Consider the following 72089-nt stretch of genomic DNA (forward strand, 5'->3'; position numbering starts at 1 on the left):
ATTTTCCTTGGTCAGGATATGTACGGTCAGTCCAGCTTGGATTTACAAGGCTGACTATTAATACTGAACAAACAAGAACTCAAACTATGAATTATGAAAGAGCTGCAGCATCTGAAACTGACCACAGTGAATATTTCAGTTTGTCATGTCTTTTATGGATTGGGATTATCTCTAAACTCACCATATATCTTATTCGTAAGACTTTTTTTTTTTTTTTTTTAATCAAGTACTAGAAATTTCAGGCAACCCCATTTGAACTCCAGGTGACCCCACATGGGTTCCCACCCCCAAGGTTGAAAAACACCTGGTTAAAGGGTTAAACTACCTTGTTAATTCATCAGACACATCCTTCTCGTTACAACAGAGTCCTAAAAGTCTTGCCCACTCTCCAGATGTATTAAATTAACTTATACGACTTGGTATTTATCCCAGGTTGATGCCTCTTGATACTAGACACACATGTTCTAATGCCAGCTAGGGACCATTAGTTAAATTTCACTTAAATGTCATCTGCAGGTCAACAGGGGTTTGTGGTGCTGGACTGTGATGCATAGACGGTGGTTATTGGAGTCAGGCCAGTCCTTAGCCTCTCTGGCTGAAGGTCGCTCACATCAATTAATTTCACGCTGGCAGATGAAGAGCGGGAGATGAAGCACTGCAGCACTTGAGCAATATGAGAATGAAACCCTGATGATAAACAGTCATAGGAGAGATTGACCTTTTGTTTCTAATTCTTATTTTATAAGCACTTGTATCGCATTTTAAGACTTCCTGTTTCCTAACGTGCCGTGGAACTAATTGTCAGTACAACCTCATGCTGCTGCTCAAACTACCTGTATTTGTTGGTTTTTCTTTCATTCATGGTGGGCGTTTGTAACTGTAACACAATAAGAGGAAAATTGGTTTTAACTGAATGGACATAAGGCGTTTTAATAGCATCGGAATGGAGTCCTGTTTCATTTGTAGGAGTGCAGTTCTCAGTGAAAGAACAACCATTTAGATGCAATTGCAACAAATTATGTAGATTTTTGCCAATTACAGATTCGTATTTGACACAGGCCATTAGTTCTAGTTTTCTTTCTTTTGAATTAGTCACATTTATAGAGAAGTTCCCTGGCTTTTTATTGGCTGTATCCAGGGTGCGATTGTCAAAAAAAAAAAAAAAAAAACAGAGGGGGGGGATGTTTTCATTTTTGTTTTTTTTTTAATCATGAAAAAACAAGCAATCAAAAGGCCTAATTCTTTTTTAAGTTAACGGTAAGCCCTATTAAATGTCCAACAGTTGAACATTTATCTTTAATGCAAACTAAAAATACATGAAACATTTAATTTTCTGTGATGGCCAAACCTGCAATGTGGGAGATGGACGAAATTAAGTTTCAGGACCATGGACAAGGGCAAGGGTTTACTGGATTTATGGCGAACGGGCAACTCAGTCAGACTGTAAAATGTAACATAAAACCTAAAACGTAAAGATGCAGTTGGACATGTTACATTGGGGCCTGTAGGTGTACGTCCTGGAGAGAGAGCGAGAGATACGTCGCAGTACTTATGAACTCCCTCCACCCGCTCTTATGCATTATTCCCCTGTTTCATTCATCTCCCTCAGGCCCCCCGTCTCACAATTTATCGATCCCCCTATCTTATAAGCGTCTGCGTGTACTCATACAGCACGGACCCCCCACCCCACCCCAGTCTATGGATCCGTGCATACCTCTGAATTCAGGTCTGCAGGTGTGTGTCCAGATACTGTATATGCAGAGAGATAGGTAAGGTATACTATGTATTTATGTGCATGTGGATGTTTGCGAATTCCGAGAGTGCCGACAGTTCAGTTCTAGACAAAGTTAGTGCCGGCAATGTATCTATGGGTACAGTGGCCGAAAGGGCCAAACACATTGCAACGACCCAATGCGTCTCAGTTAAAGAAAACAACTGCAAGTACAGAAACGATGCAAATTCACAAATTTTGGGGCGGCCATGGCTCAGATTGGTAGAGTGGGTCGTCCAATAACCGAAGGGTTGGCGATTCAAATCCCGCTCTGTCCATGTGCTGTTGTGTCCTTGGGCAAGACACCTGACCCTCCTTGCCTCCAGTGCCACTCACACTGGTGTATGAATGTTTGGTGGTGGCTGCAAATTGGCAGCCACGCTTCTGTCAGTCTGCCATGGGACAGCTGTGAAAACAGATGTAGTTTACCACCACCAGAGGGAGAATGTGAGAGCGAATGAATAATGGATCCTCTGTACGCTGTTAAACGGATCGTTTTAAATGGTAGTTGAATGTGACTTTAAATTTTACAATGTCGGGTGAATATCATACATCATGCATCATGAACCAAAATGGAGGAGAGGGAAAGTAACATCATTAGTTGTCTGCTTAATCTTTACATTACAAAGTTGTTTTGCTTGAAGAGTCTTTAATTTTGCAAGTCTTCAGTTATATTCTGAGTTATATTTTCCAACTGTATCTTGTATTTTTATTTTAAGAGGTACTGAACAGTCAGGTTTGAATCGTGTGTGTGTGTGTGGTTTTGATTGAACTAACACCTGCATGCGATGAACTCAGAGCAGAGGTCAGATTCTACCTAAAAGATCTGTTTTTACATCTTTAGAAAGTAGTTGTGGTAAAGAGAGCGTAGAGCGGAAAAAACAGAATACGAACTGGGCGATTTTTGTGGTCAAGACATGCTAGCCTAACAGTGCAGGTGTTGAGATTTAGATCACTTTGCAGTTAGACTATGTAGAAAGAGAGTTATTTTATAAGTTTTTGGGCTTAGATGCCTAACCAAGGTTGATTGACAGGCGTACACAGCACACGCTGAACTTAGATGAACTTTTGTTATAAGCTTTTCTTAGAAATAATGCTGAACAAATGACGTATAACGGATATGCTTTGCCCATGTATTATTATTAACCAATTGTGAGTCTTGTATTAATGAGGTCCCAAGGAAATGGGAGTCTCCAACAGTCACTAAAGACTATAAAACGTAATGAAGGAGACTCCCTACGGGAAGGGGGTTTTCTTTTATTTGACAAGTGTGTGTTTTATAAAGATACTAGTGGTAAACTGCCTTCTCTGATAATTCACAAGTTTTGATTTTTTGTAAACTTTTGCTGTTTTAATAAACCAGATTTTGTACTAAACTTTTTTAAAACTCAGCCCTTCTCTTGGTGAATTTTTCTTCATTCTCCTGTTGTGTTCCCCCGACACCGACTTCAAGCGGTAAAGTCCTTTTTTAAATTGGGGGGTACCCCCCATTCCCAGCAGTTGGGGTCTTTACCCTGGCTCCTTAGATTCTATGGGCTCCTGGGCAGATAAAGAGACACTGTTTTGTCCTTTGCAACACGTAGACGTTTCCTAAAGTAGCAGAGGTTACACTTCCGGTGGAACAAATATAGAAAATATTGGAACAACAGTTTCTTCCTGAGATCCTTGAGTCTACGTGTTTTTACAACGCGCTTTGAGTATGCGTTCATAGAAAAGCGCTATATAAATCTAATCCATTATTATTATTATTAGGTCCAATTTGCCTTGAGAGACCCTACCAGGGATTAGATGCCCCCAACAACAGAGCAACATAGCTCCATGATAAGATGGCGATTCATTGAGGGGAGTCCAGTCCATGCACTACATAAAATACTCTGGTTTGTGGTCCACCAAACTTTGAATGATAAATCAGCCTTCTTGCCCAAAACCAGTGAAAATCTTACAAACTTGCAAAATCTGAAACTTTTTTCTTCACACCCTTAGTTGTGAAAGGTCTGTGTAGTATTGTAATCACATACTGTACATGCCAAAGCTCCTTCAAAAGCATATTTATGCAGTGGTTAATTTTACCTCTAAGACGAGAAGAAAGGCACAGTGTGAAAGGCTGGTGAATAACAGGAGCCGAGTCAGCCTGAGGGTAATTTTAGTCACACTTTGCATTTGAAGCACCTCCAGAGTTACTAATTTCACTGTTGAATGACCTGCCTATAGTAACCCATTTGTTCCAGGCAGTGCCCCATGGTGCAGCTTTTTACTGGAGCAAATATTGGGAACACTATTTAAATGAAGAACCTAGCGTTTTTCGGTAACTAAACCTTAAGGTTGTGTTTTATTTGACTTTTTTTTTTTTGCTGTGTTTTTCCCAGTGACTGCAGCTTTACCACTTTGCCAAAAGATAAATTAAAGATTATTCCCTAACCGTATCTTATTATTTTGTCTGTATTAATTCATCTTAAGTGCAGTGACTTATCCTTCCTTTAAGCTGGCCTTTTCCTTTTTCTGCAACTGAAACAGTAAAAGACACTAGAGGGAATCTTCCAGCTGGATGCAGTCCAGGTTAGGCAACGATAAGGTGCTCTTGAGAAATGGCACTGAAGCCTGAACAGCACTGACCGCTAAAGAAGTCTTTTTACATGAAAAAGGTTAGAAAGGTCATGCTTTTGGCAACTCAGAGACTGAAAATGTTATAATTTTTGCACAAAAGACGAGCATTGATATTTCTCCCTGCAGGCAGAAGTTAGAACTGTTATTCTAAAGCAGACGAGTTGAACTCAAATGGGAGACCGGAAACCTGAATGCACCGTCACATTTTCTTCATTTTAGTAATGCTTAAACTATTAATGTGGACCATGGTCATTCTTCATAGGTGGAATTGTCAAACTCAGTAGAAAGGCCTGATTAGCCCATCCAAATGCATGTTTTTGTTTTCAATAAATGCATACAAAAATCAGTAGTATTTCTAACTATTGACTGTGAGTGGATCAAATCACACCTGTAAAGCTGTCCACTGCCCCGTCCAGACCAGATTCAGGTATCAGTATCAGGTGTGTGTTTTGTGGTGAGTCATGCCTTATGTCTATATATGTCATTTCAATTCAATTCAATTGGACCATGAGTTCGTAATAACACTTAACTAATTCAACTTCATTTATAGAGCACATTTCATGCACAAGACAGACTCAATGTGCTTCACAACAGGTATATAACATAAAATGTGGATATGAAAATTCATAATTTCACTGTACAATAAACTCAACTCTGCACCTCTGACATTTAAAGCTGGTCATAAACATATTTTCAATATGCACTTTGATATGTATCCACCTTCTTACTGAAAACTTCATGTTTCTTTGCACATCACAGTTTATTTTTGCACCTTAGTGTTTGATCCTCTTTGTCCAGATTTTCTACAGTTCTTTTCTTTTAATTCTTCTAATGTATTATGTATAGTTTGTTTACTCTTGTGTTCTATTTTTACTGTTGACATGCTGCCACTGTACTGTAATTTCCAAGTTTGGGATTAATACAGTGTATCTATTTATCTGGTTGTACAACTAATTTCTGGGTCCAACCTGTCAACAACTTTTTCTTTTGAAGGACAGTTAGGGTTTCTGAAGGAGCTACATTATATTTAACTCTAGTATTGTGATTAGTTTTCATAGTTGGTGTTTTATCTGCAGTTTAAAGCTATACCGTATGATGTGGCATTTTTACACTTTTCTTTTGTCATCTTAAAATGCTCCTAATATGCATGTGTCAAACTAAATATTAAAGAAATCCACCAGGTTTTGAAACTCAAAATGTTTAATTCTCATATAGGTTCTGATAAAAGTCTGACCAATCATTTTAGTCGGTCTGAATGAAATAATTGGTCGAACCTGGCTGAGCCTCCTGTCAATCATCCATTACGGCCATTCAGCATCCGATCCATTATCGCGCTCCGCATCTGATATGCCTACCTCTGAATCTGATGCTTCACTCACGCTGCTCCTCCTGTCACTGACCACAGTCTACTGTCTATGATGTGTTTGGATAAAACTCAAATGCACATGTGGAAGGAAAAAAACGGATTTATTAACATCAACAACAACTAAGGGGAACAAACAGGAGTCTGATGAATGAAGGATGGAGATAAAAGTCCGGAAGTCAGCTGTACTGGACTGAACAGATAGGTCTGCAGGAAGCTCAGCTTTTATGACCGCAGTACTGATTCAGGTACATGTACATGGTGTCACACAATGTAGGATTATGTAAGATGATAAATGTATGGACTATGAAACCTCAAATGTCCACGGAAAATTCGCGGAGGCCGCACGTTCACAGTGCGCATGCTGGACACCTCATCAGCTGAAGACACTGACCCAGCACTGCACAGACCAGACCCTTAAATTCAGGGTCTACTGATGGAACAGGGGCCGTGGCAGGTGGATGATGGATCTGATTACTGAGGGAGGGGTCCACGGACACGCTGAAGTGGACCGAACCTCCACTTCCACCTCCGCTTCCATCACGCGCATCAGGTAAGAGGAAAGCGTCAGAGCTCAATGACACTGAGGGATTTACATGCAGTTCTATCAGGCTGCCCTCCGCGTCGAAATCCGACACAGAAGGGGTACCCCCTGCGTCAAATAGTGCCGAACGGGGCTCTGACCATGCGTCCATTTCTGACGACTTGGGATGAGCGGGCGGGGCTTTGGAGGGAGGCGGGTTGTTCATGTTCAAACTTTTGCTAAGTGCTGTGAGAAATGCCACATCGGTAGGTATAGCTTTAAAGTGTCTTAAATACTGTTTGAGCTCCTGGTCCATTTACAGCAGCCTACACTTCACTTAATGAATCAAAACTAATGTTGCACCAACCTTTACTTTTTTCCTTTGATTGGAAGACTTGTAACTTTAACTGTATGGAATGCAGTCACTGTCACTTCGCACTTTAAACTCTCTTGAGTCTTGAAAAAGCAGTTGATGACCTTCTTGTTAGACAGGCTTTTTGGTTTAGACAGGTCTTCTGGTCCCCACTCTACCTGGAACATGGAGACTAAAGTTGGGAGAAAGCAGCAGAGTCCTGGGATTTATTTGAATACGCCAGCAAAGAAGATAAAAGATATAAACAACCTAAACTAATACTAAAACTAAGCATTTAGAAAAAATAAATAAAAACTAGCAAACCTGCTGTAAAAACTAATTAAAAGTAACTGAATTAGAGAAAAAAAACTCAAAATAAAACTATAATGAAAATCCAAACTATTATGACTTTGCTGTGTATGTAGCTGTGTGTTTTCGCCTCTGTATTTTACTTCTGATATTATTGTAAAGCACTTTGTGACTTCTTTCTGAGAAAAGTGCCATATAAATAAACTTTATCATTATTATTATTATTATTATTATTATTACTAGCGGCATTATACCCGTGGTGCCATTGTACGATGGCATGATAAGTAGAACTTATCTGCCACCACTATCCATTTGTAAACTACCATTTAATCATGCATTGTGCAGGTAATAATTTGAGCCAACATGTGAGCCATGAAGGGAAGAGCATGCATTTGTTTGGCCTGTCAAGCATGATTAAATTCATACAGCGGTAGTGAACTGCAGCCTTCACATTGTAGCATCGTCAGCTAGCAGTAGAAATTTCATGAACAGCAGCATAACCACTTCCGAAAATGGAGTATGGCGGCAGGGATGAAAATTCAAGTAGAGAGAGGCTAAAATCTCCCGCATACCTTACAACTAGCAGATGTAATGATTACCGTATGACGATAAACCGCGGTAAAATTGCAGACGGTTAGTATTAGTTTAAATTCTAATTATCATAATAACCGTGTTTGATTACTGCACTTTTATAGGAAAAAAACCTATGTAAAGATCGTATTTATGTCAAATATTTGAGTATAATTTTAACTTATTACAATTTTAATTGTATATACCTAATATTTGGAACAATATTCACTTTTAAAGTCTTTGAAAAGGTTCGTTAAGCATCTGTGTGTTATTTATGCAATAAATTATATACATTTTTCAAATCGGATTTTTTTTTTTTTTTTTTTTTCTGGCCTTTTATGCTTTCATAGTAGGTTAAAGTGAAAAAAATAATAGACAGATGGTATAGATGAAGTTGTGCTGAAAAAACAGGCCCCAAACATGGGTATAGTAAACATTTGTTTATATAGTATATAAAGGCGAAATCAAAAGGACTGAAAAACGGACAAAATAGGCTCAGACCACTAAGGGTTAATATTTGAATGTTTCTGCAACAGAAGGTACATTGTGCTAATTATTTTGTTTTTTGTTTGTGTTTTTTTCAAAATACAACTTGGTTAAATTATTTTAGTGTGTGTATTAGTACTTTTTGAACATTTTGAGCACAATAATAATACAATTCAATAATATCGTGATCATAATGATAACCGTGATAATTCTGGTCACAATAACCGTGATGAAATTTTGATGTTGTTACATCCCTACTCGCAACCTTTGAATATGGACATAAAATTGTGCCTGGTAGAGAGTCAGATAATGTTTGTATTCATTTGGCAAGTTTGGCGGCGATCGGGCCTGTGAAGGCTGAGGAAAATCCGTACAAACGCCCTCCTGTGCTGCTACATCGATGGACAAGAACGTGTATTATGTAGTAGGATTATTATTAGTAGTAGTAGTAGTAGTAGTATTAACTCATCGGCACCAAATATGGCACAAATGGGACTACAGAATACAGAGGAATACGCAGAAATGAACTTGGAGGTAAGAAGTAATGCCAATGGCTTCACAAGTGGATTTTTTTTTTTTCAAACCTTTAGACCAGTGGTTCTTAACCTGGGTTGAATCGAACCCTAGGGGTTCGGTGAGTCAGTCTCAGGGGTTCGGTGGAGGTCAAGACACACACTCGACTCATTAGTCGAGTGTGTGTGTCAGGCTAGGTCCGTGTATGTAACCAAACGGCTTCGGAGACTCTTTCTCTGATTGACATCCAATATACGCGGTGTATTGTTGTTGCTTATAGCACTACAACACAAAGGAACAGACTTTGCTGTGAAAATGACATGAGAGTGGCACTTGCCAAGGTGAAGCCACGCATTTCTGAACTGGTCTCTCAAAGGCAACAGCAGAAGTCACACTGATTTGCAGTAAATATTCATTATTATTGTAGCCTGATGGAAATTAGGTGATGGGTGTGTGTTAAAATGTTAAAAATGATAGATAGCATAAATACAATAAGTTCATTATTGGAATACATAAGGTTAAAAATTAAAACCACTTCAATGTGGTAGTATTAAAAAAGGTCATGTCTTTGTGAAAAGGTATGTAATTTGTTGTGAGTTCATGCACTGTATTGGTTTTGATCTTTGAACACAGTGACGTTAATGCACGGTTCATTTTGTGCACCAGTAAAACAAAATGCTTGTGTCTTCAATTTGAAAAAAATCATATTGTATTTTTTAATAAAGAAGGGTTCGGTGAATGCGCATATGAAACTGGTGGGGTTCAGTACCTCCAACAAGGTTAAGAACCACTGCTTTAGACCATGTGGATATTTCTCAAGCCGTGTTTTATTTTAAGCCACATCTATATCTTTACATTATTCATACCTATCTGTGCTGACCCCTAATCTAGGGATCAAAGGTTGTCTCATGTCCGTAGACCTGGGCTTCGCTGCTCTAACGTAAAGATAATAATGAAATACATGACATGGTGAACTGAACTCAGCGGGACTCAGAACAGAGAAGCACAGCAGAGTAAGTGGAACAGCTCATACAAGGTCCATAACGCTCAGCTTACAGAACAAGTACTTCTACCCGACACGCCTCATGGGACACTACGGTGTGTAAGCACTCAATGTCTGGTACAAAGAACGGGTACATCCACTGATAGAAGAGACAGGAGCAGGCAGGAAGTCCAGGTCAAATGATACTGACGTAACAAGGGACGGGTAATTCACAATATGTTCATCATTGGATTGGCAAGTTCATCATGATATACAATAATTATGAGACAAATGCATGAAATTTTTTCTTTTATGGCCAAAATCTTTTCTCCAGGTGAGCATGACTGAAGACCCAGGTGACTGTTTTTTTTTTTTTTTGGGGGGGGGGGGGGTGGTGGGGGGGTAATTTTTCCTCCCACATTTTATTAATTTTAGCTATTACACATGACAACAATAAACACATATCTACACTACAAGTCAAAGTTTGGACTCACCTTCTCATTCAAATGACTTGAGATGGACCACAGGTGACCAACAAGTGCTCAGCATCACTGGGAGCTCCTTCAAAACTGTTGGAAAACATTTCAGGTGACTAACTCATGAAGCTCATCAAGAGAATGCCAAGAATGTGCAAAGCAGTAATAAAAGCAAAACGTGGCTATTTTAAAGAATCTAAAATATAAAACATGTTTTGAAGTTATGTCATATTTTTTAAACTACATAATTCCGTATGTGTTCATTCATAGTTTTGAGAATGTACAATGTAAATAGTCATGAAAATAAAGAAAAACCAGGTGAGTCCAAACTTTTGACTGGTAGTGTAAACCATGATGAAAACCACAACCAAAACAACAAACCAGACAAGATAGAGCGTTAATATCTTTCACAACAATATCACATAAATGGACAGTGAAAGTACTCTCAACTTAGATAAATAATCATTAAAATTATCAAAGGGAACCCAAAGATCCTATTCAAGGCTGGATCAGGACTGAGGAAAAAAAGAACTGAGAAAATTGCCTATTGAATTGACAGTCTTTCAACTTAATATTTGTGACAATGATATGCACCCCTCACCTACAAATGTTCCAAATGGTTTCAATTCTAAAAGTAGTGTCATTAACCCTGTAAAGCCTGAACCATTAAATTATTGACAGAAAATTCTAGTTCTTTGAAACTGGAACCTTTATTGGTCCTTCTGAACGACCAAAAAATAATTTTTTTTTCAAATATCATTTTCCATGTATGAGTTTCAATTTTGTATCATATTTGATGCATCGGGTCTCAATGCTCAAATATTATTATTTTTGAACAAACATGTCGAACAAATTGATAATTCCCTTACAAAATTGGGAAAGTTCTTTCTCATTAATGACAATCTTGTAGTGTCACTGGAAAGGCCTCTGGTGAATGAATTCCTCCCCCCGGTGGATTATCCATGTATTGCATGTATCTAATTGTATGCATCAGGTTTTTCAGGGAAAAAAAAAAAAATCACACTTCAAAACTCATGTATCAAACATGATACATTTGGCATTTTAGGGTGAAGTACATCTGTTATTTGCTTCATACGTAAGAGATTTAAAAACTCAGAAACCCATGTTTCTATAGAGCAACACTTTGTTTTGTAAATTTTCCAGTTCGACAAAATCATTCTTCTCACAGCCAAAAAGGCTAAACCAGCTGTTTTTCTGTCTTGTTTGTAGCTGTGCAGCCCTGTACTCCATCTGACAAACTGCGGAACATGGAGCAATATTTATATTAATAAACTCTGAAGTTAACTTACAGATCTATCCAGAAAGACTTGACTACAAGGCAGTACCACAGCATATAAATCCAAGCAGCCATTTGACTACAGTCACGCCAAAAAAGATCTGAAACTCTTGGATCTATTTTTTTTTAAGTCTATAAGGAGTAATATATGCTCTGTGACAAATTTTTAACTGTATAACTCCGCCTTTTACTGAATTTGAGATGTCAGATATTTTCCCACTCTACCAAGGTAAAATTGACCCCTAAATCATGTCCCCATTGTGACCATGTCTTTGCAGTTTTTGTGTGTGTATTGATTGTTTTTATGATCCTGTAGCTTTGGCTAAGAAGTAAAGGATTGCAGATGCAGACTATTGAAGGAAATCCTGCATAAAATACCAACTAAAGCATTTTAAGATGTGCAAGACTGTGGTACTAACAAACATTATTTTAATCCTGTGAATCAAATATCTATATCCACTGTCTACACTCGTCAATCCAGAGAGACTTAAACAGAAAAAAAAGAAATGAAGGGAAAATGAAAAGAATAGCAGTACATGTATACTGAAACTCATTCACGTAGGGCAGGGGTGTCAAACTGATTTTAGTTCAGGTTCCACATTCACCCCAATATGATCTGAAATGGGCCAACCAGTAAAACAATAATGTAACAATCTATAAGTGATGTCAACTCCAAACTTTTCTCTATATTTTAGAGTGAAAAAAGTAAAATTGCACCATGCATGAAAACATACTGATAGCAGTGGATCTACAAATACGCAAAACATTTACTAACAGGCAGAATATTGATAAAATTGGACTGACTTCTGTGAAGACATTTCACATTGTTCATATCTGTTCAGGTTATTTACGTTTTTGTGAAAAGATAATTTCTTACTATAACCATTTTCATGTAATTCTACTTTTTATACTGGCTTGGTCCGGGCTTTCACTTGAACCCAAGTAAAAACTTAAGGCAAGGGCTATGTACTACTTGATGGATTCATTCCAGCTTGTTATCCAGATAGGCAGTTTCTCCTACATTGAAGGGCAACAGTGTGCTGAATACCACTTGCTTGACTTGATCCCTGATCATAAACAAGACACAAGTCTTTAACACCCCATCAGGGAATCGAACCCTGGACTTCAGGCAGAGATACTACCCACTATACTAACGAGGACAGAGAAGCTGGCAGTTTTGTGGCTTTTTTCTTTGTTACTCTGCTTTTCTCGTGGAGCTAAATGCAGGTGCGAGAACCAGGCTCTGACTGCACACTACCATCCTTTGGCCGCCGAAGGCAGCTTTGGAAGAAGGTAGCTAGAGGCTCGTTGGTCTAGGGGTATGATTCTCGCTTAGGGTGCGAGAGGTCCCGGGTTCAAATCCCGGACGAGCCCACAATATGGCTTTCAAATGCATTTGGACCTGCAAACAGTGTAATTCCAAAGCACCTATTTTGATTTTGTCTCAAACGACCTGCCCCCTCCCTCAAAGACCCAGAAACCCACACACAACACCCGCTAACCACCCTGAAAGCCAGGGCCACCCTGTTTACAACCGTAACATTCGAGGTCATTAACATATGGTGAAAACGACTTCCACAGACCACTCCCCCTTCAGGTTCAGAAGTCTGCTTTCCCCCACCCGCACATAAAACTGATGAAGACTGTTGGATAAGAGACAGAATGGATTCAGAAGAGCAAAACCAGTCCTGTTGACCTTTGAAAATGACCAGGAAGAATCAAAACAGCAGATTACTGGTATGTGCAGGTTTATGTGAGTTTCAGCTTCCAGCACTGCTGATGCTGTTAAACAAAAGGACCTGACGCCATCATATGATGAAATCCTTGGCTTGGGGGGCTTCGTCTAGACTTTTTGTGGAGTTCAGTCAGTGCACCAACTCAAGGAGCTGGATACAAAGCAAGTCTTGGGAGACAGCTAACCATAAGGAACGCATACGTTGGCCACCTGTTTCTGCCCGGTTTTGAACCGGGGACCTTTCGTGTGTTAGACGAATGTGATAACCACTACACCACAGAAACTGCAGCACACCTCTCCAGCCCCCAAATGTCACGCGAACATTAAACCTCTACAGTTAGCGACATTCGCAGATTACAGCTCCTGAGCTGGGCGTGTTGTGGGCTATTCCATTGTTTTTGTTTGTTCTTGAATCTGCAACATTCATTCCGTTGATTCATTCATAACACCCACTTGAAGAGTACGGGTGGCATTCTAAGCCAGCGGATAGGCCCATGGAGCTGGTCACTAATACGTACTTATGATCTCACAATGAGTCAGTTTGTGGGACCACAGATGGCCGGGATTGTTCCCCTTTATACATTGACAATATACACATGTTGACCTTCCTCAATCAGTCAGTTTAGCAATAGTGAACCATCACATTTTGACTGATTTGGGATTCCAGACCATGCGCCAGCTATTGTTTCGGCCTTTTACGGCCTCAACCGCTTAACTCCCCTGTGGTTGTTGCATGGATGCAGCTACACAACAACAGTTGACATTCAGGTCATCAGACTCCAACTGCCCGCTACGGTCCTTCAGCCGCTGAAGACAGCTTTGGAAAAAGGCAGCAGAAGGCTCGTTGGTCTAGGGGTATGATTCTCGCTTTGGGTGCGAGAGGTCCCGGGTTCAAATCCCGGACGAGCCCACAATATGGCTTTCAAATGCATTTGGACCTGCAAACAGTGTAATTCCAAAGCACCTATTTTGATTTTGTCTCAAATGACCCACTCCCTCCTGCAACGACCCAGAAACCCACACACAACACCCGCTAACCACCCTGAAAGCCAGGGCCACCCTGTCTACGACCATAATACTCAAAGTCATTAACATACGGCGAAAATGACTTCTTCAGGCCACTCCCCCTTCAGGTTTAGAAGTCTGCTTTCCCCCACCAGCACGTAAAACTGATGAAGACCATTAGATAAGAGACGGAACGGATTCAAAAGAGCAAAACCAGTCCTGTTGACCTTTGAAAATGACCAGGAAGAATCAAAACAGCAGCTTACTGGTACGTGCAGGTTTATGTGAGTTTCAGCCTCCAGCACTGCTGATGCTGTTAAACAGAAGGAATTGACTTTTAAGCCATCATGTGATGAAACCTTTGGGCTTGGAGGGATTCATCTAGATTTTATGTGGGGCTGAGTCATTGCAGCAACTCAGTGTGCTGGATTCAAAGCAGGTCTTGGGAGACAGCTACCCATAAGGAACTCGTATGCTAACCACCTGTTTCTGCCCGGTTTTGAACTAGGGACCTTTCGTGTGTTAGACGAATGTGATAACCACTACACCACAAAAACCATAGTGCACCTCTTCCACCCACAAACGTCACGTGAACATCAGGCCAAAACTGATCTGCTTTGCCAAGTCAGTTTGCAAAGGCTTGGAAATGGGCTCATTGCGTGCCACAAAGTCCATAAAGGTGGAAGGCATGATGACCTTGAGATCAGTATATTCCTCTGTGATTGGTTGTTCGTCTCTATATGTCAGCCCTGTGATAACACGGGGACTAATCCGGGATGTACCCCACCTTCTCCCATAGGCAGCTGGCATAGGCTCCAGCATCTTCCATGACCCTAGTGAGGATAAAGCGGGTTCAGAAGATGAATTAATGAAATTCATCCTACAGGCCGGATTGGACCTTTGGGCGGGCTGGTTTTGGCCCGCAGGCTGTATGTTGGACACCCTTGAGATAGGGAATAGATTTTGGTGCTTGGACCCTGACAGGAAGACCACGTTGCAAAATGATCTCATGACCTGGGAGTTACAGTGACAGAGAAATGCTCCCCCAGAGATTTGAGACTGATGGTGTTGATGAAGATGATGGAACTGATGATATAATGCATTCAGAGTTAAACTGAGATCAGACAACCAAGCTGAGGTGGAGGAGGACGGTTACAAAACAGAGCCAACAGATGAAGAAAGCAGTGTGAATCAGCACTTTAACCCTTTAACCCCTCAGACATTACCTCAGGTAAACGTGCTGCTGGGAACTGTCGTCTGTTTCAGATTCATAAAAGCTGCTGTGAGTGTGTGCTTGTGTTCCTTTTCTTCAGTGGTTTAGTTTTACTGTGTGTTTTAGGGTCAAAACAGGTGGAATAACAGAAAAAGACAAAGAAAAGAATTGGAGTTTGAGAGGTTTCGACTATATAATGCACTCAGAATGTACATCAATAAGAGATTTAGGATGCTGAACATGAACTGTGAACTGGAACACACTGAACAACAACAAGGATTTGAATTAGGGTCCAGTAGTTTATGTTTTGGGCTTTTTTTTTTTTTTCTAAATCAGTCCAGCTGCTTTTTGGCACCTGGTTCAACTATATAAAGCAGTTACATGGTCAAACTTGGTAAAAAGAGTCAAAAAAAAAAAAGGAAAAAAAGGAGAAGGAAAATCAACACAAAATCAATACAATTTTTATAGTGAGTCGGCCTCACTCACTGGTTTTGTGTTTTGCCCCGTTCCACAGGTGCCAGGGGGTGTACTGAGCATGCTCGGATGTCTATGGTTTTCAAAATCTACTTATGGAGCAAATAGTTGACTTTTTATGAATATTTAAAAGAAATCATACATTCAGAATACTCACCACAGACACATCAGGGGTTAAAGGGTTAAACACTTGGCAGTTTACCTGTGATTGGCTAACGGCATGTGTCAGGTTCTGATTGCATGAAGACAGAAACCAGCTGATTGGGACAGTCTCATGAACAGAATGATACCGGAAACTCTGCTTTCAGAAACACAGAGCATAAAGAGGTGATGTGAGCTCGGAAGTAAATTCAATAATCGTACAAAAACAGTAATCTGAGAAATCCCCCCTGTCAGTGTTAATGTATGTTAGATGTATGTTAGTACCTACCACCCACGTCGTCCTGCTTTAATTTCCACCAGCCCACCCAAAGTGTGCTAAGACCAGACCTCCTCAAAACATACAGGAATGTGCACACAAGCAAAAAGGAAAGAAAAAAATAAAATACACATACACACTCAAACACATACAAAGGACATTTCAGATGTTGGTGTCAGTGTGATAAGTGTATAGAAAAAACACATATTGCCATAAATCTGCCTATATGACGTAACGAACAGATAAAAACCCAAATCCATGTTACTGTAAACCATTTCATTCTTCAGCTCAGCAGCTTCAACAAGAACTTATTTAGGCTAATAGGCATATGCTATCATAAACACATGACTAATTTGCATAGAGTCAGCAATGTAGTTCTTGTTCAAGCTGCTGAACTACTTTAAAAATGGGCCGATAACCTCACAAACAGATGATTTAATGCATAATATTACGACTACAGCATTGTAAGTATTCACTGCTATTTAGGGTTTTTACTAAGGAGAATGGAAACTTACCTCCATCTGCGTTTACATAACATACATTAGTATTAACACACAGCTGTTTTATATATGGTTGCTATTAATCACAAATGTTTTTATGGCCCAAACAGATATCTGTGAAGACACAAGACGTATAGAGGCTCTTGCTTGTCTGTTCTTTTTTTTATTTTATTTTATTTATTTATTTTTTTTTTTTTTTTTTTTGGGGGGGGGGGTTCTTTTTTGTTTGTTTTTGTCTGTTTCTTTTATTGGCTATTGTTACAGTTCTACATAAAATACAATACAGATTTAAGTTAGGGAAGCAAATTATCGATTAATCCATTAATTACTAGTTGGTTGACCTTATCGATCGATTAACGATTAATTGATAAGCGGCGATTTTCCTGAGAACCTGAATTTCTCTTTCGATAGGGTCTATAAGAATAAAAGCTCAATGCTGTTTATATACGCCATGAAAAACGTATGTCATATTCCTTAATGATTGATTTACTGTAACATTGGATACAGTACAGACAATGACATTTATGGAGTAGAACTAAATAAATTCTGCAGAGAAATTCAATAAAATACATGGATCTGAAGAGGGGCAGTTTAGAAGAATTGGGCATTTAGAATTTTGCATCACTGACATGATGGAGTGAGATTTCAGCGGACATACCAGTACATCTTCGACTCCGTAGATTTTTAACCTTATTTAACATAAGATTTAGATTTTAAACAAAGGAAATGAAATAAATTGTTTTTAATTAACAACACGCACATAAATTACAGCTTTGCTACTTTTTACTCATTTTAATTTACTTAAAATGACAATTTTCCTCTCAAATGTGTGTTACTTCAACCCATAATTACATGAAGAGATGTGGAACCAGGCACTTCACAGTGTAAAAGATTCACAATGTGCTTGTTTTAGTGGCACTTATCAGTACGAATTTCCCATTCACTAATCAATTAATTGCTTTATAGTAAAATACAGCTTTTGAAACAATCATAAATTCTACAAAATACTCTTAAGTGCGACTAGCATAGCCACCTCGTGGCTTCGCTACGTACACACACATTAAGAACATGCTAGAACTAGCTTACCAAGAAGAGTTTCCTACAGAAGTCAGGACAAATAAAAGTGCCTCCTTGACGGTTCTCCGACCTCTAAGACACAATTTGAATCCGAATATATCATTTGCTAAATAATGTCTTACTTTGAGAGCGAAACAAGGTTTTCATACCTTTTTCTTTCAATTTTCTTTGCCACACTCAGAAGAAAAGATGCGGTCTACAACCCATGAATTAGCGATGTTAAGATACATGAGTATTGTTAGCAAGCTACTTCCGGTTTCAGCCAAAATAAATTTCCGTTTTTCCAAATAAAAGCCAAAATGCATATAAACATAAAATGAAAGAAATAATGATGAGAATGAATAAAATACACTTTTAACCCTTACCAAGCGGGTTACATTTGCTCTATCAACATCAAAGAAAAAGCAAGAGAGTGTTTCAAGTCCGCACTTTTGAATGCAGTTGTCTCCAGTGGTCTACGTGACCGACTTCTGACGCTACGACGTGTTGAAAATGTCATGTGATTGAGTCACAAGGCCGTGACCGTGGACCCCTAAGGGTTAAAAAAAAAAAAGAAAGAAAGAAAAAGAAGGGGGTTTGGTGTGAGAAACAGTCATTATCCCTGATGAACATACTGTTATCTGAACAAAACACACGCCAAAGTTTGCTTTGTGTACGATAACGCCGCTTTTAAAGAACGATAACAAACCTGCTGTCAATAAGTTCGTTCACTGTTTCCATCTGCTGTTAGAACGTAGATTCCTCATCTTTGTTTTAAGCACTTTCAGCTTTGAAAAAGAACTGCTGCAGACAGACAGACCAGTCCATGTACAACAGTGTGGGCACTACAGTCAGTGCAGTGAATTCTTGAAATAAATCCAGCTTCTCCTCGCGTGTCCATGTCCACTGCTCTGTTGTGGCTTTGTAGAAAATCTCTGTGAATTGGTGTCGGGTCTTCAGCTCCTCTGCTCACCTCAGGACACCGGCGGCACTGCCAAGGCCAGGTCTTCCTGCTGCGCAGCTTTGGAGGCAGTTTGTGTTTTGAGGAACACCACTGTTGTGATTTCTAAACAGGAGAGCAATTCAAAATGTATGCTCTGTAAAAAGCTTTTTTTGTTTTGTTTTGTTCCCGTGTCCTGGAGCCAGATCAGGTGGCTCACACTTCCCAGGGTCCTTCAGGTATTGCATTGCATCAGGGAGAGATTGAATTCAAGACATTTTCCCTGCAACTCCCCCTGGTTGTATGAGAGCTTCTGTAGCTGGTTTTCTGGATGTCCATGAATGCTGCATGGCACTTGGTGAAGTTTGGCCATGAAGGTGTAAACTTTCTAAACCACTGTGTGAAAAATACTGATGGGTAGTCCGATTCTTTTTTAACTCCACCAAGGAGGTTATGTAAAGTCGGCGTTGGTTTGTCTGTTTGTCTGTGTGCAAGATAACTCAAAAAGTTATTGACAGATTTGGATGAAAATTTCAGGAAATGTTGATACTGGCACAAGGAACAAATGATTACATTTTGGTGGTGATCAGGGGTGGGGGGGGTGGGGGGGGGCACTGGTCTGCTTTGGTGGAGGTCTGCGCTCTACGAGTGCTTTACTTGAAAAAAGCGCAGACCTCTGCCAAGGCAGGTCAGTCCCCCCCCCCCCACCTACCCCGATCACCATCAAAATTTAATCATTTGTTTCTTGTGCCAGTATCAACATTTCCTGAAATTTTCATCCAAATCTGGGGCACTGATCTGCCATGGCGGAGGTCTGCGCTCTCCGAGTGCTTCTAGTTTTTTGGGTTTTTTTTTTTTTTTTTTTTTAACCCACCACCACCCCTCCACCCCCCTTCAGAGGACAACTTTATTTTTAATTACAGCTTGTGCTTAACAAGTAACAATAGATTATGGACAATAAATTACTTATTAATGCAGGCAAAACAAAATGTATGGTTGTTGGATCAAGACATTTTCTTCAGATGTCACCAACGTTGCACTTAACTGTGGGGGAAAACATGATTCAACAAGTAGACGAAGCTAATTTATTGGGTGTAATTGTGGATGGCACACTGTCGTGGATGGCCAAATGAATAATATATTGCAAAAAATGGGTCGGAGTTTAGGAATAATTAGACACTGTAAGAAATTTATTCCCCAATGGTTGACCAAGCTATTAGTTCAGTCATTAGTATTATCTCATATAGATTATGTGTCAGTTGTTTGGTCAAATACTAATGTAAATAATTTACACAAATTGCACGTTGTACAGAATAAAGCGGCACAAATTGTTTTGGGTTGCCCTTACAGAACTAATATAACCACAATGCACAACAGTTTGGCATAGTTAACTGTAAAATCTAGATTGAAATATTTTTTATTATCATGTATTCGTAACATTATAGCAACACAAACTCCAGAAATTATTTACAGAAAACTGTCATTTTTTACTGATCAGCATAATTATTGTACAAGACAAACCAGTGAACCACGGTGTGCTCTGCCTTTAGGCACAACAAATCCGTTACAACAAACTGTTTTTTATCGGGCCATGGTTGCATGGAATGGATTGCCAGGGTTTCTGTTGTTGGAAAATAATAGAAAATGTTTTCAAAAGAAATTAAAACTTTTCTTGTTTACACAGCAGGCATGAAATGGAAAGAGTATTGATAATATTGAAAGACGTCTTATGATTTGTGTCAGACAGCTATTGGTTGGTGAAGGAGTACAAATGTATAGTACTGATTTTGTTTATTTATTTATTTATTTATTTTTGCACTGGGCTGTTGTATATGTCCTGTTTGACCATGCTCCTCAGAGGAGAACCAACAGATATTCAAAATCTTTTATTCCTTCAGCTATCACACTTTTAAACTCTGACAGAAGCCATTTTAGTCATTTTATAGAATTTTTTTTTTTTTTTTTTTTTTTTTTTTTATTAGCAGAGCCAATAGGGTCTTTTAGTCTTTTAGTCTGCATTGGTATTTATTGATTATTTATTGTTGATTATTTAAATGCATTTATTCGTAGTTGCTTTCAGTAGTCCTGTATTTGTGCACTGATTTATTTATGATTGTCACATTGCACTTTGGATGTGGGCTGATATCTGTGGTAAGCTGCAAATGAATTACCCGTATGGGATAAATAAAGTTTTCTGAATCTGAATTATTTGTGAGTGTGTGTGCGTGTGTGTGTGTGTGTGTGTGTGTGTGTGTGTGTGTGTGAATGGTGTAAGATTAATGTAAATAACTAAAATTGTAATGTAATGTAGAGGAGACCCCAGGAAGAAGAGCAACTGAATCATCAGTTGCTAATGGGGATCTTAATAAATGAAATGAAATGAAATGAAACAAGTAACAATTTCAAGTTTTACACTCATATTGTCATCCATTCCTTGCTAGTGCACATATACATAGAGGGAGGGGTTCATTCATTTGTCCAAACCACCGTAGAACACTTAAATCACTGTCACTTTATATCACTGCTAGACTTTATATCACCGTTTCACTTTTTTTTTTTTTTTTAATCACTGCCCTGAATTGTGAATACAATCAGAAGTCTTTATGTACAGTACTGTACAGGAAGCACTTTTAGAGTAGTTTCTTTAGCAAGTGTCTCTTAGAGTGTATATACTAACCTTTTTGTCAACCTGGTACTAACCCACTTTTGTGTTGTGTGTTGTATGTAAGCTGCTGAATACTTGAATTTCCCCCCGGGGATCAATAAAGTATCTATCTATCTATCTATCTATCTATCTATCTATCTATCTATCTATCTATCTATCTATCTATCTATCTAGACAAAAGTGCACAGAAACATCTATTATAGTAGGATGCATTGAAGGTTTCGCTGCAATCCACTTTAAACGAATTCTCCAAACAGGACCTTTCAAGGGTTAAACAGAACTAAACAGACCATCATATTTAGCAAAGCAGAGCACAGACCATATCAGATGTGAGTCCTTCTCCGTCTGCATCCACTGTCTGTGTATTCCACACCACACAGAAGCAGAAAAGAAAAAAAATATATATATATATGGAAGTGATTAGTTCTTGAATAGGTAGTTTGTTTTAGCAGTGGTGTGGAGTGGATGCTGGAAGAACAAAGGCTGCACCATAAATTACTCTGTGACAGGAAATCACTAACTAAATCACCTCGGAGTCCTGCACTCACAGGATATTAAGGTGGGAGAGTTTATGCTTAAGTCAACGGTGGAGGAGGATGGAAAAATCTTGTCTAATAGTCCCTTATTCAACCGCAAAGCATACAGTAAGCAAATTCAAAGTGTTTTAAGCACCGTGTGTGTGTCCACTGCAAAGTAGATATCGACATTGATCTCCTAATAACTGTTAAACATTTGCAAAAAGGGCTTTAATCATAAGTGATACTATTTCTGTAAGGCTAAATGTCATTTAGTCATAATTTACGTCAACAAAAATACACTTTTAGACACGTAGTGCTTAATAACTACAGTATTTAAGAAAGAAAGAAGTACTTAAGAAACGAAAAGTCAAGTTTTAATTATGAAGCCCACAAGCATCGATAGAAAATTCACTGTTCTTGATCTGCAGACCTGCACTTCATACCCCATTTAGGAAAAAGTGGAAGAAACCTGGGCTTTAGTTTTAAAGGCTTTAATGTCTGAGGCTGAAATTAGCTCACACTGTAAGACCGGATAAGTTGAGTTTACTTAAAAAAAATTTGAGGAAACCGGTTACCTTAAAAAATTTAAGTAATAAGTAATCAAAACTTCAGTGTATTAAAATTATATGCTTTATTTGAATGGAATTGCTATTTTAAGTACAATACACTACATGCCAAGTTAATTTAACTTAAAATTTGTTGCACTGTCAATTACTTTGTACAATCATTAGACCTAATATCAGTTCATTGTACTCAATTCTAAATCAATTAAATTAAAGTATTTCACAATATAAAATGCTTCATATAATATACCATTGCATGGATGGAAATTTAGCAGGAACTAAGCTTAGTATAATAAGTCAGTATGTGATGTGCTTTAAATTTGAAAAAGTACTAAGATTTATATCAAATGAAAATAATTATGGATGGATAGGAAAGCGATTGTTTGGCCTATGGCTCTGATTCATGGTGCAGCTCTACAAAAATACAAAAACAAACACAAAAAGGCCAATAAGCACTGCCATACACACATTAAGTCAAAATTAACACTAACACCACAACCCCGCTGAACCCCTGCACATAAAAATAACACATTTTCAACAACATGCCCAATACCCACAATGCAATGCGGAGATAAAAAGGTGTGGTCATGACAAAAACTTAGGGATTTAAATCCATTCAACTTGAACTTTTTGTACGTTCGACTATATCTACAAATTAGTAGAATATACTTAATATTTTATAATAATGTCATAAAACGTAAATCATAAAGTACATTGTAATTAAAGCATTTTAGTAAATACAAAGTACAGGCTTACAGTGCAGCTCTCATTCACATAAGTGAAATAAAGTCTCATTTAGTCAACCACATCTGTTGTTTGCTTAACCACATCATTATGGCACGACTATAACCGTCCATACCAGCGTGTCAATACATCATATACAGTACACTGCAAAAATCTAAATCTTACCAAGTGTATTTTTCTCATTTCTAGTCCAAATATCTCATCACACTTAAAATAAGACATAATCACCTAAAGAGTAACTTTGCAGTGAGATATAAGAAATTATTTTTAGACAATACACCATGAAAATCTGATTTCAAGAAATCTTACCAAGATAATTTTCACTTGTTCCATTGGCAGATTTTTTTTTTTTTGCTTAATTCAATGTCAAATTACTGCTCGGTAACACGTGGACTTGAAACGGATATCAATTTTTTAAGCGTCATGCCAACATTCAAAACATATGATTCTCAACAGAAATTGATATAAAGTATGACAAAACCTTTTAGATATTATGTTCAACTATGCTGAAAATACATTTTGGAGTAAAATATTGAAAAGTCTCTGTTTTATTGACATGAGAATGTGGTAACGCATAGACAGGTTGCCATAGTAACAAGTGGACGACTCTTTACCATTGTATGCATCACCAAAAATTTATCTATGATCATTACTTTCTGAAAGTTTCACTCAAATATCTGAATTATAAGTACCTTGAAAATGAAAAATAGGTATTTTTGTGGTAACGTGGACAGAACCATTTAAGCAACTCACAAATGTTCAAACTCATAAATATTGTGGCATGTTTGCCACAGTGCATTATGGGTAGTGGGTATTTTGTTGTAAATGTGTTATTTTTATGTGCAAGAATTCAGCGGGGTTTTTGTGTTAGCACTAGTTTTGACTTAGTATGTGTATGGAAATGTTTATTGGCCTTTTTGTGTATTTTTTTGTATTTTTGTAATTTCTAAAGTTGCACACTGAGTGAGAGCCATAGGCAGAGCAATGGCTATCCTGTTGTGATGCTGCCATTAGACTTGTTCCTGCTTGTCAAAATAAAAGCACAATTTGTGCTCAAATGTGATGCAGAGCCAACATTCTGGCAACTTTCTGCCTATGTTAAAATATCAATGATATTTGCAAAATAATGACAATCTGATAGTTGAAACTGAACAATCATCTATACGATCAACAGATTTAATACATTTTCACATTTTTATATATATATATATATATATATATCTATATATTTTATTTTTTTTTTTTTTACATGAAATTCGAGCTATGGGTACGGTGTAAAAAGTACAACCAATAAAATCAGTTGTAACTTTTTTTTCTACAAGTGGTATTTTAAAAAGGATAACAGTTCCATAAAATAGAGATCTTTAGCTAAAAAATGAGCCCACTTGATAAATGATGTGTCGCGCTGATGTTCATTTTCACTTGACTGGACCCATATAAAAAAATATTTGTAGATATAAGCAACAAACTAATCAAATGACATCTACAAACAATATGTTCACCGCAGTTGTCAACAAATTTGTATCTAATTTACTAAGAACTTATCATGTAACACAACTTTGTGTTAATCCTAGCATCATGTGTGTGTCACAATAAGCGTCTGTTGGAAACACAACAGTGGAACCAATGTTTAGCAACAACAAAATAAAGGAAATAAAGAATCGATTCAGGAAACATGTAACACATTTATAAAAGATTTTTTTAAATTGATTTGAGTCGATTAATCATTTCAGTTTTAGATAAGGGGTTAATATTACATCTATATAATCATCCATATCCTTTCATCTTATGTCATTAGACTGAAATTAAAATTACCTCCAGTTTCCCATCGTCTCCTGTTAATTATTTACCTACGCAATATTGTTAGGACTGTACAAATCCCAGTCTAAACTAATGGGAACAGGGACTGGTGCAGCGGCAGCAGTGATAAAAGGCCCCCGCTCATGTCTGCTGGTACCTATGGCCTCAGCCTCGGATGATGAATGGTTCGACACCGCCGCAGCAGCGTTTGAAGTGATAAAGCGCCAAGGCTGCAGGTGAGTACAATGGCATTATCTACTTTTCTCTACCTCGCGAGCAAAGTCACTACAGTCTGGCCTTATGATACCTCTGTAGCTATATGTCATGCAGACACTATTCACTTGTGAATACCTTCAGATTACCGTCCATGATACAACATCGTTCCTGTCTTATGTCTGTGCGACAGTAATTGTCTGAAAGCTACGCTCTTATTTCACAAGTTCCAGCTGTGCGGTGACCTAAAACGACGGAGAAATCTATAATACACTGAACACGGTGGCAAATGGTCACTCTAATAGAGGTTTTTTACCCCTTATGCTTGACAGTTGTCGTGAAAGAGACATCTAAACACTAGAATGACTGTAATAATGTGATATCATGAATTGCATACAGATAACACACCGCTTTTAATTAGCGTGTTATCTGTATGCATTATAAGGTTACCGCGTGTATGTTCACGCAGAGTAAAATACCAAGCAATTAGTGGTTAGGTTATGGATATGTAAACTTGAGGTCTGTCATGCAATGGCACGCAATTCAAATGGCACTGAATAACACGCGAAAGGATGAAAATGCATACGTATAGCACACCAAATGCAATAAGAACTGCCATGACAGCAGAGAAAAGACTAGGCAGAAAAGTAATCCAATTACAGAGGTATGTAACATTTTATAATGTTAAAAAACATTTGATGTTACTGGCAACAGCTAGCTGAATTGAAATGAAGCAAAGTTGGTTAATAATGGAAATGTAGATGATTAAGATATGAGATATCTGCTAAGGTGCGTGGTTTACTGCTGCTGAACTGGGTTATATATGTTTCTATCTGGTTTATATATGTCGAGGCCCAAAACAGAATCTGGCCCGATTCAGAATCAGGCCGGCCCAGAATGGAATTCTATTCTAGGCCGGCCTAGAATGGAATCCTGCTGCTATAATGTTATTTTTATACCATGTTTAATGCAAATGATCCATAATTCCATAATTTGTCATAATTTTACATTTTCAGTCTTACATACCTTGAGTAACTATTGTCAATTTCAGTCGATTTCACTGTACCATATATTGGTGGGGAGTACCACTAGGTTCTATTTGTAAATAAAGTGTATTATAGCTTACAATTAAAATGTTGTTTGTTTCATTTTTTTTTTCACATATTTGCAAATTCCATGTATTGATTTTTGTAATAATTTAGATCATTTGCATATATTTCAATCTGGTTTAGGCTATAATATATTTCTGTTTGGTATACTGCTGGATAGCTGATTTATATATGTTTCTAAATGGTTTTTAGATGTTGCTATTGTCATATCAGTCCCCGGACTCTTGTTTGTTTTGTCTGTCTTGTCTGTTATTTCCTGTTTTATTTTGTTAAGTTCTCCTCTTGTGTCATGTCTGGTGTCTTTGCTTCCCTTCCCTGATTGTGTCACCTGTGTTGATTACCTGTCCCCGCCCTGATTTGTTCCACCTGTGTCTCATTGTCTTCCCTCCCTCCCGTGTATATAAGCCCTGTGTTTTCCCCTGTCCTGTGCCAGTTCGTATTCCTCCTTTTGGTGTGTCTACTTACCAGCGTTTCTTCAGATCCTGTTTGTTTGCCTGCCTGTCTGTTTCCGACCCGGATTGTTCCTCGACTCCTGAGTTTTGCCTGACCCCCTGTCTGTACTTCGGCCTCTCCAGCCACTCCCGTGTTCGACCTTTTTTCCCGGATTTATGGTACGTGATTCTGCCTTTTCCCCTATGTACTGTTGCCTGTCTGCTAGACTCCCTGTGTATGACCTGGTCTGTCCCCTGACGCTCCTCTGTTTTCTCCTAGTCGGGTTCCCCTCGTGTGCTCCCGACCCGGGCCGTGGGTTTCCTCCTTTGGATTCGGACGTCGTGACGAATCCGCGTAGACAATTCACTGAGGACTCACCCAAGACCTTTTTATGTGAACTGTATTCCCTGTCTGTGTTTAATAAACACAACTTAATTGTATTTTTGTCTGCAGGTCGTGCTTTTGGGTCCAGATTTTGTACTTCCAGTCCTAACAGCTATCTGGTTTACTACTGGTTGGCTGGTTTATATATATATATATTTCTTTTTTTAGCTTCATATTTTTTATTGGTGAGCATACTAGAAAACAAAAAGTACATGCCAACACAATGGCACACTGATGTCAACATTAACCAGGTTTGTAAACATCATTACTTTCAAATTTGCATTTTTTTTTTTTTTTTTTTTTTGTGACAAATAACAATGAAACCAGACGAACAATACAATGAAAAGAAAACTAAGACATAGTCTGGATAATATAATTAAACTAATGACATAAACATAAGAAAGTAAATAATTAATAAATAAACTTTTTAAAAAAAGGGAGGTGGAAGGGAATTACATTATCTCAAAAAAATCCATAAACACTTGCCATTTATTATAGAACTGGTTCGAGTTTCCTCGCTTCGAATATCTAATTTTCTCTACTTTTAAAAAAGACATAACCTCATTAATCCATTGTGTACTGGAAGGGGCAATTGTAGATTTCCAATTAAGGAAGAGGTGGCGTTTAGCAATCAGGGAGGTAAAAGTTATCACTTCTAACTCTTTTACAGAGTATTGAGTATACTCTTCCGGGAGACCAAAAATAGCAATGTGTGGTGAAATGTCAATAGTTTTTGAAAATACCTTGGACATGGTGTTGAAATAAACTGACCAAAAATTTGTCAGGGCTGGACAAGAAAAAACTGTGTGTGAGATTGCAGGGTGAGCCTCCACATCTGTCACAGATATGTACCATATTTGGAAAAATCTGAGGTTTATATATATATTTCTATCAGGTTTACTGCTGGCTGCTTTGTGCATCTCCTCTCATGCTTCGCACATCCACTCTTCCGCCTCTGCCCCCCCCCCCCCCCCCCCCCCCCCCGTGTGTATGTGTGTGTGTGATCTATTTTCAATAGATCTTGAAAATCTTATTTCAAGAAGTCTTACCAATACCTTATCTAATTTTCACTTGTTCCATTGGCAGATTTTGTCTAAAAAATCAGTTCTTATATCTCACTGAAAAGTTACTCTTAAGGTGATTTTGTCTTATTTTAAGTGTGATGAGATATTTGGACTAGAAATGAGAAAAATACACTTGGTGAGAGTTTGATTTTTTCCAGTGCAACAGTTGTCGGTTGTTTACTTGATTCAAAACTAAGGATTGTACAACAGATTACACCCTGTATTCTCAAGTTTCTCAGACAAAAGCGACAGTAATCATTCCCCGAAGTTTCTACTGGACCACCACCACCGCACACCATGATGGAAACATGCTGAGGTTTGTTGACATTAGGGATCTGCTCGTCACATAATTCCATCACATCCGTCTTATGTGTGATTGGTTTACTCGGCGCCTGTATGTCCCGCCTTCATATTTGGATTCAAGCCCTGCAATTCAAGACAGATTTCTCATTAAGAAAGATGGATGGTTGGACCAGTAAATAGTGACTATGAGTGATTTTTGTCAGTTTATGACCTTATAACATTTGTTTATTGTATGTGTTTATTTTTTAGCAAGTGCTGGTCGGGTGTTGTATGGCAAGAGGAGGGAGACTGTTGTCATGGCAACCGACAAGAAGGTAGATGCCGATGCCCAATTACACACTGAGGTTGAAAATTTGAATTTCAGTGTTTCAATGAGTCCCCTATAAAGGGTTCCACTGATTCAAAATAAAGCTCAGTGTAAGGGAAAATCAAGACTATCTGAAACTGAATATGACACCAATAGTATGTGATTTACATACTATTTAAGCAGAAATATTGTAAGCACTGAGTACTGCATTAGCATAAATATCTCATATTTCAATGCAGTATTGATAACAACATAATACAGTCTACTCTCGTTAAACCGCCCGCCGTTATACCGCCATTTCCGCCTATCGCCATCCGCCAGCCCAGTTCCATGCACAAACAACACTTATACCATTGATTTCCCGACCGTTATACCGCCAGCGTGATTGCCATCGAGTACACATAAATTTTAACAATGCACTGAAACAAACGCGCCACACGCTGATCGCGACAAGCTACGAGTAGGTCTACGGAACGGCCACCGTTCATTTATCGCAGAACACTCAGTAGGTCAGGATGTCGGGAAGAGGACGTGGGATTAAGCCAAAGCCTCAAGATGATGGGGTGTCATTTCCCGACACGGTATAATAATGCTTAAAATGTTTCCCCACTTTAAATGATCCCTTACAACATAACAGAATCAAGATTTATTTAGAAACGCAATTAGAACGGGTTAACGGAGGCAGCATAGACATCATATAGTAAAGACATGCACATTATGGACGCAACCCGTTGTAACGCCATTTTCGCTATACCGCCAATTTGGCCGTGAACGGAAGTTGGCGGTATAACGAGAGTAGACTGTACATCCACTCCGGATGGCAGATTAGATAAACATTTTGAAATCAATTACTTTTTTTTTTTTGGTTGAAATAGGTGATGTTGTCACCTGTGAAAGCTGGAATAGAAGTTTGTCTTTTGTAGTAATTAAAGGCTTATCTGGTGATGAAGATGGAGTTTCCCTGCAGTTTCTGTTTTCTATCAGATGAAGACAGAGGTTCATATTACACCGTGGGTAAATTAACCCTATAACGCCAAATGTATCATATTTGATACATGAGTTTTGAAGTCCTCTACATGATCAGTGTAATATTTATTTTCTTGAAAAACCTGATGTATACAATTAAATACATGCAATACACAGATAATCCACCAGGGGGGAAGAATTTGTTCACCAGAGGCCTTAGGGCGGGGCTTAATAAATGCCGCAATGTACCTGCATACAGAATACCACTGACATAACATACTGCTTGATATTGATACTTATACAGACTAACACCCCCCATTTCTGTCTAACCCCCCCCTGCTTTCTCGTTCCAAATGCCTCAGTGAATTAAACGTAGGAAAACACCTGATTTTCACTCAAAAATGGAAAATACAGAGGGTAATATTACAATAAATGGTGATAAATCACTTAAGGTTAAAAATACAGAACACATTATTTGGAAACTGACACAAAAGTAGCACTGGGTCTTTATTAGTTAACCCTTTCATGCATAGGTCACTACAGTGGACAGTTATTCTACAGCTGTTCTCTTGTATATTCATGGGTTTTGTATTTTTGTTTTTTTTGCACGTATCTTTCTTAAAGTTTTAACACATTACATATGTTTTCTGGCATGAATTGGTAACATTGTGTAGATCTCCCCTGAGCGTAATAGTTATAGTTTTCACGCAATTTATCAGTAAATACATGTTTCTTTGCTTCAAAAACTTAAACGCATGGTGTCCAGCTGAGTGGATATTTTTGCAACTTCATGAAAAATAGGTTCATAAGAATTTTTTTTAAATTATTATTATTACTATTTTTTTAATATATATTTTTTAACTTTTTTTTTTAATTGATTGATGTATTTATTTTGAACATGAATGTCAAACAGAAGAAAATAAATAAACAAAACACTTAAACATAAGACATATAATACATATTCGAAAAGGAGTGAGAAGAAGTACAACTTACAAACTCCCACCCCTTCTCCTTATATAATTAATAACAATAATAACCTTCCTTGTTTAATCATATCTATACACTATATACCATAATATGACTGATACTTACTAGTAAATAATTAGGTTTCTGGCTTTATATTATTATGAACAAATATAATATGATTTACATAAACACATAATACAATAACACATATATGTAAATACATATTCATACACAGATCTATACACACATATACACCTACATATATACACACACAGATACACACCTATAATAATAATAATAATAATAATAATAATAATAATAATAATAATAATAATAATAATACATCAGTTTTATATAGCGCTTTTCTAAGTACTCAAAGACGCTTAACAGACGCTATACATACATTTACACACACTTACCATATACTTGTACATCTTTAGAACACCCAGTGATCCCCAAGCCCTCTCTCATCACTGTACCGCTGAAAAATTGTGTCTCATAAGAAAATTTCATAAGTTTCATAAGAAAATTTTCAATCGCATTGTTTTTTTCATGCCTAAAGAGGAATAAAAACACTCAGGAAAAAAAAAATCTTGATTAAGGTTCTCATCATTTGTGCATGAAAGGGTTAATATACTAATTGGACGATGTAAATTACCCATAGGGATGTGAGGGTAAATAGTGAAGCTGGAGTTGGGATGGGCTCCAGCTTCTCCCCCATGACCCACAGAGTATTAAGTGGTTTGCAAAATGAACGACTATGAAAAAAGAAGTCACAGTTTTGACTCTGGCATGTTTTTTTTTCCAGTAAAAGGTCACAACAAAATGTCACAAACTATTTAGAAAAGGATACCAGCCTCTAACTGCGACCAAACACAAGCCTTTCTATTCAGAGAATATACCAGTTGATGGATTAAAGATAGTAAATGATGACACTTCATTTTATAACACACACAAAGCACAGAATCCCAAAACGGATAATAATGGAAGCACCACTGAACAGAATGGTGGGGTTTGTTTGAGTTGCTGTCAGAGGAAAAACACTTTAAAACACTGATAAAACTGTCGGCGAACACAAGTGACCGCAGGCAAACACCAGCGTAGGGAGCGTCTGAGCCACAGTCTGATTTTAGAGGAAAACGTGGGCAGTTAAATGGTGAACAGTGTCAGCAAACACACCACAAACTCATCTGGTGTTTACAAGTGACATCAGCAAATAAATGTGAGCACAGGCTGCACAGGCTGCACAGGCTGCTGAGCTGGGTCCAGTGAGCCTCGATGAGGACCGGATACATGATGGACCTGGACTCCACTGGTACCTGAGGGTCTGGTGTGGGTCAGGACCTCTGCACAAACAGGACTCGTCTAATTGGTGTATAATCCCCCACTCCAAAAAAGAGAGGACACTGTAAAATGTACATTAAACCATCCATCTTTCTTTCATCCATCCATCCATCATCCATCAGTCTGTCCATCCATCCATTCATCTGTCCGTCCATTCATCCTTCATCCATCCATCTATCCAACCAACATCCATCCAACCATCCATGAAACATCCATCCATCCGTCTGTCTGTCTGTCCATTCATCCTTCATCCATCCATCTGCCTAATCAACATCCATCCATCCATCCATCTGTCTGTCCATCATCCATTCATCCATCCATCTATCTAATCAACATCCATCCATCCATCCATCCATCCATCCATCTAGCCAACCAACATTCATCCATTCATCCATCATTCATCCATCCATCTATCCAACCAACATCCATCCGTCCATCCGTCCATCCATCCATCTGTCCGTCCATTCATCCTTCATCCATCCATCTATCCAACCAACATCCATCTAATCAACATCCATCCATCCAACCATCCATTCATCAATCCATCGTTCATCCATCCATCTATCCAACCAACATCCATCCATCCATCAAACATCCATCTATCCATCCATCTGTCTTTCTGTCCATTCATCCTTCATCCATCCATCTATTAAGCATCATCCATCCATCCATCCATCCATCCATCAAACATTCATCCGTCCGTCCATCCGTCCATCCATCCATCCATCCATCCATCCATCCATTCATCCGTCCATCCATCCATCCATCCATCCATCTAAATTAAACCAGTGCAATGATTTGTAAATCTCATGTGAACCAGTATTACTATAGATACTATAACACGGGGATCATCCAGCTCAGTATCAGTGCTCAGTTCAAAAGCCTTTATGTGAAGCATTAATGTCCACTTTCGGTCAATGTTAAATATGCATACATTTACAGATTGAGTGTTCTGTTCCTTCCTCTGGGAATTTGTGGATGCAACTCCTAACAGAGAAAACAAAGTAGTACCATTAGAAATCATGGGGGAAGTGTTGAGATTTGGAGAATAACTAAAGAGAATAACTAACAGAAATGGAACTTTTCGAAAAGTGACTGTGTGAGTTGGTGAAAAACCATAGACATACATTACGACAGACATTTTCAGTATCAACATTAATAAAATCGCATCTGTCATCACCACTCTTCTTCTTCTTCTTCTTCCATCAAAAAACTATTCTTCTTGGTATTTGGCCAATATTGTTAGCTTCATAACGTAATTGTCTAAGTCATATTTTTGGCCAAATTGTGATATGTCTAACTTTACTCTCCTAAAACTGCTTCTTCCACTTACATAGATATCACAATTTGGCAAAAAATATGACTAAGGAGGTATCGATATTCCAAGTGTCAATCCACGCATCAATAATTTTTACACATAGATTAGCCTCCATAAAGTCCACACTCTAATTTAGGATGTAATGAAGACTTGATGCAGCGGTCTGATTCTCCATCATCAAAAATCTAAAATGAATCCAAATATGGATGGAAAAAATATAATGAACATAATTGTAAGCATTATGTGGCAAAAAAGGTGTGACCATGAATGTCTCCTGTACTCAAAACCAAAGGTGGTGCAGTGAAATTTTGCATGCGCAGTTTTCTTTTTTTGGCTGGCCAGTGTATTTGTCCACAAAATTTAACCCATAAAAACCCAGAAAGCCACCGGTGACACAAACCATCTACTGATCTAAATTGTTTAATACCTGTTTATCCATTAACCCTATCAATACACGTAAATAATTGGTGTAAAATGCAGTTTGTCATCTTTTTATGGTCATCAGATATGACCCATTTGGAAATTCAGAGGCTCTGTAGTTACCGTGGAAACACTGTCATCTTCTACAACATTAATTCACCAGTAAAACCCATGGAGTTGGATCAATGGCAGTGGATGGACACACTGGGTTTATGTTCGGTTAATGATAGATTTTGTTGAAAAACTCATTTCGTCTTCAGTTTTCTCTGTTTTTGATATAATAACCCTCAACTTTAGTGTGAGCTGTTATGAACATCTACATGATAAGTCAGTTAAATACAGGAAAATACATGATTATCACAAAAAAAAATGCACAAATAATGAGCACAATATCATAATAAATGGTGATAAATTACTTAAGAAAGGTTAAAATAAAGAGAAAATTAATTCGGGAACTGACACAAAAGTAGCACTGGGTCTTTATGGGTTCAATAAAGAAAACATAATGATGGTAATGAAATCATATGATGGATAGTTTCATAGCTTTAGTGGGAGTCTAACTTTAAAACCTCCACATGAACACTGATACAGAACTCACAAACACAGAGTTGCTTGGATGAACCGTAAAGCGTTGCAGCCCAGTGAGGCATTTCAAAAAGGTGATTATCAAAGTCTTCATCTGCCCAAGGATGGATGATTGCCCAAATGCTGCCCTTTCGTCCCATAATGAGCCACATCCAATGTCAATAAACCCTCAAAATCGCTTGCCATCCATCATCGGCCGCAGGTTACGTTACGCACCCTGCAGAAGTGAAGGTCAGCTTTTGTCTCAGACATCATTTTTGGCTCTAACCACCTCCAGCCTCAGAATAGATGAGCCAGTGGAGCAGACATGACATTTGAGGGGGTGAGGGAACGATGACCTGATCTCTGGGGACAAATGGGTAGAGATGTCAAGCTATAGACTCGTGGAACAATTGGGATCTTGAAAGGCCTGTTTTCATTTGATGAAACTATTATGAGACATGAGCCTTGTCGTCATCAGTGCTGTAAGATAAACTGTAAGATATGGTATGTGTGTTTTTAAAGCAACACATGTGTGACTTTTCTGTTAAAAACTGAGCAAATGCTAAAGTACAGGGTGTATAAAAAAAAAAAAAGATTCATTTTGAAAAATTACCCCTAGTTCCACATTTGATAATTTTTGGAATTTTCTTTGATGGACGTCGGTAGGTAGGGGATTAGGGGATTGGTGGATATTTGTCCAAATTTACAGACCCAGGTTTTCATGCATAAGTGAGCAGGGGCAAACTGAGCAGTCCAAGTTAAAACTGGTTTGTGCGAAGTAGCGGTGAGATTTAAATCCAATCAACGGTCATGGAAGGGTACATCTTGTTCTCCACAAAATTGCCAGATTACAGCATTAACACTTTGTTTAGGCCTGAAAATGTCACTGAGGACAGGCCAAGTTAGGGTTAGGGTTAACACGTTGAATTAACATTGAAAGCCTGGAACAGCTACCATGGGTAAAGCAATGAAATTGACATGGTGGCCAAAATGTTAATGGTGTAACCTGGCAGTTTTGTAGAAAACAAGATGGATGCCCATTGTCCCCTCCCATGACCTTTGTTTGGATTTAAATCCCACTACTACTTTGTCCAAACCAGTTTTAACTTGGATTGCACAATTTGCCCCTGCTCACTCATGCATGAAAACCTGGGTTTGCACATGTAAAAATGTACACAAATTTGACTGTGCATGCAAAAACATGTTGAGGCTTATCTACTAACAGGATGCACTGAGGGTTGCACAACTCAGATGGCCAAAATAGGCAGGGGGCAGTCTTTTAAGGCCCTAGGCCAGGGGTCAGCAACCCTGGTCCTAGAGGGCCACTGTCCTGCATGTTTTAGATGTATCCCTCTTCCAACACACCTGAATCAAATGATAAGCCTATGATCAAGCTCTGCAGAAGACTAATAATGACCACCAGGTGTGCTGGAAGAGGAGAACATCTAAAACATGCAGGATAGTGGCTCTCTAGGACCAGGGTTGCTGACCCCTGCCCTAGGCAATACAATGACGAAAAGTATCATCTTAGTTTTAGTCTTAGAATTTGGACTGCTCTGTGATCTCAGAGTTAACCTCCTAAGACCCAGCTATAGGTTTTCTGTCCACAGAGTTTCACAGCTTTATTAAAAAAAAAAAAAAAAAAAAAGGTCAGCCGCAAAGGACATTCCATAAAAATTGTAAAGAAAAAAAATGCATCTGAAAAAACTGTTGGATAGGAAATTATTTAATTAAAAAAAGCCTAATCTTGTATAGTCCTGGGTCTCAGGAGGTTAAATGTCTTCTTAATAAAACCATATTTGAAAAAAATCAAAATGCATTTCAACTTTTGCCTAATTTTGAGTAATAAAATCAATCTGAAAAAAATCTAGATGCTTTTTTTCATAATTCATGCATGAAAGGGTTAAACTGAAATGGAAAGGCTGCCCATTTTAAAACCCTATTTATTCTAGCTGCTGTATTAACTTAACAAGATTTTTCATTTTCAGCATCACCGTTGTCCCAGATTATCAATTATCTGTCCATCTGTCTCCAACAAAAATACTGCATAGCATATATTCATACATTTTCTGTGATTTGCAGGATTTTTATGTCTAAATTATTTTTATCATGAGTCATTTGGTACAAATATACCGTGTTTGATGATTCAGTGACTACAGCTCGTTCTAAAATGTCCCTCCTGGTTTTATTCTACAGAAAGTGATTTCATTCAAGGTGAAGCATTTTAACATCTGTAGCATCTTTACGTACTGAGCTAATTTACATCAATTTGCATCAATTCAAGTGTCAGCTCTGGATGTAAAATTAGATCGGCGGTCTTAACACATCCTCTGAAGGAAAGGAAAAAAAAAAGATTGCGTCAGCTGTTTGTAAGTCGTATTCAGAGTAGATGAGACCCGCCTTGAAAAGCCAATGCTTATGCTTCATGTAGAGATTCAATGATGTGAACTGAATGAAAAACAAATGCGCACATGGGGGGAAAAAAAGAAGAGAGATAGAAATGTCAGAGGCAGCACATATGTTATCTCACAGCCGATTTGGTCTACTGATATTACGTTCCACAGATCAGTAAGGGTTCGTGGTCATAAAGAAGAGTATCTGTTCGGTGTCTATTAAGCTCGGAGTCGTCGGTGGCAGTCAGGAGACAAGTTGGCGATAGTAGCCAAGGTCACGTAGACAGACTCTGAGCTACATCTTATTTATTCACAGCACTGTTAAGGTGTAGGAGATCTGACAAGCAGGAAGGTTGGGAACAACTCTCATATGCGTAAATTATATTGTAATTTCACCGCCACCACTTGCCTTGATTATATCTCCGCTTACAACAGAGGGGGAATTAAACTCTATCAGTTGGAGAGCGTTGATGCGATCTGAGTGGAATGACATGTCAGTGGGCTCACCGCCGTCTCTCCGGGTGTCTCTATTGATCTTGGCATTTCTGATCTGCTTGACAAATTGATATGATTAAAACATGATGTGGCCTCAGCAGTAGTACTTGAGGAGCTGTACATGTGTCTGGCATGTACTTCCATTTGCTGATTGAGTGCATCATGTACAATTGCCCTCAACTCAAGCACATCTTATCCTTAGATAAAAAAATAAAAAAAAACTCCCACAAACACCTTCTTACTTCATTAATGAACACCTTGTATCTGTAATACCTCTAATCCAGACCTGGACATTGTACGGCCTGTGGGCCACATGCGGCCTGATAGCTGACCCTGACTGGCCCACATGAGGTCATTGGCAAATTAAAAGTCAGTGCAAATATATATCATTGTAATCAGAGGTGATTTCTCATAGACTGCAAGGGAAGCCCGGCTTCCCCTAAAATTACGAAAATGAAATAGTCAAATATGTACGGTTGTGTTGACATTTCATTCATTACAAATGTGTTAGAACACGTTCATCTCACAGACGAGTTCGTTCAGAATCAGCTTTATCACAAATCAACAGACTCGATGTTGTTCACTTCTCATACATTCCCGTTGCGCTGTTTTCTCATTCGAACTCTGCTCAGTGCATTTGTCCGTAGACGCTCAGCGTCCATGCACTTCAATGGGACTGAGTGGAACAGTTTTTTTTCATTGCCTCAAAACTGGACGGTAATTGGATAAATGCCATGATGTTGTCCCGCCCCCGGACGCTTGGTGTTTCTCGGGGTGAATGGAGCTGTGGGCAGAGCTCGGCTGGGCTGGACACTGGGCTTCCACGTGCTGATTGGAGGATCAGTCAAAAGGCTAAATCCCATTTGATTGACAGCTATTTTGAGATCTACTCCTTCACTGACAGAGTTCAGTTTAATACTGTCGTGCATTCTGCTGTGAAATTGAGACAGAAACCACTATGAAATTACTTGTTCAACAACTCCAGATCTTCATAAGTACTTTGGTCAAGGGCACAGCCTGGAGAGTTAATCTATGTATATTTGTATTTAATGATGGTGGAAAAACATTTATTTATCTTGTTATGTCTTCTACGTAGCAATGTTTGTCATGCCTGGTTGGGGGTACTGTTGACCCATCAATTTAGGTTGAAATCAGTCTAAATGTAAGAAAGCCACACCATGAAGCAACGTAGAACAAAGTTGCAAATCTGTTTTCATAGTCTAAGGATTATAAAGTACACATATTTTTACATTTTCTAGAAAAATCTGTACTTATCTGTACTAGTATTCCTAAGAGTTTCTGAGTTTCCTCCTGTTACCCCCCACCTCTTTTACATCCCCATCAGAAAATTGACCGATGTAAGTTAACGTGGTAGAAACACTGTAAACTCAGCATACACTTTAACTGATTTTTTTTGAAGGTAGGTCATTTTTTAGTGGCTAAAACATCCCTCATATGCAGCAGTTCATAGTTACATGTCCTTGCTGATGCTCCTGTTTCAAGATGGATTAATTTGGAAATCCAAGTCCTGCTTCCTTGATTATGTAACTTAATTAAATATGATGACTCAGTGTTCAGAAAGCAACCAGAAATGAGCATTTATCATTCCATGTATCTGTGAGTTATAATAATTCTATTTTTCATTATAACTTGTACATTACAATGATGAATTATTTATCTTGAATAAAACTGTAGTTGCCAACATAAGCTTAGAGGATTGAAATTTCTCATTTGTTGCTACTCAGCTGTGTACTTTTTTATATGCGTAGATGTGACACTGAATTTTAATCAGTTCCAAACTGTTTATTGAAAAAGTGTAAACATGAGTTCTGACTTTTGGTTTTTAGTCCATTCCAGACATGTCTTAACACCCACATCATCGGTCTCACAGTTTGACAGTGACGTGCTGGGGACACATGGGGAAAGAAAATGGTTATTCACACTTTATTTTTTCATCCACTCTAAACATCATTGTTCAGACTTGACCAGAAATATATGCTGTTGAAAATACCCACAGGTCATAAAGTACTTGGCTTTTTTCAGTTTATTTGTCCATTTTCTTTTATTTAATACAATTAGTGTGTGGCCTTCAGCTGGCATGACATTTACAGCCTCACACATGTTTTGCATCACTGGTTTTCCTCTAACATCAGAAGAGACAAGACACACTGGAAAAATCACATGTACTTTGTTTTTGTTTATTTACTTCATTTCTTTAAGATATAACTGACCTGGGGCTCTGGCAGGTGTCTGGTCAGATGCTTAATGGGGCAGCAGTGAAGTTACAGATGTATTTATTTCTGAATCCCATGGTGCACACACACATACAATTTATTATCTACAGTTAGTGTTGCTGTCATTGCTTTGTAATGTGTGCAGAAATTACCAAAAATAGTCATGTGCCTGGTAAAAGGTTAACTGGCATTTTCAAAGACAAACAAAAACAAGTGATGCCAGGCACAACAAACCCCACCCCTCGCACTTTTTGTAGCTTATTTTGGCATCGATCACGCTGATGTCATCATGTCTATGTGTGTGCTGAAGTCAGCATATCAATTGCCTTGATATATGTGGCAAGTTTGACGTAAATTGAAACAAAATGGCCGTTTTTACAAAAATGGTGGACTAGCCCACAACACACCAAGCCCAGGAGCTGTAAACTACGTATGTCGCTGACCATACAGGTTTGATGTTTGTGTGATGTTTGTGGGCTAGAGTGTGTGCCATGGTTTCTGTGGTGTAGTGGTTATCACATTTGTCTAACACACGAAAGGTCCCTGGTTCAAAACCGGGCGGAAACAAGTAGTCAACATATACATTCCTTATGTGTAGCTGTCTCCCAACAGTTGTTTTGAATTTAGCACACTGAGTTGCTACATTAACTGAGTCCCACAAAAAGTCAGGACCAGACTGATGGTTTTCATCATATGATGAGGGGTGTCCAATCCTGGTCCTCGAGGGCTGGTATCCTGCATGTTTAAGATGTCTCTCTTCCAACACATCTGATTCAACTGATAAGCCTATCATCAAGCTCTGCAGAAGCCTGATAACGACCATAAGGTGTACTGGGTGAGGGATACATCTAAAACATGCAGGATACCAGCCCTCGAGGACCAGGATTGGACACCCCTGTCATATGATGGCTTAAGCATCAGTTCCTCTTGTTTAACAGCATCCAGTCAGCAGGAAGACCAAGTGGCTCAGTGCTGGAGGCTTAAACTCACATAAACCTGCACATACCAGTAATCTGCCGTTTTGATTCTTCCTGGTAGTTTCTGAACGTCAACTGGACTGGTTTTGCTCTTTTGAATCCATTCTGTCTCTTATCCAACGGTCTTCATCAGTTTTACGTGCTGGTGGGGGAAAGCAGACTTCTAAACCTGAAGGGGGAGTGGTCTGTGGAAGTCGTTTTCATCATATGTTAATGACCCCGAGTGTTACAGTCGTAGAGGGGGTGGCCCTGGCTTTCAGTGTGGTTAGTGGGTGTTGTGTGTGGGTTTCTGGGTCATTGAGGGAGGGGGTGGGTCGTTTGAGATAAAATCAAAACAAGTGCTTTGGAGTCGCACTGTTTACAGGTCCAAATTAGTTTGAAAACCATAGTGTGGGCTCGTCCAGGATTTGAACCCGGGACCTCTTGCACCCTAAGTGAGAATCATACCCCTAGACCAACGAGCCTCCAGCTAACAATTTCCAAAACTGTCTTCCTCGGCTGAAGGACCATAGTGGGCAGTCAGAGCCTGGTTTTCACACCTGGATTTAGCTCCATAAGAAAAGCAGAGAAACAAAGAAAAAAGGCACAAAATTGCTAGCTTCTCTGTCCTTGTTAGTATAGGGACAAATATCTCCCCCTATCACGTGGAAGCCCGGGGTTCAATTCCCCAACGGGGAGTTAAAGTCTTTTGTCTTGTTTATGATCAGGGATCAAGTCAAGTAATCCTGGTGGTATTCAGCACGCTGTTGGCTTTCAACCACCAGAAGAAACCACCTATTTGGACAACAAGCTGGAATGAATCCATCAAGTAGTACTTACAGAAGAATGTACTGACCTCAGCTTCATCACGTCTTCTACCTTTATGGACTTTGTGGCGCACAATGAGCCCATTTCCAAGCCTTTTGCAAACTGTCTTGGCAAAGTCAGTCAGTTTTGGCCTCCCAGATTTCAACAAACCATTTGGATATAGCGGGAACATTGTGGAAACAAGGTTAGGAGAGTCAATGTGAATGTGGCACAACCCTGGACTTAAGTTTTTACTTGGGTCCAAGAGAGAGCCCGGACCAAGCCAGGAGGTAACATAAGTTTTATCGTCTGATGACCTGAATGTCAACTGTTATGTAGCTGCATCCATGCAAACACCACAGGGGGGGTTAAGGAATTGAGGCCCTAAACAATAGCCGACACATGGGCTGGAATCCCAAATCAGTCAAAATGTGATGGTTTACCGTTTCCAAACTGTCTGATTGAGGAAGGCCAACATATGTGTATATTGTCAATGTTTAAAGGGGAAGAAACCCGGTCATCTGTGGTCTCAAAAACTCACTGTGAGATCACAAGTATGTAATAGTGACCAGCTCCATGGGCCTATCTACTGGCTTAGAATGCCACCCTTATTTTTCAAGCGGGTGTTATGAATGAATCAACAAACGAATAAATGTTGCAGATTCAAGAACAAACAAAAATGGTGGAAGAGCCCACAACAAGCCAAGCCCAGGAGCTGTAACCTACGTATGTCGCTCCCTGTACAGTTTTGATGTATGCATGATGTTTGTGGGTTGGAAATGTGTGCTGCAGTTTCTGTAGTGTAGTGGTTATCACATTTGTCTAACACACAAAAAGTCCCCGGCTCGAAACCGGGCGGAAACAGGTGGCCAGTTTTTGTTATGGGTAGCTGTCTCCCAAAAATTGCTTTGAATCCAGCACATTGAGTTGTTGCAATGACTGAACCCTCCAAAAAGTCTGGACCAGGACCTTCAAGCCCAAAGCTTTCATCATATGATGGCTTCAGCTTCACTTCCTCTTGTTTAACAGCATCCAGTCAGCAGGAAGACCAAGTGGCTCTGGAGGCTGAAACTCACATAAACCTGCACATACCAGTAAGCTGCTGCTTTGATGCTTCCTGGTCATTTTCAAAGGTCAACCAGACTGGTTTTGCTCTTTTCAATACATTCTGTCTCTTATCCAACGGTCTTCATCAGTTTTACGTGCTGGTGGGGGAAAGCAGACTTCTAAACCTGAAGGGGGAGTGGCCTGTGGAAGTCCTTTTCACCATATGTTAATGAGCTTAGTGTTACAGTCGTAGAGGGGGTGGCCCTGGCTTTCAGAGTTGATAGCAGGTGTTGTGTGTGTGTTTCTGGGTCTTTGAGGGAGGGAGCGGGTCATTTGAGACAAAATCCAAATAGGTGCTTTGCAGTTGCACTGTTTATAGGTCCAAATGTGCATGAAAGCCACAATGTGGGCTCGTCCGGGATTTGAACCCGGGACATTTTGCACCCTAAGCAAGAATCGTACCCCTAGACCAACGAGCCTCTGACTACTGCTTTCTAAAGCTGTCTTCGGCAGCCAAAGGACGGTAGCGGGCAGGATTCTACATTAACTTTTTTGATCAGAATTTCGACTCGCCAATTTTTTTCCAGTGAAAAAAGAGATATTATGAATGCCACTGAATGCATTTGTTCATTTTATCAACACTGTTGGCATGAAAAACACAGAGTACAATCAATACAACAAAATATACACAGAAAGTGCAAACATTTTGTTTCAAGTTTGGGATCTATCTATCTATCTATCTATCTATCTATCTATCTATCTATCTATCTATCTATCTATCTATCTATCTATCTATCTATCTATCTATCTATCTATCTATCTATCTATCTATCTATCTATCTATCTATCTATCTATCTAATTCATCCCACAGGCCGGATTGGAACCTTCAGTGGGCCGCATTTGGCCCATGTTTGACACCCCTGCTATAAAACATTGGAACAGCACTTGCTAAAAAGTAAACACATGCAATAAAACAAGTGTTATAAGGTCATAAAGTGACAAAAATAAAAAAAAAATCAATCATATTCGCACACTCACACTTCTGTGTTTCATTTGTCAGGTCTTTATCTGTAATATCCAGTTCAGGAAACGGTCAATAAACAATGTACATCAACACACAAAGGGTTAAATGTTATTTTGCACCTTCATTGGACTGAACATTACAATTAATTATCCAGGTTTTTTTATTGTTTGTTTCTTTATCCAGGTCTGTTTTTATACCTTTATGAATTTAATTAATTTCATTTTTTATCTATCTATCTATCTATCTATCTATCTATCTATCTATCTATCTATCTATCTATCTATCTATCTATCTATCTATCTATCTATCTATCTATCTATCTATCTATCTATCTATCTAAATCAAATGTCTTCTTCTTCACAGGTGCCACTGCTATCAGAATCTCAGCCACCCTCAGTTCCCTTTATTTCATGTTTGTGCACAAACTCAGGCCTGTGGGGGCGTCAACTGTCAGCACACCACAAAATTTTTCTTTTCATTTTTTTCTTTTGTGTACATGTGGCAATCCTTACAAAACCTGACAAGATTTTCATTATCAAACACAAGCCATTCACGGCCCATCAGCCATTTAGCATTAAATTTTCTTTTCTTCGTCTCTCTGTCGATATCCATATCCTCCTCATCCCCTGCTTCCTTCCTCTACTCACCCCCTGAAGTTTGTCCCATGTCGGTTGGGACTCCCAACCACCGCCGCATTTAGTTTAATCTTAACTTTTTGCTTTACTTTGCTGGCTAACTCTCTTCTCTTTCAGTCTATGCTCCCTTGCTCTGCTCGTTCTTCGATTTTTTCTGTTGGACGCTCTGTTTGTTTCCATTGTTTCTCGTGCTGGTTTCACTGCAAACTGCAAACATCATCACGTAGCATTACGGCACAGTGTTCATGGGAAATGTAGGAAGTACTGCCAGGGGGACAAATGAACGAGAACAGAGCCTGTTATATATCATACATGCACTGCCTCATGTATCACCAGCTAAACTGGCTAGTAAGTTTTTATTATCACCCACCAAAATGAATTTTAACCCGCATTTGGTGGGTTGGTGAGTGTTAATTTAGAACCCTGATTATAAGTAGATGGGGGAAAAAAGATTTTAAAAATTCATAAAAAATTTGAACTTTGACCTGCTGTTCCCAAAATGTAATCACATCTGTTCTCGGTAACTGGCAATCTATAAACCCAATGTGGTATGAATTCGAAGAATATTTTTGCTGCTAAAGTCTTAACAAACTGAACTAAAAACAATACCCCTTGCCTCCCCTTTAGGGGGGCGGGGTAATAATGAATTAGATAATCTGTAAATGGCACAAAACAGATGGAATTTTTTCTACACGTCTTAAAATATAAATGAAAGGAATTGATAAACGCTCATAATTCACTCAATTCTGTCACTACTTTACAGTTAAAACTCAATTTTAAAGGTATTACAGCTGTTTTTGGAGCCTGTACAGATCCCCTACTTATGGCCTATGACTGTCATTATTTTTCGTGTATCCAATATCTATGGCTTTGTGTAAAACAGAGGCTGAATAATAGGAGGAGATAGTGAGTTGACAGCGTGGGGGGTGGTCAAAGACGTCTCTGTTAAATAGATGGTTAATTACCTGCAGCTACTCCTTCCCTCATTGGAGGATTTGCTCACTTGCTTCAGGGTACAAACTAGGAAACTCTAGCTCAGTCCAGCTAATTATGTCCTGTGGCACATGAAAAACAGGAATATTACAATCATATAAAAGTCTGTCCTAATCATTTTGTATTTTCCATGTATATTTTTCTATCAGAGGTTCATAGTGCTGCATTTTTCCACCATAGGGCATCATGGGTGTGATGGAGATTGTGTTTTAGGAGATTACCAAACAATATAAGGAATGATTGTTTAATTAATGAAAAAGCAAAAACAAAATAATAATTATAATAATAAAAAATACCATTTAACCCATAAAAACCAAGTGCTAAATGATTTTTTCTTTGATTTTCAACCTTTCTTAAGTGATTTATCATCACTGATTCTAATATTATGCTTGGTATTTTGCATATTTAAGTCAAAATTTGGTCACCATCTTTTTAATGAATTTTGGTTGCCTTTCCTCTCTGGTATGGAGACAATTTGAATTTCTATGTCAAATGCTGAATACTGACCTACTACTATCATTTATGTTACAGTGTGCATCACTATACTTATGCTTATGTTGCTACCCCTATTATTATTATTATTATTATTATTATTATTGTTGTTGTTAATGTTATTACTTTTTACATATGTATTATTATTATTATTATTATTATTATTATTATTATTATTATTATTATTATGTTGTTGTTGTTGTTTTATTCATTTATATTTAGAGTTTTATGTTTCTGGTCTGTTACTTTTGAGTGTGTTTAGTTGGTTTATTCCTTTAGAGGTGGGGGGTGAGAAGAGTGCACAAAGGAGAATTGCAAAATGTAAGACCTAGTATCACTAAGTTTGTACTGTATCTGGATGATTTTCTTTTGTGAAATAAATAAATAAATAAATAAGAAAAAGCGCAATAATAATAATAATAATAATAATAATAATAATAATAATGATAATAATAATAATAATAATAATAATAATAATAATAATAATAATAAACATACCATTTAACCCATAAAAATCAAGTGCTAAATGAATTTTTCCCTATTTTTAACCTTTCTTAGCTGATTTATCACCATTTCTTCTAATGTTATGCTCAGTACTTTGCATATTTAAATAAAAATTAGGTATTTTCCTACATTTAATTTCCTAATAATGTAGGTACCCCTAAAAGCTTGGATTAAAGTTGAGGGTTATTGTTATCAAAAATAGAGAAAACTGAAGAAAAAGTGACGATTGCAGTGAAGTCTATCGTTAATTAAATATAATCCAAGTGTGTCCATTCACTGTCATTGATCCAACTCCATGGGTTTTACCGGTGAATCAATGTTGTAGAAGATGACGGTGTTTCCATGGTAACTATGGAGCCTCTGAACATCCAAATGGGTCATGTCTGATGACCATGAAAAGACGACAAACTGTATTTTACACCAATTATTTTCATGTATTGATAGGATTAGTAGATAAACCAGTATTAAATATTTTAGATCAGTAGACGTTTGGGTATTTATGGGTTAAACTCATCTCTGAGTCCAGGTTCCGTGGCCCAGCCAAGGAAATAAACATCCCTGAATCTCTTCTGTGTTTTACAGTGACATTGATTTTCTTCACCTCCCGTCTCCTCTGTTGTTTACCACAAACCTGGGATCAAAATACAGGATGTATATTTACCGCTTCACTGATAGATCCATACTTTAAAATTGCTACAATGTAAAGAAGACAGTTTTTGTCAAAGTCAAAATTTCTGCCAACAGTTGCTTCTTCCAGCCCCAGCCTACACACACACACACACACACACACACACACACACACACACACTAAACCCACAAGTTCAGCTAACATTAACACATCTGACAAAAGTTTCAAATAGTCGACACACTTTGACTTTTGTAAAACTCCTACAACTGAGTTCAGAAAAACTCACCAGAATACTTTGAGTTAAAGTAAGTAGAAGTCAGTGTACATAATTACATATATGCAGCTGTCATGTTTTACTGTTTATTACACTGATTATGGGGAACTTACTTCATTTATATCTTTTATAGTATACACAGGCATTTTGATTGTTTTGTTTTTAGTCTGTTTTTAAAGCAGATAAATATGAATATCATCCATATAGACATGCACCACATTCAGTATCTGCATAATTTTACATGCAGACAGCGTGTTTTCATTATCAGTTGCCATGGTGAATCATTGTCTCTCAGCTTCACTGATGATGCTCAGCACCCTCCAGAAAATAATTCCAAAGATTCACATTTATTGATCTGTTATCATCAAGCTACACAGTAAAAGAGAAAAAGATGAAGACCCACCTCTTCTAGTTTTGCCTCATGGGACACAAGTTCAGATATAATGTAAAAGGCTGTTCAAGGTGAGAAACAAGTAAATTTATAATCCTCTTTGAGTTGTGTCACCACTTATACATATGATGTTTGTCAGGTTTAAGCCATTAGATAGATAGATAGATAGATAGATAGATAGATAGATAGATAGATAGATAGATAGATAGATAGATAGATAGATAGATAGATAGATACCAAACTTGAAACTAAATGTTTGCACTTTCTGTGTATATTTTGTTGTATTTATTGTACTTTGTGTTTTTCATGCCAACAATGTTAATAAAATGAACATAAAATGAATATAAAATAAGGTAATGAAGTATATAAGTATACATTAAAAAAACAGATCCGTCCTCACTGTAACTGTTGCTGTCACTGTCTTGTAATGTGTGTGGAAATGACCAAAAATAGTCACTTGACTGATGAAGGGTTAACCCTTTAAAGGGCACTCATAGAAATACAGTGAATTTCAGCCTTAGTGTGTTATTGGAGGACATAACAAGAATGTGTTACTTTTGTGAAATTTTTACAAAATGTTTTATTGTTATGTAGAAAATCAAGGTCAGTGAAGTTACCATATTTGGTTCATTGCTCATAAGTGGCACAAAAAATAACAAAAACCCAAACAAAATTAAAAATAAAATATATATAATAAGGTAATAAAGTATATACGTAAGTGTATATAAAAAACAGACCCGTCCTCACTGTAACTGTTGCTATCACTGTCTTGTAATGTGTACATAAGTTACCAAAAATAGTCACTTGCCAGATAAAGGGTTAACCCTTTACAGGACACTCATAGAAATACTGTGAATTTCAACTTTAGTGTGTTATTGGAGGACAAAAAGAATGTGTTACTTTTGTGAAATTTTAATAAAATGTTTTATTGTTATGTAGAAAATCAAGGTCAGTGAAGTTACCATATTTGGTTCATTGCTCATAAGTGGCAAAAAAATACCAAAAAACAAAAGGAAAAAAATAAAAATAATAAAAAATATATAATAAGGTAATAAAGTTTATAAGTATATATAAAAAACAGACCTGTCCTCACTGTAACTGTTGCTGTCACTGTCTTGTAATGTGTACATAAATTACCAAAAACAGTTACTTGCCAGATAAAGGGTTAACCCTTTACAGGACACTCATAGTAATACTGTGAATTTCAACTTTAGTGTGTTATTGGAGGACAACTAGAATGTGTTAGTTTTGTGAAATTTTAACAAAATGTTTTATTGTTATGTAGAAAATCAAGGTCAGTGAAGTTACCATATTTGGTTCATTGTCCATAAGTGGCAAAAAAATAACAAAAACCCAAACAAAATTAAAAATAAAATATATATAATAAGGTAATAAAGTATATACGTAAGTGTATATAAAAAACAGATCCGTCCTTACTGTAACTGTTGATGTTACTGTCTTGTAATGTGTGTGGAAATGACCAAAAATAGTCACTTGACTGACGAAGGGTTAACCCTTTAAAGGGCACTCATAGAAATACTGTGAATTTCAGCCTTAGTGTGTTATTGGAGGGCAACAAGAATGTGTTAGTTTTGTGAAATTTTTACAAAATGTTTTATTGTAATGTAGAAAATCAAGGTCAGTGAAGTTACCATATTTGGTTCATTGCTCATAAGTGGCACAAAAAATACCAAAAAACAAAAGGAAAAAACAAAAGGAAAAAAAAAAAAAAAAAAAAAAAAAAAAAAAAAAAATATATATATATATATATATATATATATATAATAAGGTAATAAAGTTTATAAGTATATGTAAAAAACAGACCCGTCCTCACTGTAACTGTTGCTATCACTGTCTTGTAATGTGTACATAAATTACCAAAAATAGTCACTTGCCAGATAAAGGGTTAACCCTTCACAGGACACTCATAGAAATACTGTGAATTTCAACTTTAGTGTGTTATTGGAGGACATAACAAGAATATGTTACTTTTGTGAAATTTTAACAAAATCTTTTATTGTTATGTAGAAAATCAAGTGGCACAAAAAATAAAAAACAAAACAAAATAAAAAAAATAAAATATATATATAATAAGGTAATAAAGTATATACGTAAGTGTATATAAAAAACAGATCCGTCCTTACTGTAACTGTTGCTTTCACTGTCTTGTAATGTGTGTGGAAATGACCAAAAATAGTCACTTGCCAGATAAAGGGTTAACCCTTTACAGGACACTCATAGAAATACTGTGAATTTCAACTTTAGTGTGTTATTGGAGGACAAAAAGAATGTGTTACTTTCGTGAAATGTTATCAAAATCTTTTATTGTTATGTAGAAAGTCAAGGTCAGTGAAGTTACCATATTTGGTTCATTGTCCATAAGTGGCACAAAAAATAAAAAACGAAAAACAAAACAAAACAAAACAAAAAAAAAAAAAAAATATATATATATAATAAGGTAATAAAGTTTATAAGTATATATAAAAAAAACGATCTGTCCTCACTGTAACTGTTGCTGTCACTGTCTTGTACTGTGTGGGGAAATGACCAAAAATAGACACTTGCTCGATAAAGCGTTAACTGCAAACCTTTTCCCCTCGCACCAGTATTTGCACTGATCAAAGTACGGAATTGACTTTGTAAGGTGTAAGCCTCTATTTATAAAAGACCTATTACTTTGCAGAGGATGTAGTCACAGTGTGATTAATTGGTGTGAGTACATCAGCTGAACATGAACACTTTTTAATAATTGATGAGAGATGTTTGCCATCTTGTCCACTGTCAGCGTTTGTACTCTGAATTAGCCACAGTATTAGTCTCAGACCGACTGTGTTCTCGGTGTAATTACTACCCAGCTCTGTACAGAAACATCCTTCCACTGAATAAATGTGAGCCGGGCCTTGGGTGGTGGAGTCGGACGCAGTCGTCTGTCACTGTGGGTTTCTCTCTTTAAGCTTCACTTTAACAGCTGGCTCTTCTCTACCTGCTTTGATCTTCTCCGTCTGCTTGATATTCCTCTTGTGTATTCGTCTTGTAATAGCACTAATTGTTTCAAAGCTTATCTCATGAGGCCCTTGAGATTGCTGACTTATTTAGATGAGTGTTATTGAATCGTATTCCTCACATCAGCACCATAAGGATTTGGAGATCAACACTCAAAACTAACCTTGGCAAACAACAGAGTTAACCCTTTCATGCATAGTGGTCACTACAGTGGACAGTTACTCTACAGCACAGGTGTCAAACATGCAGCCCGGGGGCCAAATCCGGCCCGCCAAAGGGTCCGATCCGGCCCGCGGGATGAAATTGTGAAATGCAAAAATTACACTGACGATATTAACAATCAATGGTGTCAAAATCATTTTAATTCAGGTTCCACATACAGACACAATTAGATTTCAAGTGGGTCAGACCAGTGAAATATTATCATTATAACCTATAAATTATGACAACCCCAAATTCTCTTTTTGTTTTTTAGGTGTAAAAAAGTAAAATTACATGAAAATGTTTACATTGCCAAACTATACTTATACAAAAATGTGAATAACCTGAGCAAAAACGAACAAATGGACATGTCTTAAGAAAAGTAAATGCAATTTTACCAATATTCTGTCTGTTACTAAATATTTTGTGCAATTGTAATCCATATGTGTCTGTCATACCTGCAGCCAGACGTTAGTCTGGTTTTGTCTGCCTTTTATGTTTTGTTTCTCACTTCCTGTTTTATTTTGTTAAGTTTACCCTCATGTGTCTTGTCTGTGGTCTTTACTTCCCTTCCTGGTTCATGTTCACCTTTCCCCTGATTACCTGTCTCCGCCCTAATTTGTGCCACCTGTGTCTAGTTGTCTTCCCTCCCTTTTGTGTATTTATACTAGGTCTCTTGCCCTGGTCAGACGCCAGTTTGTAACTCTTGTAGTTCTTACCAGCGTTCTTGATCTTGTCTGTCTGTTTGATTACCTGTTTTTGTGACCTGTTTTTGACTTCCCGGTTTTTGCCTACTGCCTGCTCCCTGTCGGTTTTGTCTGCCTCATCTGATACCCTGATTCTGATCTTCTCGCCCGACTTCTGGTACGTGAGTTTTTTGCCTTGTCCTTATGTCCTGTCGCCTGATTGCTAGCCTACCTGTATATGACCTGTTTCCGTCCCTGACCTCCCTTTGCTTTTCCCTAGTCGGGAAAAAGACCCCAAAAGCCGCATGGGGAGACGGATTGCCGTTCTCGGTCCGGAGGACGAATCCGAAGTTACCACCCATTATCCTCAAGATTTTGTCATTCATATTTTTCTTACACCTGTGTGTGACCAATAAACCTTTTGAACTATACCTTTTGAGTCTGAGTTCTGCATTTGGATTCAGTGCCTGTACTTACGCCATTACAGTGTCAATGATAAACTGATAAACCGAGGCAGAATATTGTTACAATTGCATTTGTTTTTCTTAAGACAATTCAAGTTGTTCATGTTATTCAGATTTTTAAGGAAACTTTGTCGATATAAACCTGATCATAATATAATTTTTCTTTTTTTACTGTTACTATTTTACTGGTCCGGCCCACTGGAGATCAAATTGGGGTGAATGTGGCCCCTGAACTAAAATGAGTTTGACACCCCTGCTCTACAGCTTTACTCTTGTATATTCATGGGTTTGTTGTTTTAGTTCCATATCAACCAACACAGTGGACACTTATGCATCATCTCATAAACTGCAATTCATACCATTATTGTAACTTTGCTGTTCTTGATTGGTTCTTGAGTGGAAATCAATTGTTAATATTTATCTTTTGCATATTATCTCCATGAAGTGAGTAATAACTCGTATTAGAATATGTTAAAATGTGAGAAAATATCAGATTAAACATTAAACATGGTTTCATTTCACTGTTTTCATATCACTTCATGATATTGGGTTTTGAATACATGTTTCTTTGCTTCAAGAATAAAATTCATGGTGTAGCTGAGCGAACATTTTTGTAACTCCATGAAAAACAGGTTGATTAAAAAAAAAAAATCAATCACATTGTTTTTGTTTTTTTTTCATGCCTAAAGAGGAATAAAAACACTCAGGAAAAAAAAATCTTGATTAAGGTTCTCATAATTCATGCATGAAAGGGTTAACCCTTTCATGCATGAATTATGAGAACTACATAGAACTACATAAAAACTGTCACTACAGTGGACAGTTTTTCTACAGCTGTTCTCTTGTATATTCATGGATTTTATTGTTTTGGTTCCATATCAACCAACACAGTGGACACTTATGCATCACCTCATACACTGTAATTCATACTGTTGCTGTAACTTTGCTGTTTTTGATAAACCTGATCTGCACTAACATCCATCCATCCATCCATCCATCCATTCATCCATTCTCTTCCGCTTATCCGGGGCCAGGTCGCGGGGGTAACAGTCTAACCAGGGATGCCCAGACTTCCCTCTCCCCAGACACCTCCTCCAGCTCTTCCGGGGGGACCCCGAGGCGTTCCCAGGCCAGCCGAGAGACATAGTCTCTCCAACGTGTCCTGGGTCTTCCCCGAGGTCTCCTCCCGACGGGACATGCCCGGAACACCTCCCCAGGGAGGCGTCCAGGAGGCATCCGAAACAGATGCCTAAGCCACCTCAGCTGGCCCCTCTCGACGCGGAGGAGCAGCGGCTCTACTCCGAGCTCCTCCCTGGTGACTGAGCTCCTCACCCTATCCTTAATGGTGCGCCCAGCCACCCTGTGGAGGAAACTCATTTCGACCGCTTGTATCCGGGATCTTGTCTTTTCGGTCATGACCCAAAGCTCATGACCATAGGTGAGGGTAGGAACGTAGATTGACCGGTAAATCGAGAGCTTCGCCTCTCGGCTCAGCTCCTTCTTTACCACAACCGACCGATACAGCGACTGCATCACTGCAGACACTGCACCGATCCGTCTGTCAATCTCACGCTCCATCCTTCCCTCACTCGTGAACAAGACCCCAAGATACTTAAACTCCTCCACTTGGGGCAAAGACTCCCCACCGACCCGGAGAGGGCAAACCACCTTTTTCCGGTCGAGAACCATGGCCTCGGATTTGGAGGTGCTGATCCTCATCCCGCTCGCTTCACACTCGGCTGCAGACCACCCCAGGGCACGCTGAAGGTCCAGGTTCGATGAGGCCAACAGGACAACGTCATCTGCGAAAAGCAGAGATGAAATCCTGTGGTCCCCAAACCGGACCCCCTCCGGCCCCTGGCTGCGCCTAGAAATTCTGTCCATAAAAATTATGAACAGAACCGGTGACAAAGGGCAGCCCTGCCGGAGACCAACATGCACCTGGAACAGGTCTGACTTACTGCCGGCAATGCGAACCAGGCTGCTTCGGTCATACAAGGACCGGACTGCCCTTAGCAAAGGGCCCCGGACCCCATACTCCCGAAGCACCCCCCACAGGATACCACGAGGGACACGGTCGAATGCCTTCTCCAGATCCACAAAACACATGTGGACTGGTTGGGCGAACTCCCATGAACCCTCGAGCACCTGATGGAGAGTATAGAGCTGGTCCAGCGTTCCGCGACCGGGACGAAAACCGCATTGTTCCTCCTGGATCCGAGGTTCGACTATCGGTCGGATCCTCCTCTCCAGTACCTTGGAATAGACTTTCCCCGGGAGGCTGAGGAGTGTGATCCCCCTATAGTTGGAGCACATCCTCCGGTCCCCCTTCTTAAAAAGGGGAACCACCACCCCGGTCTGCCAATCCAGAGGTACTGTCCCTGACTGCCACGCGATGTTACAGAGACGTGTCAACCAAGACAGTCCCTGCACATCCAGAGACTTAAGGTAGTTCAAGGGGAAGCTGCACTAACATGTTTGAGTGTAAATGAATTGCTTGTTATTGTTAATAGACTATAATTAACCATTTTTCTTAAACAAAAAAGTCTTTTTTGCATAATATCTCCATGAAGTGAGTAATAACTACTATTTGAGTGTGTTAAAATGTGACAAAACATCAGATTAGCAGCATTAAAATTATTGATTTCATACTTTTCACACAGTGTATCAGTAAATACGTGTTTCTTTGCTTCAGAAATTAAATGCATGATGTCCAGCTGAGTGGATATTTTTGCAACTCCATGAAAAATAGGTTCATAAAAATTTTTTTGATTGCACTGTTTTTTTCATGCCTAAAGAGAAATAAAAACACTCAGGAAAAATATCTTGATTAGGGTCAAAAAACAGTATTCAAAATCTCTCTGAAGGGATATTTTAGAGACAATTTGACCCACATTGTTATTTTTAAATTCATTTTAGCTTTAGTTGGACCATAAGGGATTATCCAAAACAAGGAGCTACTTTATATTGAAATGAATGTTGGAATGGCAATCAATTAAAGTTCGCTCTCTGACGGGACATTACTGTGTTTTGACCCATTAAGGTTCTCCAAATTCATGCATGAAAGGGTTAAACATAGATGAAAGTGAAATGTTAGCACATGACAAAGTTTACAAGAAATTAGATTGTTTTTTTTTTGCAAATAAGTGTATGGTGAAAAGTAATTAACCCTTTATCGGTCAAGTGACACTTTTGGTCATTTCCACACACATTACAAGACAGTGACAACAACAGTTCCAGTGAGGACAGTGAGTCAACAATCTCAGGTCCAATGTGGTCTACAGGGTCTGTAAGGTCCACCTCTGCATGAACAGTGAGTGGACCTGCTTTGTTAGGTACCATGAAGTAATGGTACTAATGTAAGGAATGATGTTCAAAGGGATAATGTGGATGTGGACAGGGGTCTGGAGCAGCACTGATGTTAGTCTAACGCAGTGGTTTCCAACCTTTTTTGGCTCCTGACCCCATTTTAACATCACAAATTTCTGGTGACCCCAGACATTTAAAATGGAGACTTTTTTTTTTTTTTTTTTTTTGGCTAAAATTAATTTGTTTTTGATCATGTAATAGATTGCTATACTATGTTGCAAATAAATGTGAATTTTAGATGACATTTAGTCTATATAATGTATATTATTATGGACGGAGGCAGCAAAGCCAGGTGTAGATTACTGCACAAAGTGAGAATTTTATTTTCCTTGGTCAAGATATGTACAGTCAGTCCAGCTTGGATTTACAAGGAGGATAATTAATACTGAAGAAACAAGAACTCAAACTATGAATTATGAAAGAGCTGCAGCATCTGAAACTGACCACAATGAACATTTGACAGATAAACAGAACCACAGTGCTGCAGTTTCAGCTTCACAGTTTGTCATGTCTTTTATGGATTGGGATTGTCAACTCACCATATATTTTTATTTGTAAGTTTTTTGGGTTTTTTTTGATCAACTACTAGAATTCCAGGCGACCCCACATGGGGTCCCGACCCCAAGGTTGAAAATCACTGGTCTAATGTTCTAAAACATATGTTCCTTTGACATTACATGTGTTTTTCTTGTATTTTATATATATAGTTCTTGTATTATTATTATTATTATTACTGAAAAAAACTCCTTATTTTAAGTTTTTCTCACTGTCTATGAATCATCTGTTAACTATCATTCTTCCACCTCAGAAACATAGCCAAAGTAATACCGGTTATAAATCGAAAGGATGCTGAAAAACTGGTCCATGCTTTTATCTCCAGCAGACTGGACTACTGTAATGCACTCCTCACAGGTCTCCCAAAAAGCACCACAGACAGACTTCAGCTGATTCAGAACTCTGCAGCTAGGTTATTAACCAAAACCAAGAAGAGAGAGCACATTACTCCAGTGTTGGTTTCCCTGCACTGGCTACCGGTAACCTACAGAATTGATTTTAAGATACTACTCCTCACGTATAAAGCTCTAAATGGAACCGGACCAAGTTACATTGCAAACTCACTGATCAATTATGTACAAACTAGAACACTGAGGACATCAAACGCAGGGTTACTAGCGACTCCCAGAAATATTACAAAGAAAATGGGGGACGCAGCCTTTACTAACTATGCACCAAAGTTATGGAATACAATTCCAAAAGACATTAGAGAAGCCAGTTCACTGAATATATTTAAAACCAAATTAAAAACATTTTTATTCTCATTAGCCTTTGAAAGGAGATAAAAATGGGGTCACAATTCAGGAACCAGGAATGTGCGCTGTTTTTATTTTTATTTTATTCTATTGTATTTCTGTTTCTATTTTTTATTTTATTGTATTTCAAATTTCATTTTATTTCTTGCACCCAAAAATTCTATGTATAATCAAATATTTTAATGTGCGCTGTTTTTATTTTATTTTTATTTTATTGTATTTCTCTCAAATTTCATTTTATTTCTTGATGTATAATCAAATCTTAATGTATTTTAATATTGTATTTTTTCAATCAATGTGAAGCACTTTGGGCTACAATTTCTGTATGAAAGGTGCTATACAAATAAAGTTTATTATTATTATTATTATCAAAGTGCAGTGTTGACTGCAGCAGTGCACATGTGAAACTGTCGGGAGAGAAGTTGTTTTCAACAAATATGCATGCATGGGGTAGCATTGCATAGTGTTAAAATGACTAGATCCAAACAAAACAAAAACAACATGTATACAGACACGTCTCTGTAAAAACTTAGCGTTTTCAGGCTGCAGCTGCAGCTCGGAGGTTGTTTGTTCTTTCACGTAACAAAGGGGACTTTCAAAGTAATGATGCACAGATAGAGGAGGTAGAACGACGATCCTGCCACTGCGCCATGGAAATATTCAGCCTTATTCCGTCTGTACTTTCAGCGAGTCATACCAGGTTTATAGCTTATGCATGTAGCCTATGCTAAGGTCAGATTCACAGGCACGAACATCAGTTTGAAGTTGAATTCATATCCAATGCAATTCATCAACATATTCAGGTGTCAGTACATGTTACATGAAGGATGTTCTTATACTCCTCAAACTATTCTTTTTGCAAACAGAGCACTGAGAAAAAATAGGATTATGAATGAAGCCATGATTCAATAGGATTTCTCTGGGTTTTTCAGTTGATTAAAGCTCCACCTGCCGATGTGGCATTTCTCACAGCACTTAGTAAAAGTTTGAACATGAACAACCCGCCTCCCTACAAAGCCCCGCCCACTTCCCCCTGCCTGAGCTGGAAAGGCTGGTTTATTCTTGCCGCATGAACGTGACGTGTGGAAAATAGATGCGGGGAGTCGGCACGAGAGTGTGTGGTGTTTTTATACTCCGGGCGGCGTCTATTCCCAAACTGCAGGGGGTAGTGTGCCACAAACACATGTCTATCACAGTAAAAAACTAGAGAAGAAGAAAATTTCCATAACAACCCAAACATTCGAGAACCAGCTGAACTCTCTCAGAATCCGTGGGACGTTTGGGCTCCCCCCAGGGTCTCCACTTATCGCTTTGGTGGTCTTTTTTGCCTTCACATATCTGTCCCGAATGTTTTTCCAGTTTTTCTTTGCCCATTCTTCCTCTTTGCCGACTGTAGCTGCAATTTCCTTCCATGAATTGTTCACCACACGGTTGTCCCAGTGTGACGAATCATACAAGTGCCTGTACTTCTGTACTTCTACCACCAGGAGCTCCTGAATGTCGGCCATGTTGTCCGTGCGTCTCTGACAAATTTTTTGAGTTGCGCGAAGCGGAAAGTTTCCGTTTAAGATGAGCCATACGAAAGGGCGTGGGTGTGAAAATAATGTCAATTGGCTGCATGAAGCTGTGCGGAGCTCGCTGACATGGTAAGCAGAAAACAGCCTTAATGCTTTCCTCCTCTCCCCTGATGCACGTGGTGGAAGTGGAGGTGGAGGGGGAGGTCCGGTTCACTTTGGCGTGTCCGTGGACCCCTCCCTCAGTAATAAGATGCATCATCCACCTGCCACAGCTCCTGTTTCATCAGTAGACCCTGTATTTAAGGGTCTGGTCTGTGCAACGCTGGGTTAGTGTCTTCACTGCACCACGGAGATGAGGTGTCCAGGCGATGGGTGCGTGCACTGTGAACGAGCGGCCTCTGCAAATTTTTCGTGGACATTTGAGGTTTCATAGTCCATACATTTATCATGTTGTTTATGTTTATGCATTTGGCAGATGCTTTTTTCCAAAGCGACTTACAGGGGAAAACCAATCAAATCACTCAATCAAATTTTATTTTTATAGCACCAGATCACAACAAAAAAGTTATCTCATGACACTTTATATATAGAGTTGGTCAAAACCAGACTCTGAGCCAATTTACAGAAACCCAACAGAATCCTCCAGGAGCATCATCCTACATCATCCTACATTAACCCTTTCATGCATGAATTATGAGAACCTTAGTCAAGATTTTTTTTTCCTGAGTGTTTTATTCATTTTTAGCCATTGAAAAAAAAATTATAATTTGATGGATTTTTTTTATGAACCTATTTTTCATGGAGTTCCAAAAATGTCCACTCAGCTGGACACCATGCGTTCCATTTTAGAAGTAAAGAGACATGCATTTACTGATATACAGTAGGAAAACTATGAAATAAAAACACTTTTAATACTGCTAATCTGATGTTTTCTCACATTTTAACATACCTGCATGGAGATAATATGCAAAAAAAAAACAACTTTTTGCTTAAAAAAACAGAAAACAAAACTGTTAACTACAGTCTAGTAACAATTGCCAATTTTTTTTTTTTTTTTTTTATACTCAAACATGTTAGTGCATATCAGGTTTATGTAGAACAGCAAAGTTACAGTAATGGTATGAATTTCAGTGTATAGGATGGTGCATTAGTGTCCACTGTGTTGGCTGATATGGAACTGAAACAACCAAACCCATGAATATACAAGAGAACAGCTTTGAACAGCTGTCCACTGGAGTGAACACTGTGCATGAAAGGGTTAAATGACACCAAATACACGTACCTGTATGAGTCCCACGGTCATAAAATCTGAGATTGTGCAGACCTGTCTGTTTAGTCCAGTCCACCAGACTTCCGGACTTTTATCTCCATCCTTCAAATCAAAATCAAATCAAAGTTTATTTCTAGAGCACTTTACAACAACATAGCGAAGCCCAAAGTGCTTTACTTCTAAAAGCATGATTAAATTATAAGATAAAAAACAGGTTAATCAGGTACCATAAACAGGCATAAAACAATAGGACACAACACACATTGATAAAAAAGACCACAGATTCAAACCTAATAGTGTCTCAGTGCTAAGGGTTAAAAGCCAGTCTAAACAGATGAGTCTTTAACCTGGACTTGAACAGGGGGAGGTCAGTGAGGACTCACAAGTCAGGAGGCAATGAGTTCCACAGTTTTGGAGGAGCAACAGCAAATGAACGATCACCCCACAGTTTGTATCGGGACCTGGGATCATCCAAAACCATCTGGGAGGATGATCGGAGGGCTAAGGTGGGGCAGTGAACTGTTAAAATCTCAGATAAATATGGGGGAGCTAGACCATTCAAACTTTAAAAACAAACATTAAAATTTTAAAATCAATACGATGGCGGACTGGGAGCCTTCATTCATCGGACTCCTGTTTGTTCCCGTTAGTCATTGTTTCTGTTCATAAATCTGTTTTTTCCTTCCACATGTGCATTTGAGTTCTATCCATACACGTCCTTAGACACTAGACTGTGGTCAGTGACAGGAGGAGCGGCGCTGGTTAAGCGTCAGATTCAGAGGTACCCATATCGGAAGCGGGGACGACGATAATGGATCGGATGCTGGATGTCCGTAATGGATGATTGACAGGAGGCTCAGCCAGGTTCAGCCAATTATTTCATTCCGACCGAATAAAATGATCGGTCAGAATTTTATCAGAAATATTTGAGAATTAAACATTTTTGAGTTTCAAAACCTGGTGGATTTCTTTTACATTTTAGTTTGACACACGCTTATTAGGAGCATTTCAAGATGACAAAAGAAAAGTGTAAAAATGCCACATCATACAGTATAGCTTTAACCTGCAAATGAAAAGTCAGAAGGTAAAAAAAAATACTGTATTAAAATCCATGTTATTCACATTTGGCAGCGTACTACTAACAGGAGTACAGAGGGGAAATGGATCATCATGCAAGGGGCTTGGTCTAAAGGCCTAGGGTCCACTGCACCTTGTTGTTTGCTTCCTTTGTCCATGACCATGTGAGATCTGTTTCAACACTCCCCATGGACTGAACCCAGAGCCACGTTTAAGCCCAGGAAGATGAACGCTGCCTTCAGACACTAGTGCATGAACTGCACACTAAAAATAAAATACCACTGAACAACACATGAAAGCATTCCAGTCAAACCAATACTATCTGGATGTGCTTCATACAACTAATGCTCTCCATATACAGGAGAATTAAATGAGGCAAAAAACTTCAACATCTACTTTTCATTTTGTAATAATTTCCACAGATTTATCTATTCATTTGCTTTTGTAATACATTTATTAAATTCTAAAGAGACTTTATGGACACCCTGTACTACAAAATGAAGAATAATTACAGAATAATTACAGTCGTGCTCTGAACTGCTCTAAAATGTCACATATTTTTCTACTGATGAAGCTTGTCTCCCAGTAAACTCATGGACACCAGTACTGATCAGATTCAGGGTCAGTTCTGCTCACTGAAGAAGATGTTGTGGCTACAGAAGCTAGGACCTCGCATTCCAATAGATCCACGTCAAAAACAACAGTCATGACACTTTGCGTTGCACATCCCAGCAACAAGACGTGAACTGACGGTTGGCAAGTCACGTCAACAGGTGAGGTCCAATCAGAAGACGGAGTCAGATGACGCTGCGAAGTCCAACCCATTGTTCGGGGTGAAGAAGATAATTGTCAACTACACCCTGTATTCGGGGCTCTTGTCCAGAGAGACCAGCGCTGGCTTTTATATTTCACATGTGATCAGAATAAATTCTTAAACTGAGACCAAGTGCATCCTGAACTCGTCTTATCTGTTTGTTTGTTACCTCTGCCAGGAGGTATTGTGATCACCTTGCTTTGTGTGTTTGCTTGCGTGCATTTGTTAATTTGATATGGGCGGCTGTGGCTCAGTTGGTGGAGCATGTTGTCCAATGACCAAAGGGTCAGCAGTTCGAATCCTGGCTCTGACTGTCCACATGTTGAAGTGTCCTTGGGCAAGACACTGAATCCTAAGTTGCTCCCAGTAGGGCCTGGCAGCAGCTGCCCGCTTTACCATTTGTTAGCAAGATAACTCAAAGTTATGGATGGATTTTCAGGAAATGTTGATACTGGCACAAGGAATGAATGATTACATTTTAGTGGTGATCGGTGGCGGAGGGGGGGGCCAACTGATCTGCCTTGGCGGAGGTCTGTGCTCTCTGAGTGCTTTTCTTTGTTTGTTTGTTTGTTTGTTTGTCTGTTAGCAAGATAACTCAAAAAGTTATTGACAGATTTTCATGAAATTTTCAGGAAATGTTGATACTGACACAAGGAACAAATGTTTAAATTTTGGTGGTGATTGGGTGTGGGGGGGGCACTGATCTGCCTTGGAAGAGGTCTGCGTTTTTCTAGTTAATTCTTTATACAGCTTATTTATTCTTATATATTTGTACCTTTTTTTAATGCATGACATTTAAAACCTCTTTAGCCCTATCAGCCTGCCCGCGGGCCGAAAAATTATATTAATGTTCATCTACTATAAAAATATAATAAATCAGGACAATGGATGTTTTTTTCAACTTTTGCTCAAAGTTTAGACCCTAATATTAATAAAAGTACATCAAAAGTGTATTTTAGTGCAAACTTTAATGTTCAAACATGATTTTTAATCTTTGTGGGGTGAAATATACGCTATTAAAAATCTCCGACACAAACAATTAATTTATGCATATTATCGTCAATCCAGCCGAAAAAAAACAGGCGAGGATAAAAAATTCTAATTTCTCTTTTAGTTTGTTACAGTTTACTCAGGCATAGTAATAGACACAATATTTTAGACAATGGGAATAGATTCTGTGAGGTCTGTAAATGTCCATAGACACCAAGAACATCCATATGAACCTTATTATTGTGAAGTACAGTAATTCTTCATTTACTTTGGGTATGTCTTTTTAGTGTTTTTCCCCTGAAAATATGGTCAGGGTTAAACAGGTTAACAAGCTGAGAGAGAAACAGTATCTTAATTCTCTACGCTCTGTGCACTGACAAATAGAAAAACACTTGGAGAGCGCAGACCCCCCCTTAAGGCAGATCAGTCTCCCCCCTCCATCACCATCAAAATTTAATCATTTGTTCCTTGTACCAGAATCAACATTTCCTGAAAATTTCATGAAAATCCGTTCATAACTTTTTGAGTTGCTAACAGACAGACGGACAAACCCTGATGAAAACAAAATCTCCACCGTTTTACTTGACGGAGGTAATAAAAATCTTGAATGTTTGAGTTTGATTTAGGCAATTCATAAAGGAACATCCATATTAAAATTACAACATAATTTTCAGATACAAAACATGATGAGTTAACTGAGGAAAAGGCAATTGTTCAAAGAATACTCATGTCTTTTAGGCGTACGTAAAATACTTATGGGATGCTGTACAATGTGACACTTGTGACTCATGTATTATTACCTTTGTCCGGTTGTGATGATTTTTTTCTATTTAGCATTTTAGTCATAAACTCGCTGTTAAATGTCTATTGTAAGTAGGGCTGTGTATTGGCAAGAATGTGGCGATACAATACAAATCCCAATACAAGGATCATGATACGATATATCACGATATATCATGATACTGTTAAAAAGTCAATTTTTTGTTTGTTTCTTTTTTTAAAATGTTTTTTTTTCCTGGAAGAATTGAATTACATCAGAAATATGCACAAATACTAAACATATATATATATTTTTTTTTTATCAGAACAGGATCTAATGCTATATCAGCAAATGGTCCTGTGTTCAAACTTAAATTCTGTTTCACAGACATTACAGTTTAAGATCCTGTTCAAATGTTCATATTCTATTAGTTCAGAACTAACATCAGAACATTATTATTGTGCAAGCCCAACAAAGGAACTAACATCTGCCTCTCAGACAGTAAAAAGTGCTTTTAGGATGATTCAAATAACCATTATTTAATAAAACAGTGTTACATAACAATAAATAAGATAGAAACAATAAAGAAAACCAAAAAACTAAAATGAACCTCCATAATATCTGCATTTGAATAAATACCTAAAAATATCGATACAGTACTTTTTCATATCGATACAGTATTGTGAAATGAAATATCGTGATATACTGCAGAACCGATATTTTCTAACACCCCTAACTGTCAGGTGTTTTATTTGAGCTGCCAATAAATATGCAAAACACACACAGCCATTTGTGCATTCAATAAGTATTACAATCATGTTTGTGTGCTGACAGCATGTATTGCTGTTGCAAAAAAATACTGTGAAATTTCCAATCGACCTTCATTCTCCCAGGGTTCAAATAAATGAGTTTGTACCGTTCTAAAATTCTAAACACTCACACATGCACAGAGTGTATGACTGCGGAGGATTGGCCCTTCAGTTCCACAAATAAACAGTGACAAATTAATTACTGGAACTTAACGGAACTGTCATGGCGAGCAGAGGAGACGAGCCGAGTGGCTGAAAGCTTATCCCCTGTCAAATTACTGTCCTGCCATGTTCCTCATTACTAATCCTGCACAACACATGACTGAAACCAGCCTGCGTTCTCCGTCTAATTGTCTCGTCAGATCGTTTTCCACCGGCAGTGAGTGAGATAGCAAGAGGGACTTATTATCATCTGTGGAAGAATGGATGGACAAATCTGGAGAGCAAATTAAAAGCCAGTGATTGAAACATTGCTGTAAACTGCATTACAAGTTGGTGTGTGCTGGATAATGCTCTGTGGTCATTAAAGGAACACTCCACCCTTCAATACACTCTCATATATCACCAGTCAGAGCATGAATGCATTAGAAATTGCTTTGTGATGAGACGTTATTAGCTTTTTTTCATCCCTCCCCCTGCATCTGTCATGCCTACATTTGATAGTTTACAGATTTAACCATTTAGCATTAGATTTGATCCTTTATTCCAGGTCTTTAAACCAGTGTTTTTCAACCTTGGGGTTGGGAACCCGCATGGGGTCGCCTGAAATTTCCTAGTAATTGATAAAAATAAAAACTTACTAATAAAAAATATATGGTGACTTGACAGAGACAATCCCAGTCTTTCGTCGTTACACTTGGGGGAGGTAACTGCAGCAGACGTGTACATGTGTTACGGCTACTTTTGCATTCAAAAAGAAAAAGGGTAAAAAATAAAAATTGTAGAGTAGTCTGAGGAGGAGGTCTATGACTCACTACATTCCTTAATAAGCACTCGCAGAGATATTTCTACATTAAAAAAAATGATTAAAATTTATTTTCACCAACAAAAATATTCTCCGTGGTTGACGTCAACTTCACAATAATCAAACAAAAAACTTCTTGAGCAGATATAGCATATTTAGTGGAAGATAAACTGTCTCACTCCTTCCTCATGACGGTCAGACAAAAGGCCTGAACCAGCTGTCCTCTGTCCCTAATCCAGGGATTAAAGCAAAAATTTTTCATCTGACTGAAAATTTTCTTTTGGTCAAAATCATTGGCCACTATTAAAAATGATGCAATACAATACTACTATAGCGTACAAGTTTATATAGTCAAATTTGGCAATACTGTAAAACACACTGAATGGGAGAGTGTACAGGTGTAGAAGATTAGTAACATGGATAGAAAAAATGTCATGAGTGGGTCTGGGGGTCCTCCCCCAGAAAATTTTTAAAGCTTCAGGTCAATTTTGGTGCTCTCTGGTTAATTTTAAAGGGTATGAAAACCTTTGAAGCAAGTGAAAATAACTAGAAGAAAACCTTACTGCAAAAAATGAGTGAAAAACTTTTTATTTAACAATTTAGGAACTCCTAAAACATAACTCCAACTCCAACAGCACATGAATTTTGGGGAAAATGTCTGTGTAAATGTAACCCTAACCAACTAATCTTTTATTTTTTCTGCTTTTTGGCACTGAAACCAAAAGTTTCAAGCTTGGTCATTCCGGATGTACGCTTCTGTTTTTTTCCAGAGACACATGACACATTAGTAGAACTTTTCACTTTCACTTCAACTGAAATTACGTCAACTGAAACAGAAATTATATTCCGTTCCAGATCCTCTCTGAGGGTATTTAAAATACAGTGGCTTTGCAAATACCAAGGGTGTTACTCATTCATTCAGTTTTATCTTCGTACTGTACCACACAGATAGAAATAAGATGCTAAACGGGTCCAAATAAAGCACTTATGCAGTCGGGCGTGTAACCGCGTAAGGCCGCGGCGCGCACATCCGCATGCACGGGAAGGGCACATACACACATAGACACACACACTAGTCATTTACCGGCAAGAGGAGATAAGCTATGAACCCAAACATGAAGGTCCATGTAGATCAGTTCTGTCTTCTTCCCTTTTCGCTGTGGTTCTTTCATAATGAAAGCTACTTGTTAGCACTAAACTAAAGTTAGCGTCTGGAGGCTGAACTTCGGTAAAGCTGAACTTGTCCATGTGTTTCTGAGGCACAGAATGAGCAGCGTTTCCTTCCAAAGATAAATAGTCATCAATCTGTCCTCCCGACATAAAAATAAAGAAGTCATCTTATTATCATCACTGTTAAACCTATCAGCCCCCTGTGCCTGTGCCTGTGTTAAACACCTGCAGACCCAGGACAGGATCGCGGTGCCGACTGGACTTCGCGAAACACGTGTGGAAGTTACTTCAATATGACTTTTTTCCCCCCTCAGTTTTTCCATTTGACGGAAATCCGTCGTGGTGACGGAGAACTTTAATCCCTGCCCTAATCACAGGAGGAGGACGGTCCGATCAGGAGGAGGGCGTGAGCAGCTGAAAACAATATGAAATCAATCATAATTCATTAATCAATATGACCATTTGCCTTATTTTGATTTACCATTATCCAAAATATTAATAAATAATACAAATGGCTCCAACAACATGTCAGTCTATTTACAGTAGCAGGTTATGGGTGAGGAGATGCATAATAGAACTAAACAGCAGCAGATATGACAACAGTGCAATGTTAATAATAAAGTGTAGAAGACAGTCAGCAGCTACTGTGTGAAAATAACAGGATGTACATCTACTGAGTCTTATGTGCAAAAAAAATTATAATTTGTAAATAGATAGAAATTTAGATTTTAACTTTACAAACAAAGACTCATGATGACGTGAGGGGGCATTTGGTCAAAAAAAAGGCTGAGAAACACTGCCCTAGACCAACGAGCCTCTACCAGAAACTGCGCAGTTGAAATTTCCAGATTTGGGGAATTCGCAGGGAGTCAGTACAACCAGTGTGCAGTGGTTGAACCTTGTCCTAGGTCACAGGTGTCAAACATGCGGCCCAGGGGCCAAATCCGGGCCCTGGGATGAAATGAAATTGATGAAATGCCAAAATTACACTGAAGATATTAATCATTTTAGTTCAGGTTCCACATTCAGACTAATTTAACCCTTTCATGCATACTGGTCACTACAGTGGACAGCTATTCTACAGCTGTTCTCTTCTATATTCATGGATTTTGTTCTTTCTGTTTTTTTTTGTTTGTTTGTTTGTTTTTTTACACATATCTTTATTAAAGTTTTAAGACACTACATATCTTTTCTGACATGAATTGGTAACATTATGTAGATCTCTCCTGAGCATAAACCCCCAGAATCACAAGCCCTCCCCATAGTTTTCACACAATTTATCAGTAAATACATGTTTCTGTGAGTCAAAAATTAAACGTGTGGTGTCCAGCTGAGTGGACATTTTTGCAACTTCATGAAAAAAAGGTTCATAAGATTTTTTTTTAATTATTATTATTTTTTGTAGGTATTTTTTTTATTTTTTTATTTTGTTTTTTTGTTTTTTTTTATTTTTCAGAAGAAAATTTTCAATCGCACTGTTTTTTTCATGCCTAAAGAGGAATAAAAACACTCAGGAAAATTTTTGATTAAGGTTCTCATAATTCGTGCATGAAAGGGTTAATCTCCAATGGGTCAGATCAAGGTCAAGGTCAAGGTTACTTTATTTATACCCGTAGGTAGATTTGTTTTGCAGTCTAGGTGATTGCCTTGGCATTACAACAACACATACATTGAACATGCAAGACAGGCACTTGATCACGATTACAAACAGGACAAAAAGACAGGACAAAAAGTGTTCAGTGTTCCACCATTCATCGGTATAGCAGCATGGATAAGTAAAAGAATAAAATAAATAAGATCAAATAAATAAAAACAAGATGCAATAAAAACACAATAAAAACCAGAAAAGATAAAATAAAAACAATCTGGGATAAAAACCAGGGTAAGAACATAAAATTAAAAAATTTAAAAAAAATTAAAATTTGAAGTCACAATAAAAATAAATAGAGCAAAGAAATGGAATAAATAACTAAATAAGTTCGTAAAGTGCAATGTCACTATTTCTTATTGAGCTCAGTGACGACGACAGGAACAAAGCTATTTTTATAATGCTGTGTCCTGTGATCAGGAAAATACTGTCATAATAACAAATGAATACTCACAACTCCAAATTTTTCCCTTTGTAAATGTAAACATTTTCATGCCTTTTTACTGTATTTACACTAAAACAAACTAACATTTCACAAAAACACGAATAACCTCAACAACTATGAACATTTTGAAATGTCTGAAGTGTAATTTTATTAATATTCTGCCTGTTATTAAATGTTTTGTGTATTTGTTGATCCACTGTGATCTGTAGGTTGTAATTTACATGTGTGAATGATAAACTGAGACATAATATTGTTAAAACTGCACTTAGTTTTCTTCAGAAATTTCAGTTTGTTCATGTTATTCACATTGTTTTAAAGGATAGTTGGTAGATGTGAACATTTTCATTACATAATTTTACTTTTTCACTCTAAAACATAGAGGAAAGTTTGGAGTTGACATTTTTTATATATTATTATGTTATTATTTTCCTAGTCCGGCCCACTGCAGATCAAATTTGACTGAATGTGGCCCCTGAACAAACATGAGTTTGACACCCCTGCCCTAGGTGAACCACCACCTTCTGATCATGGTATCTCCTCTGCCAGGTCCAAGAGTCTCCAATAGACCAAAGGTGTGGTCTGTTCCAGGGGTCTGCAGCCTGTGGCCCCTCAGCAAGATGTGGATATTTACCTGTTCTTGAGTGGCATCTTGTGGTTTTGTCAAATAAATAATTGAATCAATAAATAAAGAACACAGGAAATCATCATTATCACTACTGTAGGTCTAAAGCTACCCTTACATTGTTCATCTGCAAATTATACACAGAATAAAAACTTCTTTTTAACATTTAAAGGTGCTGTATGTAGGATTTATATTCCCGGTAATCATAAAATGGCCTTGACTGTCACCAGACATTAAGGAAACCTGTTCTTTTCAAATACTGATATCAGACAGTAGTAGTCCAGACAGAATATTCATATTTGAAAAGCTCAGTGTCAGCCCCTAAATAATGGTTATGTTGTTATTGAGTGTTTTGGTCTGATGCTCCACCCGTCACCTACTGTTCCACAAATTTCCTTTCCAATCCAGGACCAAGTAAAGTTTAGGCTGGTATCGGCAATACCGATCCAATACCAATACTTTGTACAAATACATGTCTGGAAAATAAAAAAAAATCATAAATAAAAAAATAGTGAATTTCACATTATAACATCATAAAGAGTACAAGACATGAGAGTAATTATTGTTTAATTATTAAGAACTATCATAAAAATGAAAACTTGCATATTAATCATCTTCTTGATGCAGTGTCCGATCACACCTCAACAATAACAAACATTAGGAAATAATTGATAATCACTTAAAAAATGCACAGAATTTTCATTTTTCACCATCATCCAAAGTCTATTTCTAAGTAAGTTTTACACATACCAGTAAAAACTTAAGTATTTTCTTTATTTCTGTTGTACAATGTCATAAACCTACTGTTCATTGTGTTATTCCAATGTAAAGCAAAGATAAAGTGCTAATAATTATCAATATGCTTCCGAAGAGTTGCCAACTTGAAACAAAATGCCCAGTGATTTATTTATTTATTAGTTCATTTATTTATTTCTCTTTTTCCTTTCTTTTGTAAAAACTGATATTGTATCATAGCCTTTGTAAGACCTTCTTTAGCTAAGACACGTGCATTTATATTAAAACAGAAAGCATGATGTGAGTGATATTCTCTGTGTGATAAAGGTAATAAATGCCTCAGTAGTGATGTTCAATACCACAGATTTCCTTTCCAATCCGATACCGAGTAAAGTTTAAGCTGGTATCGGCGATACTGATCCGATACCAATCCTTTGTACAAATACACATCTGGAAAATCAAAAAAATTCATAAATACATAAATAAATAGTGATTTTCACATTATAACATCATAAAGAATACAAGACATGAGAGTAATTATTGTTTAATTATTAAGAACTATCATAAAAATGAAAACTTGCATATTAATCATCTTCTTGATGCAGTACACACTTACCCAGGCGGAAGAAGAAGTAGTTCCCACCAGCTGCGTATCATTTGGACAAGATTCCAATAGTTTAGCTACTGTTAGTGATATCAGTTACCTCAAATGGCCGAAGTGTCAAAAGTATGGATATTTTAATTTGAGAATCGATTCTAGAGAGGAAAGATCTGGTATCGTAAATATCAATATTTCAGTATTAATCCACACATCACTGTGCCTCAGTTTTGTCCGATCACACCTCAACAATAACAAACATTACGAAATAATTGTTAATCACTTAAAAAATGCAAAGAATTTTTGTTTTCACCTTCATCAAAGTCTATTTCTAAGTACATTTTAGACATGTCAGTAAAAATACTCAAGTATTTTCTTTATTTCTGTTGTCCAGTTTCATAAACCTACTATTCATTGTGTTATTGTGACGTAAAGCCAAGTTTAAATGCTAATAATCATCAACATGCTTCTGAAGAGTTACCACCTTGAAACAAAATGCAGAGTGATGTATTTATTTATTTGTTCATTTATTTATTTCCCTTTTTTTAAATTTCTTTTGTAAAGGTTGATGACCCCGGTACATATTGTATCAAATCAAGACAGCTGCATTTACATTCAAACAGAATGCATAATAATACGTGAATGATATGTGATAAAGCTCATAAATGCCTCTGTTTTATCCTATTGGAACTCATATTTCTTTCCCTTCCGACTGAGTGATTTGCAGGGTCTTCTCAGGATAAAATATTTATGATTTAGAAAAGTCTACATTTCTCCTCGAGTACCAGCTTTCAAACATGTCGTGTAATTAGCTAAATGACGAGCTTTTCCATCTAAATTCTTTGGATCAATAATTTACAATCTAATGAACAGACTACGTTGACATTTTCAAACATTATGTAGATTTTCATACTTGCAGTCATGCTCGTACTATCTTGTTTAATTGTGCAGTCTCCTAATGATTATCCAAATGAGTAAGACATAGTTCTACCCAGACAAACACTTAAAGGTGGGATATCTCTGATTACACTTAATGGCAATAATTACAGAAATCAGAGAGTGTAATCAAGCAGGCTATAAGCTATCAGTCAGAATCAAATGAAGGGGAAGCAGAATATATTATCTTTGTAAAAACTAAGACTGAAAGGAAAAGACAGTGGAAAATTAAGCCATTAACTAATCAGTCTACATAGCAGCTTAACCCATAAAGACCCAGGGCTACTTTTGTGTCAGTTCTCAAAAAGAAAATCTCTCTATTTAACCTTTAAGTGATTTATCACCATTTATTGTAATACTATCCTCTGTATTTTGCATTTCTCAGTGTAAATCATGTATTTTTCCTTATATTTACTTAGCTTACACTGGTCAACAACCAGAGGTGGGTAGAGTAGACAAAAATTAGACTCAAGTAAAAGTACTGTTACTTTAGAAACATTTTACTCAAGTACAAGTAAAAAGTAGTCATCCAAATAATTACTCAAGTAAATGTAAATAAGTACTTAATGAAAAATCACTCGAGTACTGAGTACTTCCTGCGTAACATCATATTTATTGTTCTTTTAAATTCAACAATTAATAAATGAAATGTTAAAATAAAATATATAGAATATATATGAGAACATTACAGCTAGTTACAAATATACCTCACAATAATCATTGTTGGTTCCATCACTTTAATATTTCTAGTCTGTTCCTATGGGGGCAGATATTGTGCATGCTTTTCTATTTACTTTTACGAGTTAGCCTAGATATCTTTATCTTAACTTACCTTCTCCTTCTGTTGAATTTCTTTAACTCGTGTGAGTCATGTGAGTTTTTGGCGAAAATCTTTCTAACAAAACAAAACAAATGGTTCGTCCATTAACAAATGACCAAAAATAAAAGTTAACAAGTGGAATGTGCACCATTGTAATGGAGTAGAAGACCTCCTGAGACCCAGGAAAGTGACATTTTTTGCTTTTTTCCATTAAACAATTGTCCTGATTGGAAACTACGTAATACAACAGTTTTTTTTTTCCTTTTGTTTTTTTTTTTTTTTCCCGAGACATTTAAAAAAAAAAATAAATTATTTATTTATTTATTTATTTTAATAGGATGTCCTTTACAATGGACAGTATTTTTTAAGTAAAACTGTCAAACTTTTATCTCCTACAGAGGACAAAAATGTATTGCTGGGTCTCAGGAGGTTAAAAATGCTTTTATTTAATAGTTTTCACACAGTAAATACATGTCAGTAAATACATGTTTCTGACTTTCAAAAATTAAACAAACAGTGTCCAGCTGAGTGGACATTTTTGTAACTCCATGAAAAATAGGTTCATAAAAAACAAAAAACAAAAAAAAACAACAGAAAAATCAATTACATTGTTTTTTTCATGCCTAAAGAAGAATAAAAACACTCAGGAAAAAAAAATCTTGATTAAGGTTCTCAGAATTCGTGCATGAAAGGGTTAATAATAATTTGTGTTTTAATTTAATAGCCCAATTAGCTCA

The 72089-nt window shown here is 37.8% G+C and overlaps 8 non-coding genes across 8 annotated transcripts; 4 read left to right on the plus strand and 4 right to left on the minus strand.

Annotated features, from left to right (window-relative positions):
• The first annotated feature begins 12548 nt into the window (after window positions 1–12548).
• trnap-agg (transfer RNA proline (anticodon AGG)) lies at window positions 12549–12620 on the plus strand. The gene has a single exon. It is a non-coding gene; the product is annotated as a tRNA-Pro (tRNA).
• A 572-nt stretch (window positions 12621–13192) lies between these two features.
• Window positions 13193–13265, minus strand: trnav-aac (transfer RNA valine (anticodon AAC)). Its single transcript has one exon. It is a non-coding gene; the product is annotated as a tRNA-Val (tRNA).
• Window positions 13266–13819: 554 nt separating this feature from the next.
• On the plus strand, window positions 13820–13891 carry trnap-ugg (transfer RNA proline (anticodon UGG)). The gene has a single exon. It is a non-coding gene; the product is annotated as a tRNA-Pro (tRNA).
• Window positions 13892–14470: 579 nt separating this feature from the next.
• trnav-aac (transfer RNA valine (anticodon AAC)) lies at window positions 14471–14543 on the minus strand. The gene has a single exon. It is a non-coding gene; the product is annotated as a tRNA-Val (tRNA).
• Window positions 14544–39886: 25343 nt separating this feature from the next.
• trnav-aac (transfer RNA valine (anticodon AAC)) lies at window positions 39887–39959 on the plus strand. Its single transcript has one exon. It is a non-coding gene; the product is annotated as a tRNA-Val (tRNA).
• Window positions 39960–40761: 802 nt separating this feature from the next.
• On the minus strand, window positions 40762–40833 carry trnap-agg (transfer RNA proline (anticodon AGG)). Its single transcript has one exon. It is a non-coding gene; the product is annotated as a tRNA-Pro (tRNA).
• Window positions 40834–41946: 1113 nt separating this feature from the next.
• On the plus strand, window positions 41947–42019 carry trnav-aac (transfer RNA valine (anticodon AAC)). The gene has a single exon. It is a non-coding gene; the product is annotated as a tRNA-Val (tRNA).
• Window positions 42020–42609: 590 nt separating this feature from the next.
• Window positions 42610–42681, minus strand: trnap-agg (transfer RNA proline (anticodon AGG)). The gene has a single exon. It is a non-coding gene; the product is annotated as a tRNA-Pro (tRNA).
• Between the last annotated feature and the right edge of the window lie 29408 nt (window positions 42682–72089).

This window comes from Sphaeramia orbicularis, chromosome 22, assembly GCF_902148855.1.
Source record: "Sphaeramia orbicularis chromosome 22, fSphaOr1.1, whole genome shotgun sequence".
Lineage (NCBI taxonomy): Eukaryota > Metazoa > Chordata > Actinopteri > Kurtiformes > Apogonidae > Sphaeramia > Sphaeramia orbicularis.